The sequence below is a fragment of the Hevea brasiliensis genome, chromosome 16 (genome assembly GCF_030052815.1).
Source record: "Hevea brasiliensis isolate MT/VB/25A 57/8 chromosome 16, ASM3005281v1, whole genome shotgun sequence".
In the NCBI taxonomy this organism is placed as follows: domain Eukaryota; kingdom Viridiplantae; phylum Streptophyta; class Magnoliopsida; order Malpighiales; family Euphorbiaceae; genus Hevea; species Hevea brasiliensis.
This window is the reverse complement of record NC_079508.1, coordinates 72,283,181-72,348,245: the sequence shown is the minus strand read 5'-3', so window position 1 is coordinate 72,348,245 and position 65,065 is coordinate 72,283,181. Positions and strand designations below refer to the sequence as shown.

The 65,065-nt window shown below is 34.0% G+C and overlaps 3 protein-coding genes and 1 long non-coding RNA gene across 20 annotated transcripts; 3 read left to right on the top strand and 1 right to left on the bottom strand.

Annotated features, from left to right (window-relative positions):
* The first annotated feature begins 6,190 nt into the window (after window positions 1-6,190).
* LOC110655250 (uncharacterized) lies at window positions 6,191-13,689 on the top strand. Of its 5 annotated transcripts, none has more exons than XR_002494933.2 (7): window positions 6,191-6,564; window positions 6,886-6,936; window positions 7,440-7,603; window positions 8,206-8,355; window positions 9,656-9,721; window positions 11,517-11,965; window positions 12,068-13,689. It is a non-coding gene; the product is annotated as an uncharacterized LOC110655250 (long non-coding RNA). The 5 variants fall into 5 exon arrangements; XR_002494932.2 differs by adding an exon at window positions 8,490-8,552 and having other exon boundaries at window positions 11,517-13,689; XR_002494934.2 differs by having other exon boundaries at window positions 6,192-6,564; window positions 11,517-11,732; window positions 11,809-13,689.
* Window positions 13,690-13,901: 212 nt separating this feature from the next.
* On the bottom strand, window positions 13,902-16,701 carry LOC110655248 (uncharacterized). Of its 5 annotated transcripts, none has more exons than XM_058137402.1 (7): window positions 16,525-16,701; window positions 15,907-16,223; window positions 15,193-15,327; window positions 15,067-15,109; window positions 14,527-14,591; window positions 14,326-14,440; window positions 13,902-14,243 (listed from the first exon to the last, which is right to left on the bottom strand). In XM_058137402.1, exons 2-6 carry the CDS (start codon window positions 16,200-16,202, stop codon window positions 14,374-14,376), a joined length of 606 nt encoding a protein of 201 aa, XP_057993385.1. In that variant the 5' UTR covers window positions 16,203-16,223; window positions 16,525-16,701; the 3' UTR covers window positions 13,902-14,243; window positions 14,326-14,373. The 5 variants fall into 5 exon arrangements, with proteins under 5 accessions (XP_057993385.1, XP_021667184.2, XP_057993384.1 ...); XM_021811492.2 differs by having other exon boundaries at window positions 14,535-14,591; XM_058137401.1 differs by having other exon boundaries at window positions 13,902-14,230; window positions 16,525-16,700.
* A 5,555-nt stretch (window positions 16,702-22,256) lies between these two features.
* On the top strand, window positions 22,257-23,030 carry LOC110655205 (uncharacterized). The gene has a single exon (XM_021811414.2). It carries the CDS (start codon window positions 22,298-22,300, stop codon window positions 22,796-22,798), a length of 501 nt encoding a protein of 166 aa, XP_021667106.2. The 5' UTR covers window positions 22,257-22,297; the 3' UTR covers window positions 22,799-23,030.
* Window positions 23,031-36,824: 13,794 nt separating this feature from the next.
* LOC110655247 (uncharacterized) lies at window positions 36,825-51,712 on the top strand. 9 transcript variants are annotated; one of them, XM_058138174.1, is made up of 28 exons: window positions 36,827-37,387; window positions 37,484-37,582; window positions 37,674-37,855; window positions 38,083-38,356; window positions 38,442-38,509; window positions 38,641-38,710; window positions 38,847-39,212; window positions 39,563-39,642; window positions 39,770-39,821; window positions 40,382-40,535; window positions 40,660-40,747; window positions 41,539-41,641; window positions 41,783-41,873; window positions 42,295-42,407; window positions 45,580-45,762; window positions 46,078-46,329; window positions 46,783-46,878; window positions 46,996-47,090; window positions 47,199-47,262; window positions 47,356-47,443; window positions 47,531-47,604; window positions 48,438-48,507; window positions 48,613-48,680; window positions 48,819-48,892; window positions 49,812-49,918; window positions 50,125-50,243; window positions 50,621-50,698; window positions 51,076-51,712. In XM_058138174.1, the coding sequence occupies exons 1-28, from the start codon at window positions 37,190-37,192 to the stop codon at window positions 51,265-51,267; spliced, it is 3,498 nt and encodes a 1,165-aa protein (XP_057994157.1). In that variant the 5' UTR covers window positions 36,827-37,189; the 3' UTR covers window positions 51,268-51,712. The 9 variants fall into 9 exon arrangements, 7 of the variants coding, with proteins under 7 accessions (XP_057994157.1, XP_021667182.2, XP_021667181.2 ...); XM_021811490.2 differs by having other exon boundaries at window positions 39,557-39,642; XM_021811489.2 differs by having other exon boundaries at window positions 39,557-39,642; window positions 48,586-48,680.
* Window positions 51,713-65,065: the final 13,353 nt, after the last annotated feature.

Genomic DNA, 65,065 nt, shown 5'->3' with positions numbered 1-65,065 from the left:
AGGAAGGAAAAAAAAAGGAAAGGAGGAAAAAGGGGTGGAGGAGAAAAAAAAATTAATGAGAAAAAAAGCCAAAATTTTTTTAGTTCTTCTTTCTTTCTAGCGATATTTCTTAAATGTTAGTTCTTTTATCTTCTTTTCAAGATCTATGTCATGTAATGTTTAATTCTATGTTCCTTGTTTTTAATTTATTTTATATGCTCATATAGATCATGTAATCATATTTTATTTGAGGGGATAAACAACTCTGCACATATTCAGTTTTCAGTCTCCATGTTTTTATTATTTTTTATTATTTTCTGAATCTGTAAAAATTTTAGGAAAATTATATTCCTATTCTTCACGAAATTCTATTAATTTTAGGCTCAAAAATCACTAAAAAAGCTTTTGGATTTTATAAGTTATGGTTGTTTGAAGTTAGGGTTCCTGTAAAATTCGATTTGCTGGATACTCGACTTGTGGAGCCCATATCTCCCTTGTTTCTGAATATTTTTATGTAAATCTAGTGTCTAAAATTAATTTCAGAATCTTATGAATCTTTTCCAATTGGTTTTGCATTCATATCTGTTTTGGTTAATGAGTTAAGAATTTTACAAAAAAGTAGTACGATTCTGTCACTTAGAAAAGTTACAATTTATATAGATCATTCGACTAGGGTTTTGTTTGATTTATAAATTTTATGATCTTGTATAATATGTACACCGTCTTCTGTAATTTTTTTTATGATTTTTTGGCATGTCTAACTATTTTTAAAAAATCGAATTTCTTGCTACCATCAATCTGCTAGAATTTGAAAATTATATATTGTCGCAAGGTATTTTGTGGTCGCCCGGACGAACACTCACCGAAGTGGAAAAGAGTGAGAAGTCGCCACTTTAATTTTGAGGGAAATTAAAGAAAACCATTTGTGAAAATAAATTAAAATGAAACCACTTCAAAAATCGAGATTCTAGGTTCGGGGTCCGTAAACGGGTGGGGAAGGTGTTAAGCACCCCACCTCGTCCCTCAATGAGGGTGAGCAGATTTAACCTTACGCTCTTTATTAAAATCGATAGTTAGGGGTGGGTTATGATGAAGATGTTAATCCCTTTGATAAAAGGGAATATTTGATTTTTCACTAATTCGGGTTACCCAGATACATAAATAAATGAGACGACCCTTAGTGAGTTGGTGTTGCGTATCAGTTTTATTTAGGGGGTTACTTTGCGTATTGCGCTATCTTAGTTTAAATTTGAGAAAATCTGGGTAAAAGCTTTTCCGATCTCTGGGGATACTCTATTTAAAGTTTGAATGATGGATCTCGGATAAGAACTCTCCTCCGATCCCCACATATTTATTAAAATTTTGGTTGAGAATCGGATAAGAACTCTCCTCCGATCTCTTTAAATGATTATTAAAAGTTTTGATTGAAGATCGGATAAGAACTCTCCTCCGATCTTTTTTTTAAATATTTATTAAAAATTTTAATTGAGAATCGGATAAGAACTCTCATCCGATCTCTTTAACATTTATTAAAATTTTTAATTGAGAATCGGATAAGAACTCTCCTCCGATCTCTTAACATTTATTAAAATTTGTAATTGAGAATCTGATAAGAACTCTCCTCCGATCTCTTTAATATTTATTAAAATTTTTAATTGAGAATCGGATAAGAACTCTCCTCCTATCTCTTTTAATATGCAATTTTAGAGTTTTGATAAAGGATCTCGGATAAGAACTCTCCTCCAATCTCTTATTTGGTTTGGATGAGGATCAGGTAAGAACTCTCCCCTGACCTCTTGAACTTTAATTATGTTCGTATCGCGCAAGGACCTTAGGCTAAGGGTTCTGGCATCCGAAGACACTGGGAACCCGGATTAAGCTTCTTTTAACTCATCGGTACCTTGTGACTAGATAGAGAAAACCAGACTTAATTTTTACCGATCTCGTATGTGGTCGCCTTACCAGTACCTTTTGGCAAGCCATATTTGCTCTATTTCATTTGCTAGTTTGAAATTCGATTTTACTCTGACTCCCCACCTTACCTAGTCACCTTCTTGAGCTAGTCTAGTGGCTCGTCTTTATAATTTTCTCTGATTTATTATCCAAACTTTTATTTAAAGAAACTCTTGTGTTAAGATACAGTTACTAACATTTTATCAAACTACCTATACGCTACCCATAACCAGAACACCTACATTAAGAGATAATAAAAGACCAAGAACAAATAAATAACACGAACTGATGTATCAAAAGATAAACTCAAGAGAATAACCACCTACGTGGGACCTTCTAACATAAGACAAACTTTAACAAAAATTACGAATATAAAAAAAAGAAAACAAAGACGAACACTGAATAGGGCAACGGTTCAGACACTCACCTGTAGGAAGTTGAACCTATTGAACTAACTATAGAGTCACGAATGTTGCAGAGTTGCGTGGTAATAGTCTGGGGACTAATGTTCGCCTTGGAATGAAGAGTACCAAGTTAAAATGCAGTCAAACCGAAATGACAACAACCGAGTTTGAATGAGGTTGAGCTTGGAAAATGAAAGTGGAAATGAAGGCAGAACTGAAACTAAGAAAGGATATCACAAAGTAATGAACGAACTGAAAATGGAGAGTTTCAGTATTCAATACTTCTTCAAGGAAAATACTTTAGAAAACTGGTTTCTGAAGTTTTTCCTATTTTTAAAGCTTAAAAATAGCAGCGTAGCAAAACTGAATTAAGTTTCAGAGCCTTTTCACTGTAGTCACCACCCTTTTCTTCGTTTCCTCCTCTTTTTCAACAGTTTTCATGCAGGTATTTATAGGGACCGGGTGCTCCCAATGAAGGGTCAGGATTTTCTTTGAGGGAGATGGAAGGTTTGGATTTTAAAGGACATGATCTGATGCTTGGGAATTAAAGAGAATCAGAATGAACGGCTGAGATCCTTTTCAGAATATTTGCCCTTTCTCTTTTCTAATATGACGGCTCAAAATTTTCTTGTCAAGGGCGATCCGAGGGCTGGGAATAAAAAACACCGGTCTTGTCGCCTTCTTCTTTGATCCAAGGGCTCCGGGCTTGTACTTATAAGTAAGATCAACGGTGGAGATTGAGATGTACAGGACTGTCATGACATACTCTGGCACCTGTCAGTAATGTGGGCGATTCTGCAAATGAGGCGTGCGGTGGAGATTTGATCTCGTCTGCAATGCTTTAACTACCTCGGCTCTAATTATGACGACAGTTATTGGAAGTTGTCTTATTCTCTTTGCTTTCCGATCTCCCTTCCCTTCCGATCTTTCTAATACGATCCTTTTCCGATCTCTCATGCCGGGCCCCTCTCCAATCTTTCCTGCTCCAGAGTCTTCTCCTTTGTCCGGGGTTATTCAGTCAAGGCATTTATTCCTTCAGTTTCCGAGGCGTCCGCTTCGTTTTCTGCTAGCAATAAATGCTCAGACCTTCTCTATATATACCTTCAACGGGAAATCCTTCTGCATTTCATTTTCTCCTCTTTCTTTCTCACTTTTCCTGTTCTAGCTGCTCCGGCAATAATCCCAGCCATGATAGCTGCTTTTGATCTTTTTCCGATTGTTCTCCTTGTTCACCGATTGAAAATTTTCGACCCCGGTGATCAGAAAATCACTATGGCCATATTTGATGATAATGAGAGAACCGGACTAGTTTACCGATCCAGATCGAGAATATCGATCGTGTCAATCTTGAGTCGGTCGATCGATATAATCGGCGAACTGATTTCGGACGAGAAGACTGCTAATTTCCCTCCTATTATTGGTGACTGCCCTTCGAAGTTCATTTAGCTTCTCACCACATTAGGTGTTCCGACAGCGGCTCGGTTCGAAGCGATAACATTGACGATGACCTCTCTTATCCTCATGAGTCATAATCCCCCCATCTGAGCTGTACATCTATCCGATGTCGATGGCCGATCTCCTGATCAAACACATCTTTTGATTCAGCCATGAGACTAGGCTTTGACATAGGCCTTTACTAGATATGATGTACTGCCGATCTCTAGAGATCACCCAAATAATGTAATCTGACCTCTAATGTAATCCGATCTATAGAGATCGCTCAAATGATGTAATCTGACCTCTAATGTAATCCGATCTATAGAGATCGCCCAAATGATGTAATTTGATCTTTTTGGAAATGAAATTTTATTTTGACAATTATCATTTTATTATTATTGTATTGGTTATTTTTCGATCTCTGATATGTTTATTCGATCCGATTTCCAACTGAATAGCCCTTAATCAATCTGTAAAACATCTACCTTAATCTGCCGGTCTTTAATTAGCCGATCCCCCCCTCATTTAATTATGGAGTTTTCGGAATATTCGTGAGACGTGTCAGAAAAAGCTGGCGAATCCCGCTAATCGATGCGCCGCTTGGGACACTGTGAGCATGAGATCGGCTGAGAACAAACACCGCACGGGACTTAAGATTATTAAAATTGGAAACCTGATTTGAACACTTAAGATCTGAAGCACCATTAAGCCGGATTGAAACCTTAATTTTATTGAACAACTATCTACAATATTTATGAAAGGGGGATCGGATGGCATGAAGACCTAATGTTAGTTCAATTTCGTTTGACAAGGGATCGGATGTGTGATTGACTAGCCAGGAAACTTGGTAATTGATTTGAGAGATCGGTAAGGATGGAGACCTGGTACTGGTTTGATCTCTTATAAAGAGAGATCGGAAATGTGATTAGTTGGCAAAGAGACTTGACTTTGGTTTGATCCCAAGGAAGAGAGATCGAAAATGAATTGAATGACAAGGAGGCTCGGTGCTGGGGGTCGATTTCAAGGCTATTGATTTCGGGGATCGGCCAAAATATGGTGTCGACAACTGCCCCTCTTTACATAATTTCTATTGAAGGGAAAAATTTTCCCGTGTATGAATTATGTAAAGATTCAGACCCATATTTTGGGCGATTGGGTATTGAAATGTTGAGACTCAAAATCAAGGTTAGGAAACTAAATCGACTTAGAAGCCAAATCGACTTCCTCTTAACTAGGAAGACAAATAGAGCTCTATGCAAGGATTGTAAGGTCATTCCAGGAGAGGCTTTAACAAGTCAACATCGGTTGGTAGTCTTGGATGTCAGGTTTAGGAACAATTCAAGTAGGGTCAGAAGAAATAGTGTAGCTCGAACAAAGTGGTGGGAGTTCAAAGGAGTAAAGCAAGTGAAGTTCAAAAATGAGCTTATCGAGTCCGAAATATGGAAGCTAGATATGGAGGCCAATGATATGTAGATACAGATGGCATCAAAGATTAGAGAAGTAGCTAGAAAAGTACTTGGAGAGTCTAAAGGACATGGACCACCCTCAAAAGAGAGATGGTGGTGGAATGAGGAAGTATAAAAGGCAGTGAAGAGAAAAAGAGAATGGTATAAGAAATTACCTAAATGTGATAATAATGAGGTATATGAACAGTACAAGATAGCAAAGAAAGAGGCAAAAAAGGCAGTTAGTCAAGCAAGAGCACAGGCCTTTGAAAAGTTATATGAGAAACTTGAAACTAAAGAAGGGGAGAAAGATATTTATAGATTAGCAAGGAGCAGAGAAAGGAAATGTCAAGATCTCAATCAAGTTAGATGCATTAAGGATAAATATCCTAAACCTAAAACCCTAAACCCTAAAACCCTAAACCCTAAAACCCTAAAACCCTAAACCCCAAAACCCTAAAACCCTAAAACCCTAAACCCTAAAACTCTAAACCCTAAACCCTAAAACCCTAAACCCTAAAACTCTAAACCCTAAAACCTTAAAACCCTAAACCCTAAAACCCTAAACCCTAAAACCCTAAACCCTAAACCCTAAAATCGTAATCCTAAAACCCTAAATCCCTAAAATCGTAAACCCTAAACCTCTAACCCCCTAAGCCCTAAAACCCTAAACCCTAAAATCCTATAACCCTAAACCCTATAACCCCTAATCCCAAATCCCTAACCCCCTAAACTCCAAACCCTAACCCCTGATCCCATTATTTAAAAATCGATGGGTTCAGTTTCAAAATTCAACGTAGGCTAAATAGATTTCTCTATATAAATATATAACTTAAAATTTATTAATTATTTTAGTATTTATTTTTTATAGTAACAAAAATAATTTATTAAAAATAATAATATTAAATAAAATTTGTAATTTTCAATTTTCTATAAAAAAATAACCTAACGCCTTTTGTTTTTTGCTAAAGCTAAAATTCCCTCTCTTTTCTTTTTTTCAATTATTCTTCCTCTTTCCCAATCTCGTCAATCCCTTGCTCCTCTCCCTCTTTCTTATGTCTACCCATTACCACAGTTCGCCCCCCTTTGATTTCAATTTGGAATTTATAAGTCACCATTTAGACTACATTTTTTATTTTTACAGTTATCGTGTTCGCTGTTTTTCTCTAAAAACCCTAGCTGCTCCTGATGGTGATCAATCAATTTGCAGATTATTGGACTGCAAGTTATTGCGAGAGACAGAAAGAGGGCGAGAGTTGTAGGGTTTGATGGCTGACGGCTCTGATGCGACGTAAGCAACTACCATATCGTGTGTTCAATGCGGCAAGCCAGTGCATCTTCAGTATGTAATTTGCTATGTTTATCTATTTAATTTGGATTATTTGTTCTGAATTTATTTCAATAAACATAATTTTAACTTATGGCCATTTTGGTGCTTTGATATTGAAATCGAACTGGTATAACTCAACCATAATAGTAACTTTGCGACAGTTGATATACATATTTTAATTTCATGTGTTTCCTTAGTGAGATTGAGATTTTGTGCTTTGGTTCTAATTGACTTATACTTTTTCAATTGATTTGAAACTTTATTGAGTGAACTTGTATGCTTCCAATTCTCTTATCCTCATATTTCCCATTCTTTTATAACATTTTATTATTTGCAGGTGCCCAAAGTGCATGGAATTAAAGCTTCCTCATGAAGCTGCCGCTTTCTGGTATATAATTAATGCAGAAGCATCCAAAGTCTTATGCAATGGGTTTTTATTCAATTTTCTAATTTTTCTTTTGCCATCTTTATTTAGGATTCTTGTCTACTAAGTCTTGCTAGATTACTTTTTGTTTTCAGTCAATGAAGCTAGGATTTATCCTAACTAGTATAAATAGGGTTGCTGGTAGACAAATTAGTATATATCTTTTTCTTTTGTACCAACCACAATCAACCTTATGTCAGCCCTAATTGTTGAGATCTAGTTGCCTATGTCAGTAATTATTGTATAAGTAACAATAAGATTTCTGGTGAGATCCAGCTCACTTTCACAAGCAGTAAATCACCTGAGATAGTAGATTTCAACTCCAACAATCTCTCCAATTTATTTCTACTTTCTATTCTTTTTACTTTGAGTAAAAAAAAAAAAGAATGAAGTAACTAATTGCTGTAAAATCAACTAGTTTCTAATATGCCTGAAAATTCACTAATTTGTCATGCAATGCTTTGTAGCGCATATAGTTCAACTTCTAGGAGACTGTCATCTTATGTCCCCAAGGAGCTGGAGGAGTATATTGCTACTGCATATTCAAGCATTCCATGAAGAAGCCAAGTTAAATGCCCCACATTCCTACACAACCACTACAACTCTTCTTAGCATCCTTCGTATATCAACCGTAAGTCTCAATTTTCTTTTAGACTCTGGTCTAAAACTATGAATATGAGGCATTTAAGGCAACTGTACTGTCCAAGTAAGGCAAAGGGTAGGACTGCCATCTTGAATGATTACAGACCTGAATTCTAGTTGCTCTGAATCCACACATGTTCTGGTTAAAGAAATGCAATAAAAAAATAGGCTCATATGTTGGTTATATATAGCTAAATGGATTGGACATAAGATGCTAGTTCCCATCCAAAGATGAAAACTATATAAATTCATAATGATTTTTGAGTTTGAGTTTAGTGAGACTATGATTGAAACTAATCTCCTTTGGTTACATAAGGAGACCCACCATCGTTTTCTTTTTTATTTTAGAGATTTGCAACATAAATATATAACAGTAAAAGGTTTCTCATTCAATTTCAAACATATATTGATTAAGAACTAAGTGGTCTCCAAAAGTGATTTTATAAAGCCAAATGCAGGACAAAATGATGGATTTGAGGAAGTAAAAAATTTCCACATGATTATAATATATATATTATGCTTGTGCTCAGATTTTTCCTCTACTTATCAATTGTTGTAGTTTTTAAAGAGATTTTGGTTTATAACATGTAGGAAGATGTTGGAATGTTATTTAGCTGGGCTTTACTACATTATGTGTGAGAAAGAGTGGACCTCTCTTTGTTTCAATGTTCAAGCACTTATGGATAGTTTCTGTTGCACTCATGGGTATCATCTTTTGGGAGATACTCTTTATATTGGCAGGTACACTCTTTTTTTTTCCTCAAGGGATCCTCCTTTTTTTTTTGTTTAATCAGTAGCTACTAATTTTGATATCATTATAGTGTGGTTGAAACTATTGTTATTGTAGCTGATTTCTGTACTGTATGGAGGTGCAGGTTGGGCTTTTGCTAGTGATTATTATTTTAACATCAAGAATTCTTATAATTTGATGATTGCAGGTATAAGCACAGCCCTATTTGCATGGATTTCAAAGTGCAAATAACCTTATTATTTGGATTCCAAATTATTCCATAAGTTTGTTAGTGGTGTATTTGTTTTCTGACCTTCAAGCAATCCATTGTACCCAATTCTAGAAGCTCTTTGTGAGATGAAAATCCTGCAAGTAGATTTAGATAAAATTACATGCTAAAATAGATTGAACTTAGTGAAGTAGTGACTATTGTCTTTAAATAGTTCTGCTTTGTTGCTAAAATAAACGTTGATGTCTAAACGAACACTATTGCTGTTACTGTTGTTCATTTTGCCTTGTCCAAGCTTTTTGCAGCTGAAAAGAAGATGCCCCGCTCTATGGTTCAGTATACATAACAAATTTAGAATAAGAATGGTGCAATGCTGTGTTTTGAAATTTGAATTAGTAATTTTGCCTTTTCCATTATAGATGTATCAGTGTCACTTTGCTTTACAGAGCTCTTATTCCGTATTTTATACTTATAAGTCTGAAACTTTTGTTAGATGGAGAATTGGCAGCAATAGCTTGCATCTAGCCCACACACATGACAAAAAAGAAAAAGAATAGAAGGAAGAAAACTGTCTTTCCCCAAGTCTTGAAATGCTTTATAGTTAAGTGATTAAAAAACAGAATTTTGTTATCTAACAAATTTGCCTTCTCTAACTAGTTACCATTTTTATTTGGAAGATAAAGAAAATGGTCCAAAGCTCCAAGCCATGTACTCTATATTCTCCTTAGACTGATCTTTATTTTAGGTGGAATGAATGATACAGATTTCTTTTAATATCCAAGGTGTTTAATCAGCAATAAACAATGTACATTCTTGGACATGTTTTATGTTTAGGCATCATTTCCTAAGGAAATAACTAGCTAAAATCCTTGAAAGTAGATTATCATTATGATGATAATGCTGAATTCTATCAGTTTGGAAAGTTTTAAGCTAATATATGAGGCTGTTACTGATGGTAGTATAAACACTTGATTGGCTTTGGCACAAGAGCCATATGTTTATTTTTCTTTTCCCATCAAGTCATTTGATCTTTTCTCATGGTAATGGCACAATCACTCTTGATTCCTTTTTATTTGGCACAGTTGCATAGAGAAAGAATAGCCGAAAGAATCAAGGCATTGCAGGAGTTGGTTCCTAGTGCAAACAAGGTATGTCCTTTTCTGTTTGATGTCTTGTTTATGAATTTAAATGAAGCATGGCTGTTTATAAGTGGGTTGCAAGAAGAAGAGGAAACTTGAATCCTTTATAATAGCAGCAGGCTTTATTCTAATTGATTTAAAAATTGGCATGAAAACTAAATTAATTAAATTTTTTTAATTAATATTTTGATTTGAAAGAATTTATAACTTATAAATTAACTAAAAGTTAATTCATAATTCTTTTTATATGATGACTCAATAAGTAATTTAAATCAATTTATAATTTAAATTCTTTCAAAAATTAATAAAATTTAAAACAAATTGAATTCAAATCTAATTTCTTGAACTACTATTGTCAATTGTTTTGTGAACTACTACAGTTTGTTTCTTCATATTTTTGGATATATATATTGATTTGATCATCCTTGAATTGGGGGGGATTGTTCCTTCTAAGATGCTAAAGCTGCAATTGAATGAGTTGATGGTGTTTCTTTTATTTACATTGGTTCATTAGTTAAATATATATGTATAATTTGAGTTGTTAGTTGAATATGTATGTATAATCTGAGTTGTGGAAACTAGCTGGTTTATGGTCATGATTGGAAATGTCTTCAACACTAGCACTATAATATTCAGATATATGCTTATCATTGAGCTTAGTTTCCAATTAACACATTAATGCTTGAAGTCCTTTATATTGAACTAATATTTGCTACTACTGATACTTATAAATTTTCATATTTAAGTGCTTTATATTGAACTAATGGAAAGGAAATTGTCCTGCTTTCTATTTGCTCAAGAGTAATTTTGAATTCACTTTTACTCATTGAGGTGCTTTCCCTTGATGCAAATTATGGCTTTATCCTTGATTGGACTATGGGGCATAATTAATGTTTGAAGAGATATTGTCATGTGACCAGAATATTAATGAATAAACATGGAGTGGAATGGTCCAGATCTTCCTAGCATGGGTATTTACCGAGAAAATATGGCCAAAACATGACTTTGTTCACTTTTGTGATATTGTAATTTATATTTGTTGTGATATAATTATCGCCCAATACTGAAGTTTGTAGGTTGGAGTCTATATTGGATTTCTTAGTATTTCAATTGCATTGCAAGTATATACTTTTCTTTGCATATATTAAATTTATGAACTTCATAATTTAATAAAGATATCCTTTTCTTCAATGTTTTATTTATTTTATCTATGATAGAATTTTTAATTTTCTTGTATTATTGAGATTTGATAATATATTATATGCTTCAATATAAAAAATAATGCATTAAATAAATAAAAATAAAAATTTTTACAGTAATTTAAAACGGATTAGAAACTGAATTTCATTTTTAATTTGAAAAAGAAAAGTATTTGGTTTCAAAATAAAATGATTTTATTTTATTTTATTATGCTTAGAAACGGATTTGAAATAGAAATTCCGTTTCTATTTAGAAACAGAATATATTTCGATTTTAAAAAGTGTTTTATTTTTATTCCGATTAAAAACTTATTTGAAACTGAAATTCGTTTCAGATTATTAGAAACCGATATATTTTGGTTACTAATTTGAAACAGATTTAGAAACCGAAATTATTCGATATCTAATTTTAGAGCGAAAATATCCGTTTCAAATTGGTTTCGGAATTAGAAACGGACGTCATATTCCGTTTTTAATTTATTTAGAAACCTATGAATTGTAAATCGACTATTTCGGTTTCAAATCGGTTTCTAATTGAAATTAAAAATTGATTTTCAATGTTTTGAAACTGAATTTTCGGTTGCTAATTTTCTTTTTTCTTGTAGTGCAAGGTCAACTCGGATCTGCTGCTCTTAAAGCAGATATGAGCAAAGCCTATGATCGCATTGAATGGCATTTTCTTGAGGCAATCATGTTGAAAATGGTCTTTTCTGGTAGATGGGTATCATTGGTTATGTCCTTTATGCGATCAGTAACATACTCTTTTTCACATGGTGGTCGGGAATTTGGCACTCTAGTTCCTAAAAGAGGATTGCGACAAGGTGATCCTCTTTCACCTATCTTTTTATTTTATGTGATGAGAGTTTGTCTGCTATTATTCGACATTTTGTGACTCAGGGTGATCTTCAGGGGTGTAAGATTGCTCGTCATGCACCTTCCATATCACACTTGTTTTTTGACGATGATTGTTATTTTTTTCTTTCGAGCTACTGCCCAGGAAGCCACAATTCTCAAGAATTGTCTTCATATTAACTCTACCGCATCTGGTCAAAGGGTTAATTTCCAAAAATCCCTAATTTATTTCAGTTCTAATACTGCTGCTTCTGATCCCATCTTTAATTGGAAGAAACAAATCTGAAGTCGTTAACGATTACAGGGTTGGAAAAGGCGTCTTCTATCACGTGCTGGCAAAGAAATATTATTGAAGTGTGTTGCTCAGGCAATGCCCTTTTATGTCATGAGTGTGTTTCTATTACCTGTTGATTTATGCCACTCTTTGGAACGAATGATAAGTTTCGGTGGACGAATTCTAACGGGGCATTAAATGGATGAGTTGGCATCGTTGGCCAAAGAAGGGCGGCGCTTACTCATGTTTCCAAATGCCCTTTTTGCTAGAATTTATCAAGCCCGATACATCCCACATTCAGATTTCTTTTCTGCCTCTTTGGGTTCTAACCCAAGTTATACTTGGCAAATCATTTTGGAGGCTCGTTTGCTCTTATCTATAGGTGATGGCTCTACCACTCTTATTTGGAATACGCCTTGGCTTCCTTACCAGTATGATCCATTTGTGCATTCGCCTAATAATTCGGGCATGGACGATGCTTTAGTTCATGATTTGATGCTTCTGCACACTCGAGCATGGAATACTGAATTGGTAAATGAAGTATTTGAGCTAAGAGGTTAATTCTTCAAATGCCATTATCTCCTCGCTTAACTGCTGATAGTTGGATGTGGTTATTTGCTCACAAAGGCATATACTCTGTGTGGAGTGGATATAAGTTGATGTCACAGGTCCAGTCTGCACAAGTGTGATATCTCTAACTGACTCAATGCCTTCTTGGTCTCGTATTTGGAATTTGCAGATCCCTCCTGAAGTAAAACACTTTATCTGGAGGTCTTTTGCCAGTATTCTTCCTGTCATGAGTAAATTAGTTCGGAAACGTGTTGATGTTTCTAATCTCTGTCCTGTATGTGGTCAAGTGGATGAAACTATTGACCATATACTTTTATCATGTGACCAGTCCTCATTAGTTTGGGTTACTGCTGGATTTGGAACTTGGGGGTTTCCTATTTCTTCTGCTTGTTGGGTGGAGCTTCTCTTTAATTCTCATTCCGCGGATTCTATTTCACAAGCTTTTATGCTCTTGGAGCATTTGGAGAAACCATAATTCAATAGTCTAGAAACAATCACCACTTCCTCATGCTCAAGTTGTTCGAATTGCACAATTACTCTTGCTGATTGGATCGAAGCTCGTAGTGTGACTAGTAAGCCTTGTGGTTCAGAACCTCCATCTTTTTATGCGAAATTGCAACCTCCGATGTTGAATTGGGTCCAATGTAATATTGATGCAGCAGTAGACAGAGCAAGATCAAGATCAAGAACTCGCCTGGATTGGTTGCTGCGTGACTCCTCTTGTCATTTCTTGGGTGTAGTTTGAAGGGATTTGATGGTTGTTTACCTATCTCTCTTGCTGAAGCTGTTTGTGCAAAAGAGGTAACAGTTAAGTTGGCTCAAGAGACTCGGACAACAGAGGATTATTACTGAAACTGACTCTATGACTCTCCACAAGGCTATCACTTCTGACACTTTCAATATTTCTTATTTTGGTCCTGTTGTGAATGATATAAAGGCTCTAATTCATAAGCTTGAAGCGGTATCCTTGCTTTTTGTGTGTAAATCAGCGAATCAGTCCACTCATTCTATATTACAATGGCCGCTGTCTCTGAGTCTGATTTTAATGAATGGGGTGATGTCCCTGCTTCATTTATGATTGATGTACTTGATTTTGATTCTAATAATTTATAAATTTCTCTGTTCAATTTCAAAAAAAATATATAATAATTTTATTTATAAAATAATTAATAGATCAGTAAATTAATATGAAAACTTTTAATTTCCGATCACAATAACTTTTATAAAATCAAATTGAAGTTTAATAAATTTTATAGCAAAAAAAATAAAATTACTCTATAAAAAAAACTCATAATTCGGAGACAATCCATTTTAAAATTCAACTGAATACAATTTGAATTCATGCCAAGGAAAATGAACTTCCCCGACATAATAGGGGTATCAAATGTGAGTAGGCTATGCAGCAATCAACACCAGTGCCACCCAAACTAAACAAACAGCAAGGATAATATTTTATATACAATACACAATAAATTAAGAGTTCTATACAGATTTACCTAAAAAGCAGGATGGTACCGGAGATTCACACATCCACCCTCTGCACTACTCTCCTGAAACTCCACTCATGGCAGAATTCCAAGGCTAGCCTAAGGGCAGTTCCAAGTCCAAGCACAACAATAACGCCTGTGGAAAGACTCTTAATTTCAACATCATTAAGCATATTATCTATTTTGGAATAAATGGACTTGCATTCCAACAAGAACAAGAAGTTCACTTACCGATTATAATATTAACAGGCAGGGCAGAAACACCAAGTGTAATGGATATCAGAACATCCAACAAGAGACCACCAATAAGAATTGAGAATGCCACCCAAAGTGGACTAAAACAACCCTGTTTCAAAAATGAGGGAACATATCTCAATGAACATTTTTTTTCCTCAAAAATAAGCATGAAAGCAGTGGAATAACTGCTATAACCTCCTTACTCTTTCAGGATCTCGTGGTCTGAAGGTTGGGTCAATCCTCCAAACCCAGTAGTTTGCCTGTCCCATGAAACACAAGAAATATAAATCAGATGATTAATAGCACGTCTAAAATCTAAACCTAAACTCAAAAGAACAAAACTCATTGCTTCTTTGGTTTGTCATAATTCATGACAAACGAATAATGCTTGTGCATTAGCAGAAGCCAGAAGGGACAATGGGCTCATGGACTGAGCCAATTCTATAAACAATAGCTTCCCCATACACTATAATTCCCTTTTCCAGTTTCTTCAAAACATTCCACTTAGTTTAACACTCAGCACTTTTGTTATTTTGGAAAATGAAGTTCTATATCAATAGCAGCATTGGGACTTTGCAAGCAAAGTTTTAGGCCATCTAAGGTAGATTCACAGAGATTATATGAACAAGCATCACATCCCAATACATTCATCAAATTTAGAGTATATTAAAACGGTAGAGGGCATCCATAGACATTTATCATACTCTATGGGACACTCCAACACAGAGTACCTACACTTGGCTGAGATTCTGGAGGTGACACATTTACAGCTATCTCTCTGCATAGAAGAGTTAAATCATATTGAGACATTCTTCCGAGCTGTGCTAACTTCGAAAAACACAGACGTCATTAATTACTTACTGGCATATCTCACATTTGTTTGATCCTCTCGTATGAAACCAAGTGTCTATGCATGAGCGGTGGGCTTTTGCAAGACCACCTTTACATTTGCATCCAAGATCTATGAGAACTTCTTCCCTCTCCTGCTGACAAACTCTGAAGAACAAAATAAAAAGAAACCTAAGTCATTGCTTACATAATGATCCAATTTCTCTTTAATCTTTGTTATTTGCCTACATCATGGTTCTGTTTTGACTTTTAAAGTTTTAATTCTAATCACATTTAATGGCAATAGACCTCTTTACCAAATATGACATCGTGGTGCTGCCGAATGAATGCAGTCCAATGACAAGAAGATTATTGGATTATTAATCCACACACACACACAATCTGGATGGTTCTGTTTGGCTGTCCGAGGAATATGGCTTCTGCAAAAATGTTCCAGACGATCCATATGTTGGTGTTGCAAGTGCGAAAATGCATGATTCCGCATGCTTATTTCATCTAACATTGTAAACACTAAAATGGATACTACTGATAGAGTAGCATTTGGACCGTAAAAAGGAATGCAAAATGTAAAACTATCTGTCAAAATACAAAATTAGAGGCCCGTGATGGACAAGATGCATTGTTTTTCCACGGTCAAGCAAGGAAGAGTAAGAACAACGACACAATAACTATGAATTTCAGTTCATTAAAGCAAAGGACTAATGAGAAAAAGTAAGAGTGGCATACCTGCACTGTTCATGAGAGCTCGCAGTCCTCGACAAGTATCCCTTTTTGGGAGAATCCACGCTGGGCAATTCCTCCTTAGAAGGGTCCACATGAGAATCAGCATTAGAAACTATGATGGTGAGAATTGTGGGATTGGGCTCAAGGGTAGAACTCTCCGATACGGCACCGTTGCTGCCCAGTTGCGGCAACAATTGGGGGTTGTCCTGCTTCTCAAGGTCGAGCTCAGGTGAGAGTAAATTACCACACTGGTTACTACCAGTTGTGGTGCTTGCTTTATTGGAGCCATCATTCTGCATCTGATCCGATTGATCGCAAGCCTAGGAAAGAAGAGTTCGTTTAGTAAAAAAAAAGACCTAGAAATTACCTTATCTCTGAAAACGTAATTATGTCTAAAGGCATCGAATTTTTCCAAATACAAGGGTGTATAAGAAAAGGATTCACTTGTTGAATCTGAATGAGCCATCAAACAGGAACAAAAAGTGACGAGCAATTCAAAAACTCATTAAAAAAGGGAAAACAATGAAAATTGCATAGCAGAGCCAGGCGTAACAAGAGAACAGTTGGAATGGTTCCTGCATTGCCCAAGGGAAAAAGAGAAGGTGAAATGAAAGTCCATACCTAGATAGTGGAGATTGGTTTTGGCTTGCAAAGTTTAGATGAATTATTACTTGGCACTAATTAATTTGAAAATCAAACATAGGGATCACGGAAATGGAAAAGGGAAACGGAAGAGAGAATCTGAAAAGGAGAGTCCACCGCCCGGGAGAGAGATGGCAGTTTGAGAAGTTTTAATGGATATAAATAACGAATTTAATAATTATTAAATTAAATATTGATATTAATAAAATTTATATAAAATTAATTAAAATATATTCAAATCTAAATGAAAGTATTTTTAGACACGTTCAGCCCATAAACTCACCCTAAACTATTTATCGTACGATGATTTTTTGCCAAAGAATCGGCCGCCACTTGTAGGAGCAGTAGCGAAGTAGGGGTCAGCGTCACTCAGTTGGCATCTGCTTCTGCCGCTCTCATTTGTCAATCCGCACTGCTGCTAAGGTTATTATCGTCTTTCCATTTGCTATTATCGGTATTTGCAGCATAATTTTTATAAACGTCCCTTACTTTTTGCAATTATTTCATTTCCATCTTTTAATTTTAACTTATTAAAATAAAATTATTTAATTTTAATTTATACTCAACTCAACTCAACTCAACTAAGTTTTTATCCAAAAAATTTGAGGTCGGCTATATGGATTCGCTTTCTCCACTCTGAACGATTTTGAGTTAAATCCTTAGAAATGTGTAATGCTTCTAGGTCATATTGTACTACTCTCCTCCATGTCAATTTAGGTCTACCTCTTTTTTTTCTTTTTATCATCTAACCTAATGTGCTCTACTTGTCTAACTGGAGCTTCCGTATGTCAACGCTTCACATGACCAAACCACCTCAATCTCCCTTCTCTCAACTTATCTTCAATTGGCACCACTCTTACCTTTTCTCTAATACTCTCATTACAGACTTTATCTAATCTAGTATGTAGTCTAGTATGACCACTCATCCACCTTAACATTCTCATATCTGCAACTCTTATCTTAGATGCATACGACATTATAAAAAAATCCCTAACAGCTCATTTATAAGTTAAAAAGAAAAAATTATCATTTTATCCTCTTTTTCCTCTATCTCTTTTCTTTTTCCCTCACATTCATATAGTTAAACTAATTTACGATTGTGTATTAACAAAATAAATATTTTATAATTATTTGATTGAAATAAAGTAAAATTATTTTATTATAAAAATAAAGTAATTCAATGAAATTTTAAAATTTATTTCATTAAATTTATATAAAATGATATTTATTTCATAAAATAGTTAATTACAAAAAATTTATTATATTAATTAAAAAAATAAAATTTTTTCAATATCTTAAATTATTATATTTTTCTTAATATCTTAAATTTTAATTAAAATAATATATATTAAATGTTAAATACGAAATAAGTAAACCTTATTTAATTTTATTTATAACATTTTTTAAAATTGTCAAAAAATATTATTTATGTTCTCTATATAAAGAAAATTTATTTTTTCTATTGAGCTAATTAATTTTTCGTAATTGACTAATGTACGAAGAAAGAAAGGTATCATTTTATAAAAATTTAATAAGATGAAATATAAAATTTAATTAAATGACCTTATTTTTGTAACAAAGTAATTTTTTTTTTTAAATCAAGTAACTATAGAATAAACAATAATCAAATGATTTTATTTTTAATAAAATTTTTATTTATTAGAATTATTGATTAAATTATTTATTAATTTATATTATATATTTGTTATTATTAATTTAAATAATATTACTATTTCCCTTCTTTATTGCTCTCTCTCTCTCTCTCTTGTTTATTTGGGGTTTATTTGGCATTATTGTTAAAAATATTGTTAAGAAAATTACTTTTTTAAATAAAATAATTAGAGAGTATTAAAAATTAATTTAAAATTAAATTCGAAAAGTTTTAGTTATAACAATATTAAAATAATAAAACAGCTTTTTCAAACTATTTTTTAATAGCATACGAAGTTATACTTTTATTTAGAAAAATAGTTTGGGCTACTTAAACTCAATACCAAACAATTCATCCAGTAAAGCTAATACTTGAGAAAAGATAAAAATTCATGAGAAACCTACAAATCAAAAATGCCTACAACCATTTAGGTGTGGTTTTACTGGCAAAATCAATTTCATCCAGAACTAAATTTCTAATAGTAGACAAGTTCATGAGGCCATTAAGAGCAAACAACCAATTGGGTAATGGAGAAATAAGGTTAATTAAAGTTACCGTCTCAAGGTTTTTGAGAAAAGTCAGGTTTGAAAAATCACTTTGAATTGGAGCTTCAAATTTTATTATTAAACAAGAGTAGCTGCACTGACCACATTAGATGTAGCACCACTAAGGAATGATAGAAATCTAATAACAATAGGCTCTTGTTCATCTAAAAAAAAGATCCTTAGTAACCTTAAATGAACAATTAGCAAAAACAATGGTGAATCCCAATGGAAGAGGCCATGGCAAATATAATTAGAGAATAGAAGGTCGCGATTGATGGGGCTGAGGCACCAATGTATCCAATGGCAACTGGGGTAGTTTAGGGATTAGAGATCAGAAGTATCATAGGAGATGGAGATGCCATTTTATGGTGGTAGATTTTGTGTTGAGAGAAATGCAATATAAGAATTGAGGAATAGAGAATATAGTATACTGATTTCATATTATAATGGGAGAAAGTTTTGTAGATTCAACATGAGAGAGTTTCCCAATATCTAATTTTGAAGATAGACAATGGAAAACTTTGATAAAAAAAAATGGAAGAGAGAAAGTTTAAGAGAGAGTGTTTATATAGGAAAGAAAAGACCGAGACTTATGTGGCATTATTTTTATTTTAAAATGACAGCTAGACATAACGCGTGTGTAATTTGTTGGAACTCACATTATAATTTAGGAAGAAGGACTTTCCTTGCAATAAAAATTAGGTTAAATGATTTTATTTTAACAAATTAAAATTTATAAACGGAATTGAAAGTACACCTTAAATTCAAAAATGGTTGATGCAACTAAGCCGGTAATTTCATATTGATTTGGTAAATGAGAAACGGTTAAAAAAAAGTAAAAAGACATTTTTGAAATATAAATTAAAGTTGAATGATTTTATTATAATAAATTAAAATTCAGAGTTGAAAATGAAATGTTTTAAAAAATTCAGGAATAATTAATGCAATTTACCCATATTTATATTTATTTTTTTTACTATTTTCCTAATTTGTAATTATCATAAAACTATCCTTATTTAACTTTATTCACTTGTTTGATTTCTAAAATTTTAATTGAAGGGTATCTCAGTATATTATTAATTTTAAGAGATTAAAATAAAATTTTTAAATTGTTCACTAAAGGATATTTATTTTAATTCATATGCTCTAAAAATAAATTTATATATTTATTTATAATATTCTTTTGAGCCTATAAGTATTTTTTTTTAATTTTTTGTGCTTATAAATGTTATGCTTATAATATAATTTTATCAAATACTTAAAAGTGTTATTACATTTTATTTTTAAAATTTCTCCATATATCTCATTTAATACTTTTTTATTCATTTTAATAATAATATTCTTGTATTTTAATTTTTACTAAATATTAGCTAGTTTACAACTACTTATAACCATTTTAACTAAATATGTAATTACTTAAAATTTTAAAATATTTACAAGCTTATATTAGTTTTATAAATTAAATTAAATACCTTCTTAATTGATGGTTAAAGACTCACATTTTCAATTTAATTAAATACATTAATTGAATTTTGTCAATTAAATCATTCTCGTTAACTTATTGTAGTTAATATTATCCAACGAATTAAGTATTTAATAAAATTATGTATAATAGTTGTTGTTGAAATGTAAAATGATAATTAATATATATATATATATTATTTATTTTATTATTAAAATAGACATATAATTTTTTATTAGATAACATATATAAAAATTAAAAATATTATTTTTTAAAAGTATAATTATTATAAATATATTTATATTTATATTTATCATGTAAGAATAAATATCATAACTATGTTAATTATTATTTATAATATTTTTATATTTATTTATATTTCTTATAACTATAAATAATTTATTGATGTAAAAAAATAATTTAGAAATATAAAAATTTTATAATTAGTAAATTTTATAATGGTAATATAATCTAAATAAAAAATTAAATCATATTAACTACCAAATAATAAAAAAAAGTTCATATTTCAAAATTAATATAAACTGCGCCTGATAATTAATTTATTAGTTGGAATTATTAACTTAAAAGAGTATTTTTCACCATTTAAACGTTTATAGACTTAAACACCTTTTTTTATGTATTGTTGATGATATGAAAAATATCAAATTAATCATTTATATTTTAAAAAATAAATTAATTTTAAAAAAATTATTGAAGATTTTATCCTAATTAGTATATTGATAATTAACAAAGATTTTATTCTTTCTCGAAATAGTAAAGATTTTACTCATCAAGTTTTATCCAGGAATTTCAATTTTTATCAATCATCAAGGTTTATCCGCTCCCGCCTTGTGAGGCGAAACATGAGTTTAGACTATTAATTTCATTTCTTGTCAAAATTTTATTCACTTTTATTTTAAAATTTTATTATTTAGTTTTAATATTATAATAAAATTAATGACTTAATTTTAAAAATTTTATAAACATATTAATTAATCCAAAAATTTTAGTTTTATCGTAGACTTTCGTTTTCATTTTTTTTTTCAAGTTTTATCATTACAAATATTTTTTTTTTATTTTTAAATTTTTATCATTTTTAACACTTTTGAACTCATAAACTACCTTACCTCTCAATTACCGGTTAAGTTAACAAAAATGGACAACTTATCAAATAATTAACGAAATCAAATGTGAATAAACGAAACTATATATTTTAAAAATGCAAGAATTAGATTATTAATTTTAATATAATCAAAAGCTAAATACTAATTTACCTTTTTTTACTTCCAGTTAAATATATGTATTATTTGCCGTTTAATATTATTTTTTAAATATATTATTTTTAATCCAAAATAACAATGCATTAGTTTATCCAATCATGAAGATAAGATCGTGAATAATTATAATAGAATTAACCTAAACAAAATACATTTTGGATTTTTTTTTCTTTATCAACAATACATTTTGGATTTGCAAATATATTATCAATAGATAGATAAGTATAATTAATCAATGATTAAATATAATTTTAATATTTTGCCATATAAAGAACTGGAAACACTCGCTTTTTTATTCTGATGTTGTAACATATGTAAAGTTGTGTTTTTTTACTATTTCTCAAGTGAATATTGAAACATTCGCAGTCTGCTATGCTAAATTGGGATTGTCGCAATAATATCTACCAATAACTATTAAAATTTTCGCACAAACAATTAAAAAATTTATTTTATTTTTTTAATATAATTAATTTCAATTAGGACTCAACTGAGTTCAAGTTTATTAATTATTTGATTTAAAATTTTTAAAATATTCCTTCTAGAAAGAGAAATTGCATCCACCAAATGGAGATAACAAAAGAGCATAAAGAGTAAGAGTGACAAAAGAAAGAAATAAGTAAAGTGGTTGCCAAGTAATACTTGTCTTTTTTTTTAATGAATAAATTTAATCCTTCGATTTAAGTTATTCCCTTCCTTTATTTATTCCAATTGCAAGCAGTGGGTCCTCCATCCCCTCTTAAATGCAGGATGCAAGCTCCAGATTATCTTGCATAGCCATTTCCCTCTAGGCCTCTACCTATTTGCCACTCTGAAAATCATGGTTCCTGAAACAACAAAGCCAAGTCATTCTTCTTCCTCTGTCGAAGACAAGCATAAGCAACTTGATCGCGGCGTCAGAGACATGGTGAATGCAATAACATCTCGCGTTTGCGATCTTCACAAGCCCGGCGCATTCCAGCAGCCCCAACAAGAGGAGCCAGATGAACATGGCATACGAATCATCACACTTGCTGGAACAAACACCGGAGCCACAATGCGAAGTGCGTTGGATGAGAAAGCACCCAATAATGCTCCTCAAGGCGGAGTTTCGACTGGTGAGCCTGACGCATTGGATACTTATGTCAATAGCAATTTCCAAGCGATTAACAACTCTATCATGCTTGGAAGCAGCTACAACACCAATGACCCCGGTGTTCATTTGGACGTCTTTGATGTATTTGAACATCGCGGCCATAGACCAGATAAACATGCAAGTAAAGGTAAGAAAAAAGACAAAGAAGCCTTCAAATCTGACAAACAAACCGATCATTCCGATTGAGGTCGCAATTAATCATGAAATGCCTAGAGCTGTGTGGGAGACATTAAGTTGATATATACTTTAATTACTTCAAAAATTACTTACTACCAAACTCAAGTTAATGCCAAAGTAAAGTCTGCATCTTAAAGACATGTTTTGAGTATTTGAGAATGAGATAAAATCCCACCAAAGTCAGGTTTGGTGATTATTTGATGCGTGTGAAGTGTTCACCATAATTAATTATTTTTCCATATATGCCAATCCTTCCATTTGAAGATATATATACATATTGATACTTTTCTACACATATACATGTGGAATACATCTTTTATAACTTTTGAGATACCCACATTGAACTCCCATCTAGTTAAAAGTAAATAAATAAATAAATAAAACTCTCTCTTTAGAGAGAGAAGTTCCTCTCCCCTACTTCTTGGTTTTTCTCAGTTCTAGCCAAGGGTTACTGCCTCCTTTAGACTTTCATTTTCCCTATAGGTTCGGTGTAAATATCTTTTGGATGTGTTGGTTCTTTGATTTTTGTAGGTCTATGTCTTTAATATCTTACCTGTTATATAATGAAACAATGAAAATAAAAAGACCAACATTATTTCAAAACCCATCTCTTTTAAAAGACCTAATTAAGGAAGAAAATGATCTTATCCTACATCAAACAAAAATCAAGTGATTATGTAGGAAAAAAAGGAAAAAAAAAAAAGAGTGAGACTTCGGAAAAGTTTTAAGAAAATGTTAATAAAAAATAAATGCAATAGGAAATTTCTTTTTTGAAAAATATTCAAATCTTACTATTTATTGAAGAGAGAATTGGAAAAGGAAAAAAAAATATCTCATCAAAGTAGGATAAATTTTGACAATTGTTTTTAAAATTACCTAGTTGTAACATTACGGTCTCTCAACTTAAAAATGTAACATCAAACCCTATCAACTTTCAAATTTTACACAGTAAAATCCCTCTAACTTCAAATTACTAATTTTTTAATTAGAAACTCATCTGGACAGTTTCAGCATGGAGCTTAGTCAGTATTTCTCTTTTCTCTCTTAAGCCATGTGTAAATTAAATCATTTTTTTCTCTATAGACAAAATAAATTTTCATGTGTAAAGAGAATAATTTTACACTTTTCATAAAAGAGGAGAGAGAAATGTTGACTAAGTGCCATGCAGAAGCTATTCACATCAGTTTCTAATTGAAAAATCAATAATTAAAAGTCAAAGAGATTTTACTGTGTAAAATTTAAAAGTTTAGGGGTTTTATGTTACATTTTAAAGTTAAAGGACTATAATATTACAATTATATTAATTCAAAGGCAATTGTTGAAATTTATCCCATCAAAGTATATCAAATTTATATATTAAAATAATAAAAAATATTTTTATAACATTATATTGGTTAAAATATTTTAAAATTATTATTCATAATTTTCTACCATATAGCAGAACAAAATTCCTGCATTTTTTTCTTTTATTCCCACTTTTGTTGCTTTCATCTTTTCCTTCATTTATCTTCTACTTTATCTCCTCTTTTATCACCCATTCGCCTTCACTCTTCATTTTCATCTATTTATTATCACATTTCTTTTATTTTGGCTGTTTGGCGGCATAAAAGAAAAAGTAGGAAGAGAATGGTGCAGATGAAAGAAACAAAGAGAGGTGGAGAAGTAAAACATGACAGAGATTATATATGGTTTTTCATGATACTTCTATGGCACCTAATGGGCCCCATGGTTAGATAGCATAACAAATAATGCAGACAATATGTATTGGCATAAATTTTACCTTTTAATTTTTCATTTCTTGAGTGAATTGCTAAATTTTGAAAAAGAAATGTATTATCCTATTCTCTATGCTGTTATGGAAGAAGAAATCTTATGCAATAGTAATCATCCATGTTCGTAGATTTTTATGATTATATTTTCTGTGAAGGCACTTAAGTTGTTAGCCTCTAGTGTATATGGCTCTCTTTGTTAATTAGTGCACATTGTGTCATTCCTTTTATAAATTGTAATATTTTAAAATATCTCAGTGATAAATATTTAGTTTGTTATATATGTGAATATTTATTATTACTTTTTATTGAATTATGAGTGACTACTTGTAACAACCAGAGGAAAAAAAAATGAAAAAAATGAAGATGGGACTTTTGGCGTGTGACAGTGGAATTCCACTGTCACAGCCAGCTTTTTATAAAAAAAAAAAAAAGATTGAAAATCGGGAGGAGGAAAACCACCGCTCCCCCCCTAATTTTTCTCTTCTCTCCTCTCCTCCCCTCTTTTCTTTTTCTTTCTTTCTCCGGTGACCGGCCGGCGACCTCCCAAGCGGCTCCCCACCCGGCTGGCGACCCTCCGGCGACGGCAAGAGCCACCAGAAACGGCGGCAAGAGAGGGAGGAGAGAGAGAAAACGCGCGCACAGTGGGCAGCGGCTTTCCGGCGCGATTCCAACTTCATCCAACGTCCGATCGAGGGGATTCAGGTGGCGTTGCAAAGCTTGTTCCGAGAGCTTTCTTTTGATACCAATTTTGCAGCAAATGGAGGTCGGATGAGTGAGATATGGAGGAGAGAAGTTTCGGGTTTTTCAAGCTTTTTCGTCAGATCTAGGACGATCCGACGTTAGATCGACGATCCGAGACCACATATGGATTGAGGAAGAGGAGAGGAACATGGTGGTATGATCAGATCCGGCAAATGTCGCCGGCGACCAGCGGTCGGCCACCGTGCGCTGTGGTTCCAGTGGTGGCTCCGGTGGGCTATGGAGATGATTCAACTTCTAGAGGCTTTCTCATAAATTTTTGGAATTTTTTAGACACAGATAAACTTCGGGTAAGACTATTTTTATTATTTCTCTGTCTGTGGAGCATAAATATAGTATTTCTTAAACAGGAAAAATTGGAGAAAAATATAAGATGAAAGTAAAATTATTTGGATATATTCTATGGTGTTAGTTGAATTTTTAAGTGATTGTAGAATATTTTTGAGAAATATAGATGGATTTTAGTTAGATTTTTAGCATATGGGCATATAAGATTATTTGAAATTAAGATAATTAAATTTTATATAATTGGTTGAAGCTTGAGGATAGAGGTTTAAATATGTGAATATTGAATTGGGTTGAATTAAGAATATATTAAATGTTGGAAACTTATGGAATCGAGTAAATTTCTTGAATAAAATATTCATGGGTGATTATAAAATTACAATTCATTTTGCAATAGTCTTATAATATTATTAGGGACCGCGGGGCGAAATCTTAGAATTTTTAGAGCTTGTTTGAGTGGATTTTTGCAAAATGTCAATTATAGGGACTAAAACGTAATTTTTAAGATTTTGAGTATTTTCTGAATTTGAGGGCCCAAGAGGGGCCATGTGATATTGATGAGATGTGATTGTGGAAAATTGAGAATCTAGAAGTGTTATTTGAGCCTTTTTGCAGGTTGGGTAGGTTCCAGGTATAGGGGAAACTCTGCCGAATTTCCGGCATAAATTAGGCTATCTATTGCCTCTTTAGAGTTTTATTCTAACTTAGTACTAATAATTTATAATTTAATTATTAGGTGATCGAGGTCAGCTATTTTTCTGCATCCAGCAGCCACAATAGTCATCGGTGTACTGTGAGTAAAATATTAATTTTAATTGTAATTTCACTATTATTATATGTTCAAGTATGCCCATGCATCACTTATATGTATGTATCTATGTAGTTAAACTCTAGGCACGATTTATGTTGCATTCATAACTGTTAAAGTGCCATGGATGTTGTTGTGGTAATTTGGAGCAGTGTGCGTGCGTTGGCGTGTGTGTGATGTGGTGTGGACTATGGATAGGATGGGTAGACATGGCTTGAGATCTTCGCTGGGACCCGATACTTCGGGGGTAGCCACGGCTTGAGTTCTTCGCTGGGACCCTAATTTGGTTTATTAAGCGAAAGTCCGGCTTGAGTTCTTCGCTGGCACCAGGTTGGATTTAAGAGAGCTGTGTAGGAGATCAGCTCCCATATATTATTATTGGTATTACTGGGTGTGTGAGTGCTCCAAATTACTTTTTTGTTGTTATGATGTGAAATTATTGTTGATGTTGCATTTCACTCTACAGGGTGCATAGCTTTAGATAGTTATGGAGATTATGGTTAAAATTGATATTTTACTCTCTGAGTCGAACGCTCACTCCTGTTTAATATTTTTTCAGGCCACAGGAGGAGTTATTTTACAGAGCAACCTGTTTTCTTCCTCGCAGGTTTAACGTCGATTATTTAATTGTTTTACTATCTTTTCTAAATTTAAAAAATCTAGAACTCCACATGTGTTAGTAATAGTGTGGACCTTGCTAGAAATTGTGTTAATTTAAAATTTTGAGACTAATAAATGAAGATTTGTATGGTATTTAAACAGTTTGTAAATGAGATAACAGGGTTGAGCGAGGCTCCCCTTATTTCAGTTTTTGATGGCTATCGGGTTGGGTTGACCCGAATAAAAATATTTTATTTTATTTTATTTTATATACATGTTGGGCCTAAGTTTTTGGGCCTTGGTTATGGATTTGAGAACAGTAAGGCTTACTACGGGCCTCGGGGGCTTTATGCCGGCCCAGGTCCTAGTGCCGGTCCGGCCCATAGGTTGGGTTATGACAAAGTTGGTATCAGAGCTTAGGCTCTAGATTCATGGGAAATAATATAATTAGGAGTGTAAAAGGAGTCTTGTTAGGATGTTACATGCGGAGTATAGGATTCTATTTTATCTTTTTCTGTGATTCCTTGTTTCTAGATTCTGCATTATACCTCGGGAAATATAAGAGTACCTCAGTTAGTGTCTTGATTTTCGTGGAGTACATAGCAACATGAAATAGATTTAGCAAACTTATTGAGGTCTACCATGGAAACACGTACTCCGATAAATACCATATTTTTGTCAGTATGGGTTTAAATGGTGTGCCCATTTCGTGCAAGGCATGAGTACATAAAGGTGAGTCTTGAAAGTACAGTTGCCCTAGATAAGGATGAGGATACCATTGCTGGTAGTCATCAGTGGATGACCCAGTCAGAATAAGTTTATGATAATAGAAGATTCAAGAGAAATAAGAGATTAAGAGACCTAGTCTGTCAGGACGTATCGTAGTAACTATACAATGTTCTCAATGTCTGCTCTGTAAGCTGCAGATTACAGTACCGGCATGGGATTATTGTGTAGAGCTGCGTGCATCCCTGTGGTGCTCCATAATGAGGGTGTTTGCGGATGGCTTCTGTTTTGGTACAGTTATGCCAGAACAGAGTCCTATATCTGCAGAGGAGTTGGAAACTTCTAGTTAGGGGTCTAGAGTTAGAATATTGAAAGGTCACAGTTGGGTGATAACTAGAGTCAGTGACTCAGTTATCCTAGCATGAGCTAGAGTTACTTTAAGAGTTACCATCAGACCAGAGGTTTCGGATTAGTTGCAAAGTAAACGTGACACTTATAGAGTGAGATCATCTAGTCTTCAGTATGGAATTTTGGATCATTTTTGTAGTATGACAGATGATTTGCTTAGAGTTTAGTGAGAATAGTATACCTCGTGTGTATCAGTAAGGTGTAAAGTACAACCCTACTACCTAGAGAAGTTCGAAACTATGAATTGATGATTTATAGAGCTATGATATGATAAAAGAGTCATTAACTTGACATGGTTTTAACAAGGTGGTAAATATAGTATCTTTGTTGCAGCAAGTTAGGGTATAGTCCTATCTTTTCAGAAGGGATCGAAGGTTATTGCTGATAATGATGACTTATGAATAGTGTCCCAGATGGGACTGTAGAGTGTGGTAGAGAGTAGTTGGCTCGAGCATCCTGCGGAGGATGCAAGTTCCATTATAGGAATCATATATAATTAGATCATGATGGATGTAAATCCTTTGAATTGGATGACAGGTTTGGGTGCCCGAAATCTTAAGTTTTGGCGAATTGAGTAAACATAGAAAAAAAAAAATAATAATAATAAAATAAATAAATAATAATAATGATAATAATAATAAAATATAAATAAAATTGCTGCAGAATCAGTTCTTGAGGTAGTATGGGTATTATGTAAGCTAAAGGATAAGAATAGAAATCATACGATAAAGGTATGACTGCAATTTCCTGAGTTACTTTCTAACTTCATATTGTTCAAAACAATAGTATAATCTAATTATAATAGTGTTAAGAGTAATAAATTAGCAAAGATAAATCATAGAAGGCCAATGGATAAAGAAAGTGCAGAATGAAGTTTTGGACAATTGATTGCAGAAGCAATATAATCTAAATGCCAATGGAAGTACTAGCTACAGTGGTCAAAGGACCAAATCTGAGTAGCACAGACATATGATAACGCGATAGAGACTCTGAAAGATATAGTTAGCCAGTACAGCTATCATGTTAGGAAGAAAAATGGAACCAGGGATAGAATAATCAAGTTCTATTTTGGGTAAGACAAAGGAAATAAATGAAAGGACAACCTAAAGAGCGCATAATAAAAAGGAACAAAGTTAAGATATAGGGTAGGCTAAGTGTTATTATTGGCAAGGTGAATGACAAGGATGGAGAACCCAAAATGGGACCATATTAGTGAGAATAGTGATGGAGGTGTGGAATCTATTAATGTGATACTCATAGCATGATGTAGTTGAGGTAGTGCCAGGGGCTAAAATATAGAGCTTGGAGTTTCATGATTGGATCATACTCTATCTATTCTCTATTTCTAAAGTGAAGTGGATAGCAATGGGGCAAGATTCTTTTAACTTGTTAACATTATCAAGAAGATTAGGCGAGGAATACAATAATAATGAGCAAAAGCTAGAAGGTGTGCGATGATATTACGAATTATCTAATTAGGCAGAGATGAAGAAGTTAGTAAGTAGTAAGTTGAATAAAAGTTAATCTAAGGGATCAAAAAGGTATGATGAGAGGAAAAGAATGATACATAATGACACAGAGACTTTAGGTTAGACTTTTGAGATAATGAGAAGGTAGTTAGAGGTTCATTACGAATGTCAGGCAAACATTTTTAGTGTGACCAACAGAATCACTTTGCAGTGAAGCAGTAACGACAAGACAACAGTAGGGGTAGAACGAGAAGTGACAAGTATGGGTGGTTATAAATCACTAGAAAGTTCAAGGATCAAATTAATGACCATAGCTAAGGGTGGAATTAGTGTTGGAAGAATCTATTAGCGATAGAAATCTTTCAGGAATCAACAAAAGTTAAGGGCACAATATAAACGATGATAGATATGTATCATAGGTCGAGTATAAGTAAAGTTAATAAATTATAAAATATTATGTCAGGAAGGACAATGGTACGATAAAGGTTCATGCAGATGATACCTTATAGGTAGAGCACAATTGTGCTAGGAGATGATGAAATTTGGAGAGAAAAACCAAGAAACATAGGTTAAATGTTATTATATGGACAATCGGGCGTAGTTGAATATAAGAGAATATTTTCTTTCTTTTCAAGTTTAGCTCGAATTTTTGATTCTAGAGCATTATATAAGGAACAGAGACTGAGTCAAGGAGACCTAGTTATTTAAGAGTTTGGTAGGCACCGATCCATACACAATTTCCTGATATGAGAATGACAGTAAGTGCATACTCAGTGTTAAGTATGAAAGGACGATCAACGTAATAACAAGAGTTAAATCGAGCTAGTTACTAGGGCTTACAACCCTTTTGAACTATAAGCTGGAGGAAGTGCTAATTGCTAATGAGTTACAGTGAATAGAATTGTTGCTAATGGAAAAAGTTGAGACTGAAGTTTGGAAAGCTATGGGCAGTATATGTGATTATATTAAGGAGAATGAACATGTGAAGTATCTTGTTTAGAATTAAGGCATGGCACACATTTTCCATAGCCGTGTTAGTTCGGATGGAACTTATAGTTTCTGGGGCTCATATTCATCCAGGATAAGCAATTTCCTACTAAGGCTGGTAGGGAATGATAATGTTTTGATAGTTAAGTTGGAAAAAAGGGGATACAAGAAAAATTTTCTATGGTTAACTACAAGTGTTACATAAGGTGAAGAATGTGCTGGTAGGAGTAAATCGTAAGGTTAGAATTCCTGGAGTAATAGAACTAGTAATCAAGATAAGACTAAGAAATAAGATGAAAGTTAAAGTTGATGATGGGATGGACATCCTTGAAGGAAAAAGGTGTAAGGGTGAAATAGGATTAAGATTAAGGAATAAGTGCAGCAGGTTGAAAAGATATCAACAATAGCAGAAATAGGAAAAGGAAGTGGATAAGATCCAAAGAATAGGAAGAAAGCTTGTAAAGCTAGTTATAATGATGAGGATAAGGAGGAATAGGTATGCTAGGACCACACTAAGAGATGTTTAAAATAAGTTATTATGAGATGATAGATTAAAGGAGTAGTAGAGCCTCGATCTGAGTGCTAATGTGTCAGAAGTAGGCCACATACTAAGAAGCTAAAGGAAGAAGTCTAGATATTTCCATTCCAGAGAAGGAGTGAGAACTGATAAAGTCGCATGGATTGAGTTGTCAGGGAATATAAACACTTTTGTTACCTAGAAGGAGAAACCTAGTTTACTTTCTAATGTTGATAAATGATACACTTGGCCCTTAGAGGAGACTCTACCTGACTAGTTACATAAGATGGATAGAGGTTAGTCTAAGTACCTTAGTAATGACACAAAAGAGATTAAAAATTTGAAGTATCATGGGAGTGAGAAGATTTATAGGTATTGACCACTGAGGTCATAAGAAGAGTGAAGATCTCGAACAAGATGCCTAGATTAGGTGCTACAGGAAAGCTACTCATAAGATACCATGGAACAAGGAACATAAGTTATGTCATTGGGGAAAACAGAGATTATTGAAACAAAGGGATCAGGACTGAAATCATCAAGAGACACGTTAGGGTGTAATAAAAGTGAGGTAAGTGCTAAAGTTAATTAAAGTTATCAGATATCAAGTCGAGAGTAATGGAGTTATAATGAATACCTGAGATGACAGAAGAATGGTCAATGAATAGCCAAGAGATAAGAGCATCTCTAGATAGAGATGATGACAAATAGGACACCATAGTAGAATCAGAGAGTAATAGAATATCATATATAATATACGAAAAGTTTGAAGAATAAATGTTTTATCAATTTTTGCATAGCTGGAGGAGTAATGATTAAGCTTGTTCTAATAATCTTCTTTTCCTTATCTCTTGTTTATTCGAAAATTCGAGGACGAATTTTTCTTAAGGGGGGAAGAATGTAACAACCAGAGAAAAAAAAATGAAAAAAATGAAGATGGGACTTTTGGCGTGTGACAGTGGAATTCCACTGTCACAGCCAGCTTTTTATAAAAAAAAAAAAGGTTGAAAATCGGGCGGAGGAAACCCCCCCCCCCCTTTTTCTCTTCTCTCCTCTCCTCCCCTCTCTTCTTCTTCTTTCTTTCTCCGGTGACCGGCCGGCGACCCTCCGGCGATGGCAAGAGCCACCACAAATGGCGGCAAGAGAGGGAGGAGAGAGAGAAAACGCGCGCACAGTGGGCAGCGGCTTTCCGGCGCGATTTCGGCTTCATCCAATGTCCGATCGAGGCGATTCAGGTGGCATTGCAAAGCTTGTTCCGAAAGCTTTCTTTTGATACCAATTTTGCAGCAAATGGAGGTCGGATGAGTGAGATATGGAGGAGAGAAATTTCGGGTTTTTCAAGCTTTTTTGTCAGATCTAGGACGATCCGATCGTTGGATCGACGATCCGAGACCACATATGGACTGAGGAAGAGGAGAGGAACATGGTGGTATGATCAGATCCGGCAAATGTCGCCGACGACCAGTGGCTGGCAACCGTGCGCGATGGTTCCGGCGGTGGCTCTGGTGGGCTATGGAGATGATTCAACTTCCAGAGGCTTCCTCATAAATTTTTGGAATTTTTGAGACACAGATAAACTTTGGGTAAGACTATTTTTATTATTTCTCTGTCTGTGGAGCATAAATATAGTGTTTCTTAAACAGGAAAAATTGGAGAAAAATATATGATGAAAGTAAAATTATTTGGAGATATTCTATGGTGTTAGTTGAATTTTTAAGTGATTGTAGAATATTTTTGAGAAATATAGATTGATTTTAGTTAGATTTTTAGCATATGGGCATATAAGATTATTTGAAATTAAGATAATTAAATTTTATATAATCGGTTGAAGCTTGAGGATGGAGGTTTAAATATGTGAATATTGAATTGGGTTGAATTAAGAATATATTAAATGTTGAAAACTTATGGAATCGAGTAAAATTCTTGAATAAAATATTCATGGGTAATTATAAAATTACAATTCATTTTGCAATAGTCTTATAATATTATTAGGGACTGCGGGGCGAAATCTTAAAATTTTTAGAGCTTGTTTGAGTGGATTTTTGCAAAATGTCAATTATAGGGACTAAAACGTAATTTTTAAGATTTTGAGTATTTTCTGAATTTGAGGGCCCAGGAGGGGCCATGTGATATTGATGAGATGTGATTGTGAAAAATTGAGAATCTAGAAGTGTTATTTGAGCCTTTTTGCAGGTTGGGTAGGTCCCAGGTATAGGGGAAACTCTGCCAAATTTCCTGCATAAATTAGGCTGTCTATTGCCTCTTTAGAGTTTTATTCTAACTTAGTACTAATAATTTATAATTTAATTATTAGGTGATCGAGGTCAGCTATTTTTCTGCATCCAGCAGCCACAATAGTCATCAGTGTACTGTGAGTAAAATATTAATTTTAATTATAATTTCACTATTATTATATGTTCAAGCATGCCCATGCATCACTTATATGTATGTATTTATGTAGTTAAACTCTAGGCACGATTTATGTTGCATTCATAACTGTTAAAGTGCTATGGATGTTGTTGTGGTAATTTGGAGTAGTGTGCGTGCGTTGGCGTGCGTGTGATGTGGTGTGGACTATGGATAGGACGGGTAGACACGGCTTGAGATCTTCGCTGGGACCCGATCCTTCGGGGGTAGCCATGGCTTGAGTTCTTCGCTGGGACCCCGATTTGGTTTATTAAGCGAAAGTCCGGCTTGAGTTCTTCGCTGGCACCAGGTTGGATTTAAGAGAGCTGTGTAGGGGATCAGCTCCCATATATTATTATTGGTATTACTGGGTGTGTGAGTGCTCCAAATTACTTTTTTGTTGTTATGATATGAAATTATTGTTGATGTTGCATTTCACTCTACAGGGTGCATAGCTTTAGATAGTTATAGAGATTATGGTTAAAATTGATATTTTACTCTCTAAGTCGAATGCTCACTCTTGTTTAATATTTTTCCAGGCCACAGGATGAGTTATTTTACAGAGCAACCTGTTTTCTTCCTCGCAGGTTTAACGTCGATTATTTAATTGTTTTACTATCTTTTCTAAATTTAAAAAATCTAGAACTCCGCATGTGTTAGTAATAGTGTGGACCTTGTTAGAAATTGTGTTAATTTAAAATTTTGAGACTAATAAATGAAGATTTGTATGGTATTTAAACAATTTATAAATGAGGTAATAGGGTTAAGCGAGGCTCCCCTTATTTCAGTTTTTGATGGCTATCGGGTTGAGTTGACCCGAATAAAAATATTTTATTTTATTTAATTTTATATACATGTTGGGCCTAAGTTTTTGGGCCTTGGTTATGGATTTGAGAACAGTAAGGCTTACTACGAGCCTCGGGGGCTTTATGCCGGCCCAGGTCCTAGTGCCGGTCCGGCCCATAGGTTGGGTCGTGACACTACTTCTAATAACAATTGTAATTGTGCATATGATTACTTTTATAACAATTGTCCTCTCTCGATTAACATTAAGGATAACATTCATATCCACTATAGGAACAATTAAATTTAATGTCCTCTATAATATAATATATGGAGATGACTTTAATCCCCATATTAGGTGATGATAATAGTCCCCAAAAATGGAGACAATTATTGTCCCTTAATATGGGAATGATTCTAGCCCCTATGTTAGAAAAGGATAATTGTCCATAAAAATGGGGACGATTTTAGTCTCTATATTAGGAGATGATAATCGTCCCTAAAAATGAAGACGACTTTAATCCCCATGTTAGATGACAATAATCGTTCCCAAATATATAGACTATTATTGTCCCTTTGATATGGGGACAATAATCATCCCCAGAAAATGGGGACGATTTTCGTCCCTGAAAATGGGGACTACCCTCTAAAGTCGTCTCCTAAAAAAACGAGGACGCTCATTAAGGAAATAAATATTGAGGACGAGTTTTGGCATCCCCAAACTTTAGGGGAAGGCTTTTAAGATTTTAGGGAATGATTTTGATGGTCTCTTAATCTCATTTTTTTGTAATATTTATGAACTTTAATAATTTTATTAAAATATGAAAACATTTATATATATATATATAATATAAATATATATATATTTAGTTTAACATTGTAACTAAATGATAGAAAATATTTTTCAGATATAAAAACAGAGCCTAAATTGATAAACGAGGTAGTTCTTGTTAATGATAACAAAGGTGCGGATGTTATCGAGTCTGTTTTGGAGTTTTAGCTAGATTTTCTACGTGTAATGGGGTTTAGACCATTTAACTTCATTTCTATCAATGAAATATGCTTTTCTTCAAAAAAAAAAAAAAAAAAGATAAAACAAAGGTGTGGATGCTTTATATCAGGAGGTCTCGTCTCAAGTCATTGCTTTCTCTAAGGTAGAATCGTGCTTGCCTTGGTTATGGGGAGGTTTGCCTAATGAAAAAATGGTGGTTGGTTGGAATATGCAGCCCATGCAGTGGTTCAAAGTTAATTCCGACAGAACTTTTCGCAGTACCTTAGGTCGTGCTTATGGTGGTGGATTGGTGAGGGATAGTGCAGGAGGCTGAAAGGTTTAAAGCTAGCTAAGGAGTTGGGGATTAACAAAGTTATTGTAGAAAGTGAGAATGAGGTTGTGGTTTCTATGGTGAAGGGTGTTGCTACTCCTTTAGATAGTTGTCTCTCTCTTATTACTTTGATTCGCAGCTTGTTGCAGTCAAAGTAGGAGGTGCATGTACAACATGTGTTTTGAGAGGCCAATAATTCAATTGACTGGTACCAAATCATGCTAAGAGTTTTGGTTTGGGTCCTCATGTGCTAACTTATCCTCTAGTGGGTTTATTGCCTTGGTTTCTCCATGATGGAGTTAGAGTTAGTTATCTTTCTTTTTTGTTTGTTTTTGAGCTTTTACTACTCCATAGCTTCCAACAACAACAACAACCACTAATAATAACCATAAAAGTTGGAAAAAAAAAAGGAATGTTAAGATTTTAAAAATACTCGTTATTGTTTATATTATTTATAAAAATACTGATAAAAACACAATTGTAACAATACACATATGAACTTATTGCTAATAATATAATACAGTAATAATATGTAGCTATTGCTAGTTCATACAAAGTTATCACTAATATTTTTAATAATAAGAAAATCATCGCTAATACTTAAAAAAAAGCTAATGCAATTATTATTATACCGAATGGTCATGAAGATCTTTATTCAAAAGCAGAAGATGATTTTGTACTTTCATTTAAAAACCATATATTTTTTTATTATCCTTTAATTTCACAAAATTACTGTTGGGCTTAATTAGCTTAATTGAAGGTTAAGAAACGCTGATGCCGATTATCTCAATTCCGGGCAATTTAATATTAGGATGTAATTGTGCAATACTCAATAGTCAAGAGTTTAATTAATAATTTTTAAGTTTCAAAGTGGAACCGTAAATTGTTTGAAAGTTGAAAATCTTTTGACAGTTTACCTATTTTAAATGATTTGAAAATAAAAAATTTTAAAATTTTAATTTGATTACAAAAATTTGAAAGAAAAAATTATATAATCATAATTTATAATTTATTTTAAATATTTTTATAAAAGTTATATATATTTATTTATTTTAAAATTTATAAGTTTTTATAATATAAATTAATATTAATGTAAATTTTAATTATATTATTAAAATTTGTATGATATAAATTGAAGTTTAAGAATCGTATATTGTTTATAATTCTTAAACCGAGGGGATACAGGAGAAATTGATCCAAAAATTATAGCCCAGTCTGTTTGGGCTCTCATACGCGGCCTCTGCTCTACTCCCACTTGCAGGCGACACAAGGCAGAAGCAACCTCAGTTAGCAGTGTTGATGGTGGATGGAACTTATGCCAGTAAAAATGAACTTCGCTTTTTAATTTGGAGAAACTGGAATAGTTTTATTAAGCTGAAGATCAAATTACCATGGAAGTCATGGAGATATGCAACGCGTCTAAGATGGAATTGAAAACTGGTTTCAGCAATGAGCGGGCGAAGTGAATTGGATTGAGTCCCCCTGGAGAATGAGCTGTTGAAGTTTTGCTTGCTTGTGTTGGAATTTCAATTTGTTTCGCTTTTTACTGTCGACTGGTGGAATGGCCGCATCATCGCCGTCGTCGTCGTCTTCGTCAATGATAAGGACATGGAGAACGGCATTTCTGACGCTGCGGGATGAAACCCTAGCCAGCAGTCCAAAATCAGAATCAAAGTCAATCGGAGAACTTCTTCACAATCTTATCTTCTCCCATTCCCACTCTCTTATATCTGCCGCTCCCGACCTTCCTTCTCACGAGGTACCATCTAGCAACTACTAGTTTACATCTTTCCATCTTTCGTTCTACTATACATTTGTCCTCTTTTTCTTCTTTGCTAATACAGATTGCTTTTAGGTAACGTCTGATTTGTCGTTCCTGCTGGAATTGGCTGCTAATTCGTTTCAGTATGGTGGACAAGATTTGGACTCCATTTTTTCTCACATTTCTCACTTGGTATTGCTTTTGCCAAAATCCCCCAAAAAAATTATGTTACCTGCTGACCTTCATTTTCACCAAATTTATCTCGTTTTCGCTATCTGACCAGATGCATGAGATATGCCATTGTCAACGGGTTTCTCTTCAAATAAATTCTTCGTCTTGGACTCTTATTCTGAATTCCTCCTCAACGATACTGCAATTCTTCATCCGCAAAGCGTCAATCGCGCCTCTTTTTAGTTCTAATACTGCTACTGTTAAACCCGCCATGGAATGCATAGAAACTGTAAGGTTAGATTTAGTCTCTTTTCCAGTTTTGGCTTATGAAACAACTTAGCTCACTACGTTTTTTTGTACAGTCGGCATAAAGTCTTTGTTTCTGTTTAATGCTGCTTCTTTCTGCCTTCGTTCATTTATCTTGCGCCCACTAGTTTTTGTCTCCTGATGTACTCCGTACTTGTAATATCAGTATGGTCGTAGAGCCCATTTCTGAACTTCTATTATAAACCTTTCTCCAGGCATCTCGTTAATGTGCATCACCAAAAATTTTCTCTATTGGATAATATTCAATTTGTGAAATTCCTTCTCTGCATTGTGGAATGCTCTCATGCACAGTTGATTAACTCATGTAATACAAGTGCCGAACTAAGGTCTGCTGCAGCAACTGGAAAGAGGTTATCTAAGTACTGTAGTTTATGGGAGGTTCGGACTGTTGTATTTACTCTGCTTGGTGGAGCATTTGTAAGAGTTGGATCTTCTCTTCCTGCTGACATATGGCAATCCACAATAAAAGTAATCATTTATATAATTTTTTTTCTTTTCTTATGTGATGTTTGCTGAGAAATAATTCACTTAAGTTTTGTCAATTGCAAATTAGGTGCTTAGGAAAGTAATGGATGCCTTGGCATCTAAAAGTTCGCTTGTTGAAGACTTTGTTATGTCCAGGTAATGGAACTATCACCTGAACCACAAATTAATATGCAAGCACATGAACATCTCCCACATCAATGCTATCCATATGATTATTTATGGTGTAGTGTTTGACCCTTATCAGTGGCGGTTCTTCTATCTTACAGGTTTTATGCTTCTCTTCTTAATAGTCTGCACTTGGTTCTTATGGATCCTAAAGATTCTCTTCTTGACCATGTATGTTAATCCATTTGTCCTTTTTAAATGCAAGATCACGTTATTGGTATTTATATGTTTCCATTATCTTTAGTCTTTACACTTCGTGTATTGTTTTACATATATCTGCTTATTACTTAATTTTTCACTTTTATAGGTGTCTAGTTTTGTGGCAACACTACGGATGTTCTTTGTTTATGGCCTTACCAGTAGAACAGAATTTTCTTTTCTGTCCAGTAGTCATAAGGAAAAGGAACTTAGTGAAATGCACCTTAAATTGACTTTAAAAGAATCTAGGAGAAAAGATCATGCTCCATATAGGCCTCCACACTTGCGCAAAAAGGAAAACATAAATATGAAGCAGCCAAGAACTCTGGATTCTTTGTGCATCTATGATCATGAATCTTCTGCCACTGAGTTTGTGTCATCAGATTCAGATTGTAGTGACAGTGATGGATCAGTGAAAGACATTGAAAGCATTCAAAGCTCTAAGGTTAGAGTTGCTGCCATTGTTTGCATACAGGTGAGCTTTTTTGAGAAATCTTCTACAATTAATAAGTGCTTTTTCCATCTTTCCGTTGATGAAATGACTGTCATTCTGATCTTGGTGCATTTCCAACCTTGCCTGATCACTACTACTTTTATTTGGTAAAAGTTAAGATATAAATCAAATATGCATCTTCATATACTTAAACTGATATTTGCACTTGTTGCGGAGTTTGCCCATGCTTGTTATAGTTTCCTGATTCGTTTAGAAAGATAACACATCTTTTTCAAATCTAAGTAGTTGTTGAAAAATTCTTATCATTGAGAGAATTTACAATTATCACTTCCAATGCTGACACCATTTTACCTTTTCATTTCGAGGGTAAGGATCTTTGTCAAGCTGATCGCAAATCATTTACTACCCAGTGGACAATACTGTTACCAACCAATGATGTACTGCAACCAAGGTAGAGCTTCCTCCATTTTCTCACCGAATCAATTTTTTTCGTTGATGGATGCTTTATTTTTTTTCTCTTTTGTTTTCTATAAGAACTTCTCTTGTTCTTTCTCTTTTCTTACCACACTTATTTGCAGAAAGTTTGAGGCAACGCTAATGACATGTTTGCTATTTGACCCTTATTTAAAGGTAATGCCATACTGGCTTTTATGTGAGTTTTTCTTTCATACATTTAAAATTTATTTGTCTTGAGTGAAGTGTCTGAAAAAAGGTCCTTACCCAGTTTGGTTTGATTGCAAATGGGGGAGAAGTAAAAAAAAAAAAAAAAAGGGCTTCCATTCCTGCAGGGCCCATAAGATTCTATCTCCTCAAATTGGATGGAATTGGGAGGGAAGGGAAGAGAAGCAACTGGTTTTATTATCTTCCTTAAACTGAACTTATACCATAAGGGTGCTTTGGTGTCTGCATATGATGCTATTGTTTCCTTCCATTCCCTCTTTTTGATAACATAACATGTGAAAGGAAACATGGTTCTTTCTTTCCCAAAATCTTATCATCCATTTCAATCTCTTCCTTCTTCCAAACCAAACTAAGTGTGGATAGCTAGATCTATCATGTATCTTTTCTTTGGGCAGTTGTGCTGTGATGATTGAAAAACAATTGCTATTTTTCCAGTTTTAAGGTATCTAAGCATATCATGTCTATATTCCATTGATGCTTCTAATATTTTCTTGGCTTTGTGTGTCTAGGCACGGATTGCATCTGCCTCAACCCTGGCAGTTATGTTGGATGGGCCTTCATCTGTTTTTCTGCAAGTAGCTGAATACAAGGAATCTACTAGATGCGGATCTTTCATGGCACTTTCAAGTTCCCTTGGGCTAATACTGATGCAACTTCATACTGGTACTGGGAACTATGCATTTTATTTATCTTGATGCAAATTGTGCCTCACTTATAATGTTTCTTGTTTACTGCTTAGCACTTATACGCTGATGTATTACATATGCTCCAATGACTTGTGCTGTAGGTGTTCTGTACTTGATCCAGCATGAAACTTGCAGTAGAATGCTTCCATCTTTGTTCAAGATTCTCATGCTCTTGATATCATCTACACCGTATGGATTTTCCATCTCAAAGTTACCTCATAGTTTTTAATTTTTGACTTTTCCTATCTGATAAATTAGTTGCCATGTGCTGGGACTTTCACTTGCATTGATGTTGGCTTTATTATGCTCTGTCAGCTCTACTCAACTCTGATTAAACCATGGTGTTCATTCCATTGCAACTGTTGTATGGGCTTGGATTCCATGTGGGATGTTGGTGTTTGTCTATAAGTCAGATGTAATCTTCTTTTTGTCCTTGTACATGATATTTTTTGCAAAAACATTTTTAAACAGTGCTTATACATTTATTAAAAGGGTTCTTAATTATGTATGGTCGATTTTGTGGATTGCAAAATTGACGCTGTAAGGGGGTACTGCCATACTGGTTGATGTCTCTCTGTGTAGGGTTTAAACCATAAATTGATAACTATGATGTTTCTTGAAAGTCTTAAGACAATGATATTGGCTATTGAATTTGAAGGTCTTGCTAATGTGATCATTTGTGTTAAAGCAATATGTGATGACAATTGTTGTAGCCTGTACAAGTTACTCAAATATTGAGATCTGCTCCTTTGTGGGTTGATTTTAGTTGGTGTAGATTTGTTTTTTGATGATCTTCTTTCTTTTATTTCATCCTATGCTTATGTATGGTGAACGAGAATCAGTGGGCTCTGTCTCTGATTTGTTCTGATGTAGCTTGTTTCTTCTACATGTTCATGCATTGTTTGCATTCTTCTTCTTGGGAAAACTTTGTGTATATCCATGTATTTCTTCTTTTTGGGTGATCTGGGATAATCCAACAGATATTCAAGAATGCCTGGCGAATTGTTACCAACAGTAATCACTTCTCTGTTATCAAGGACCGAAAATGGATTCCCTTTCAAAAGTGATCAAACTAGTTTGCTGGTTAGTTTTTCTTATATCTGATATGAGGAAATTAATGTGTTTCTTTTTTGCTTTGTTTGAGGGCTAGTAGTAATGTTGAACAGGATCTTATTTAACTCTTCAACTGTGATGCCCATATCATATTTTAACCTCTTTCTGCAGGCTACTACTATTAATTGCTTGATGGCAGCTCTATCTACCTCACCTCCATCACCACATGTCAAAGAAATGCTATTAGAAGAGATATCAGCAGGTTAGGTTTTGTTATAGTACACCTTTTCCCAGCAATATATGTTCTTTATCTTGCTTATTTCCTGAAATCCGTGTTTTTGCCTTTTGGCATATGCTTGAGAATCATGTCAGTCATTCCTTGCTTCTTAGTAAATGTGAATGCCATGCCACTTATAATTGAATATGTAATGCTGTATATGTGTTACCCAGCTGCAAGTAGAAATATATTTGGCATCCAGTTTTAGGCGGACTTGGGTAATATGATAATTGAAAGCTTATATTTTTTGCTTATGTGACTTGTTTTGTATGAATACCATGCAAAGGAATTGCAGTTTATTTCCTGTTTACACTAGTTATTTTGCAGAATTTCATTTGTTTGTTTATTTATATTCTTGAGCTTTTATCTGATTTGACCTTGGGTATATTTTGAAGCCTCTTTCCAGGTGGTGTTGAGGCAGGTGGTGTTGAGTCTAAAAAGAGTTCAGGTGTTCTTTCTACACTATATCGATATTCTGAGCACCTAACAAGCTCAACCATATGCTTTGAAGCTCTCCAGGTAATAGTGTAGTAAAGGTAGATGTATTTGATGTAGGATAAATTTCAGGCATTGTCCCTCAGCTTTAGGTACTGTAACAGCGTAGTCCATAAACTTTAATTTGTAACATAAAACCTTACCAACTTTTATTTTTGGCACAATAAAACCATCATGACCCTCAATTACGGATTTATAAGTAACCCACTTATGTGGCGGTCTAGCGTGGCGTCTACTGCTTGTCTCCTTTCTCATTGCCACATGGTAAATTTCTTTTCTATATTGTTTTCTCTCTCTTCCCGTCAATCTATTCACTTGCGTGCGTTCTCTCTCATTTTGTCTCTCCTTGCTCTTGCTCACTTTATTCTCTCCCTCTCTCACTCTATTCTGTTTCTTTCTCTCTCGCTCACTCTGTTCTCTCTCCTAACCAACACCCACACATTCTACACTAAGCACAAGAGAAAAAATTATGCAAAACAATATCCAAATCACTTCCCATATGGGTCAAGACTTCAAAAAAATGAATATGCAAATTCCCAAGCAAAACCCATAATTTGTACTAGTGGAGAGTCATCCATTGGTGGCTGCATGCATGCGATACAGAGTAGAGGAAAAGACGGTGTATGCTTATGATTAGGTGGTGCAGGAACAAGGTAAAAAATGCTTCTTTCAAAACACCAATCTCCTTTTCTCATCCATCTATCTAAAAATCTCTTCTCCACACCCCCCCCCCTCCCCCCTCTTTATCTCTCCATTGCCAACTCTAGGGGCAACATGGAATCACATGTCCTGTACTCGAATTCTTTATGTGTGATTGCCTCTCCTTCACCAACCTCCTCAAAATCATTTTGACTACCAATTCTTCTACTTTTTAATTTCAAGTTCCTTTTGTTGTTCGTATGGGTTTTATAATTTTTCTACTAATTTTCCCTTTTACACTAGAATTTGCCCCTTTAATTCCTATCTTTGCCTCATTTGATTGTCATTGACAAGAATTACCCTTTAATTCCCCAATTTGGAGAAGCATTGATGGATCAAAGAATGAAGGTGGCATCTGAAGCAATGATTCACCAAGTGGCATTCAAAACACAAAACTTATCTTGAATTCAAGTCTTGGTGTTGAATCACCTACTCATGACCAGTCTTTCATCCCAAGAATCACTGATCGTGGACCTCAAGGTTTGTCCAGATCTAGGGCTTTTCACCTAATTTCTGTACCTCAAACTGACTCAGTGGTGAAAAATTTCATGCCTTGTTTTGAATCTTGTGATGTGGGCTTTCCAAAAGGTTTTGAATTGAATTATGTGTTTGATTTGGATTTAGAAAAGTGATGCGGAACGTGGTTGATGCTGCATTGCCTATCTTCTTTTGGATTGTTTGATGTGGTTGTTGATTTGAGTTTGTTGTGTAAAGGAGATAATTTGTAGGAGATATTGTGGTTTGCAAAGGAAGAAGGTGATTTGCAGGGGACAAGGAAAGAGAGAATGGGACTAAGAGAGGGAGGGGGGGTTGACCAGTGTTGGGGAGTGTATGGGAGAGAGAACCAGGGAAGAGAGAAGCTTTGAGAAATTTTGAGAGAGAATGGAGAGAGGGGAGAGATAAACTCAACTCAACTCAACTAAGCCTTTATCCTAAAAATTTATTGGGGTCGGCTGTATAGATTCTCTCTCTACTCTGAATAATTTTGGGTTAAATCCTCGGAAATGTGTAATGCTTCTGGGTCATGTTCTACTACTCTCCTCCAAGTCAGTTTAGGCCTACCCCTTCTTTTCTCTCTATCCTCTAACCTAATATGCTCTACTTGTCTAACTGGAGTCTCAGTATGTTTATGCTTCACATGATCAAACCACCTCAATCTCCCTTTTCCCAACTTATCCTCAATTGGCACCACTCTTATCTTTTCTCTAATACTATTATTACGGACTTTATCTAGTCTAGTATTGGCACTCATCTACCTTAACATTCTCATATCCGCAACTCTCATTTTAGACACATACGGCTCCATCATTGCTCAACACTCACCACCATATACCATGGCCGGTCGTATAGCTGTACGGTAAAATTTTCCTTTCAACTTATTGGGAATCTTGCGATCACATAAAACTCCAGTAGTACGTCTCCACTTCAATAATCCGGCTTTAATCTTATAACTAACATCCTCCTCACATCCCCCATCTACTTTAAGGATTGAGCCGAGAGAAACTAGAGGAACAAGAATGAGAGAGAAACAAGAATGAAAGAGACAATGGATTGAAGAGGAAAGAAAAAATATATTTTTTTTCTTTGGAGCATGGCATGTCAGATCATTACCAGAAACCTTTAGAAAAGGTTTAAATTGAAGTCATTGGGGTTTTACGTTACAATTTGAAATTTTTGGATGACAATGTAACAATGCTCTAAGTTCAAGGACAACGAGTGAAATTTACTCATTTGATACATGCCACTGAATTTATTTTATCAGTAGCATTCTGCATGAGCTTATGGTTTCCCTCATGGTGTGCTCTGATGTTTTTTGTTCTTTGGATACATATATGGTTTTGTTTTTTCAACCATTTTTGAACAAGCAACTGATATTGTGCTTGATGCCTTGATCAAATGGCTTTGTAATCAAAGGCTCTCCAGTCTATAAAATTGAAAGAGGAAATGTAACCTGTCACTGAAGCTGAAAATCAAGTTCATGATAAACTGCAGTATTTGCAGAAGGAGTTGAAACCATTTCTGAGTGATTTTGATTTTGTTAATCTTGGCTATGCACATGCTTCCCAAGTATTTAACTCCTAATTTAGTTGTATGTTGCTGTTTAAGAATTATTACTGATGTAGAATAAAATAAAGATTGTGAAGAACCAAGAAGAGAACTTAGAACAAAAATAACAGACTAGAAGAGAAAGCATGAGAAAAGGGAAAACTGAAAACTGAACTCTTGATTCAATTCATCCCAGACTGTCTGAATATCATAGTAGGGTGCTGACTTAGAGGCAGTAGGCCACCACAAAATAGGGAATATATAAATTGAAACCTAATGTCAAAATATCTTAATTAATACTGATGTTAAATTTCTTAACAAAATCCTAATTAATACTGAATATCTCATTTAAGAAATATACAGTTTGGATATGCAAGTAATCCCAAAAAATCACATCCTAACTAGTCTCTTGTTGTTCTCTATCAATTGCATCACTAATTATGTGTTGCAGGCCCTTAGAGCTGTTATACACAATTACCCAAACATAGCATTTGCATGCTGGGAACAAATTTCCATCATATTCTCCAAAATTGTGAAATTTGCTACTCCAGAAGTTCCTGTAAGGGCATGGAAGGGACATATGGGAGAAAATGTTGGGTTTAATGGGGAAAAAGTCAAGACTGCTGCTGTAAAGGTACATATTATTTGCAGTTCCTAACTTTTAAAACATTCTTCACACTGAGGACTGGAATTAATATATCTAGTTATTGATGATGGCTAATGCATGTTTGTTCATGGGTGTATACTGCACTTACCCACAGGTAGATGGACATGCATACACCTATATTGCATGCTTATCTTTATATAACATAAGCTTTTTCTTTTTTCAAAAAAAAAAAGGAAGCAGGGGACAATCTTCTTTAGCTAACCTTTTATGAGTACCTGCTACTGTATTACAACAAAAACCCATCCCTGATCTAGGAGATCTTGCTTTTTTTTCCCCTTGCAGGTTTTGGATGAGTGTCTTCGTGCAATATCTGGATTTAAAGGAACTGAAGATCTTTTGGATGATAAATTATTGGATACCTCATTTGTATCTGATTGCATAAGGATGAAGAAAGTATCATCAGCACCATCATATGAACCAGAAAGTGCAGAAGATACCAATGGAGAACCAAAGAAATTTGAGTTGGGAATTGAGCATTGGTCTATAACAATAAAGAATCACATACCTCTGATAATGTGGCATTCTTCTGCCATGGTTTGTTTTATTTTGTTTCCTTTGAACAATTGGTCTTGTATGAATATTTATTGTCACCATATATGCTTGAAACTTGTGTGTTTCAAGTCATGGGCAATATGGGATACCTTGGTTATGAGGGTATATTTTATTCTTTTCTGCATTGCCATTGCCCTACACTAAACTATTCATCTAATTATTAACCCATTGAGTTTTTACGGTTTAGAAGGTTAAGATTCTTTCTCACATTTATGGGAGGCATGTAGTCTGGACGAAAAGAAGAGCATTCCAGCTCTTTGAAGATAAAATCACATTTGTGATTTTGATTAGATGGAACATGGAGTTTTTATTGTATCTTGATAAAAATATTAAGCCGGAAAATTTACTTGATATTAAGATGGATATTTCTCTTTCCCATCCCTATATATCAGAATTGTTTTTATTATTAATATCATCTCTTTTTGCCTCTGGAAGGTGAGAACTGCATCTCTGACTTGTTTCGCGGGCATTACTTCTTCTGTATTCATCTCTCTCTCAAAGGAGAAACAGGAGTTTGTTGTTTCTTCTTTGGTAAGTATTTGTGCAACTTTTACTTGTAACCATTTACTTTCTGTAAGGTTGTGGATAGGATAAAATCCCTCTAATTTTTATTCAAGTGAATGCATTACACCTCCAAAATCATTGTAGATCAATGCTGCTGTAGATGATGAGGTTCCTTCAGTTAGGTCAGCTGCTTGTCGAGCTATTGGTGTCATCTCTTGTTTTCCACAAATATCTCACAGGTGATTCTGGAATTTTGTTGAATGATCTACATAGATCCTTCTTATCTTATGCCAACTTGGTCAAGTCTAAGAGTTCACTTAGAAATTTTATGAACCTAAATCATTTAGCGCAGAGATTCTTGCCAAGTTTATCCACGCGATTGAGATCAACACTCATGATCCCTTGGCTATGGTAACTTATCGTGCCTTTGCCTTCCCATTTAATCTTTTCAAATCTGAGTCTTTTGGGGGGGTGAAAGTCTCAATAGAATACTTATAATTTCAGGTGCGAATAACATCTTCATGGGCTTTTGCAAACATTTGTGATTCTCTACGTCACTGTATCAATGATTTTCCTTTAGACAAGTTGTCAGGTGGGCTAAATTTATGATATACTAAGTTTACTGTAAAAAGATCATTGATTTTGATTTTCAAATAACTGTTTTCCCCTTCTTTTATAGATTCAAATGCAAACACTCAATTAATGGAATTCTTAGCTGATTGTGCTTTGCGTCTAACGAAAGATGGTGACAAGGTAAATGAATTGATCAGTATTAGCAAGGTCATTTCTATCAGTTTTATTATTTTTTACTCCTTTTGCGTTCACACATATGTAGTTATTAATGGTCACTGATTCCAATATTCACAGTTCCTCACTCATGCTTGTTTATGGAATATGGACCATAAGGTTATTACATGTTTAATCCTGTGTTTATGTCATTATATTATTATTTCATGATGTTGGTGAGATTGGTTTTTTCTTTACAATAGCAAATACATATAAATGGAGTAAGAGGAGGGCAGGGCAGGGGTGGAGCCAAGTCCAAGGTATCCATCAATTGATATGTGTGGAAAGGGAATAACCAAAAAATTTAAAACTAACTGTAATAATCTTAGGGTTTTTTAATTTGTGGTGTGCCAGGACTAAGAGTGTTTCTTTTGTCTGTTGCATTTGACAGCATATATGCACTGCAGATTGTAACAGTTCATGAGGCATGAGCACTATGTGATAAATTAAGATTTGTTTAAATGGTATCTTCATTTGTCTAATACATGTTCTTTTCTCATCCTTTCCTGAATATAATTTCCCTTCCTTTCCTTTCCATCCTTGAATACCAAAATGTAGTGGAGTCTATGATTGATGTTTTCATGATAATTATTGTTCTGTAAGACACATAAACATTCACTCTGATCCATTTACAGCAATTCCCTGACCCACCATCTTTACTTTTAAATTTTGGAGTTTCAGGTGATGTTTGTTTTTGTGAACCATTATTTACTAGACTTCAAGGTTGAAAACGGTTGATAACCTTCATGGACAGTTTTATACTTAATTTCAAATCTTGAGTGTCCAATTTTTCTTAACAGATCAAATCCAATGCTGTGAGAGCTCTTGGAAACCTTTCCAGGTTTATCAGATACACTGGTGGCAAACATGGTAAGCCTACGGATTCTCTGGACTTATCAAACAACATTAGGGTGTTGCCAGCAAGCAGTAATCTGCATTGTGGTCTAGGATGCAAATCAAAATCTTCTTCATCAGGAGATCTACTTTTGCTGGAGAGAATGGTTCAAGCATTCCTTTCTTGTGTTATGACTGGGAATGTTAAGGTATTATTTCCCCATCATTCAATTTTTTTGGGAAAAATCATTTAGCTGGGCTTTGATAAAACATGCTCATATAATCACATTTGTATTTCAATTAGTTCCATCAGGGACTCTACTGAAGCATTAATATAAATTTAACAGGTCCAATGGAATGTTTGTCATGCACTGAGCAATCTATTTCTAAATGAGACATTAAGACTGCAAGATATGGATTGGTAAGGTGTACCGAAGATGGCTTTGCATTCTACTCTTTACTTCTCAATTCTTGGATCTGCATAGTCAATAGAAACCTAGAACGTGTTATAGCTATTCTTCCTTGCTCATCTTTGCATAATTGTCTGAACTAATTTGCATCAGGAAATGCCCAATGTTTTTGTTTTTTCATTTTAGCTTGTTTATGAATTGGTGCTGCAAATTGTCGCTTTGCTGCTCTTTTATGCTGGGAGACACAAGACTCAGGATGATATTTTAGTCAAACAGTTCTAGCATTATTTAACTGCTCGATGCAAGGTGTTGTTTTTAGATAGCATGCCTTCATGCATAGGAGTATAAATGAATCAAGCCGAGCCGAACTTTGAAGAGCTCAAGCTTGGCTAGACAAAATTTTTCATGCTCAAGCTTAGCTCATTTAGAAAACGAGCCGAACTAAGTTGAGTTTTTATCGAGTCAAGCCTCAAACAACTCACAGGCAGCTTAACTCATTTACAACTCTAGTGAATTTTAGGTTTATGATTATGAAGTTCAAAACTATATAATTTTTATTTGGTTTAAGATAATAAATTTAAAACTAAATAATTTTAGTTAAACAAGTTAGCTCTCAAGTCTGTTCACGGGTTGGCTTGCGAACCTATTAAATAAGCAAGCTCGCGAGTCTTAACAAACGGAATATCTATAGGCTTAAGCTTGGCTCATTTAATAAACGAGCCTAAAAATTAGGCTAGAGCTTGGCTCATTTAGAAAGCGAATCGAGCCGAACTAAGCTTGTATCAAGCCAAGCCAAGCCTCGAATAGCTCGCGTGCAACTTGGTTTATTTACAGCCCTTTATTTTTGCAAATCACTCTCCTTTTGTTTTTGAATTAAATTCTTAATCTTAACTTCTCAATATAATTACGTGCAAATATATTTTTTGGCAGGGCTCCATCTGTTTTTAGTGTTCTTCTATTACTGCTACGTGATTCTTCAAACTTTAAGATCAGGATACAAGCTGCTGCTGCGTTGGCTGTGCCAGCTTCGGTGCATGGTGAGTAGTGGGTACAATCCCTTTAGCAATTTTGAGGATCAAGATGAATATGATGAATTGTCTTACCTTAATTCCTTTTTTAAGCTTTCCTTCTCAATGTACTGACAGTTGTATTTCCTTATTCAAACATTTAAAGTGATAATGTTGTTCTGAAAGATGCTGAATTAATTCAGTTGACTTTATCTTATCCTACTTATCTAATGCAGGCTATGGTATATCCTTCTCAGATGTTGTCCAAGGTCTGGAGCATATAATTGAAAATCTAGCTTCAGACCAAATATATGCGCCATCTAGTTTCAAATACAGGGTTGCACTTGATAAGCAGGTCAAGTTCCTGTATCTTTTATTCTGATAGCATATGCTGAAATCACCTTTTCTCTACAATGCATATGTTTATCTTGCAAAACTGCATATTTAATTATCTCAGAAGTGATTCAAATGATTTTTGTGGTTGTTGCGTTGTTGGGTAAAAAGCCCTTGAGTTTCTTCTGTATTTTATATATTGTGTTGATGATGGACAGTCTGATGCATGATCCTGATATATCCTTTTTATGTTGTGTTGGAGGTGAAGGGCTCTTTGCATGATCCTGATATATCCTTTTATCTTGTGTTGGAGATCAAGGGCTCTTTTACATTAGACATCAGTTGACCTTGTACATAATTTTCCAGATTTGTTTTACATCGTCTTTCTACCTGTCACAGATAACATCAACCATGTTGCATGTGCTTAGCTTTGCTTCAAACACTGATCACCAACCTTTGAAAGATTTCCTTGTGAAGGTAAGCATTTCATTCTTCCAATTACTGTGGAAAATACTCTGATATTTTTCCTTGCCTAGAAATTGTATTTTCTGCACCTAGATTTCTTTTCAAACTTGTTGGATGAATGAAAAATGAGAAGTGGGAAGTGGCAGGAAAGTTTGTATTTGTTGTTTCCTGGCCATTCCACCTCCCTCGCTTCTTTTATTTTCTTCTTTTTAAGAAATAAAATTCAAAACAGGAGTGACCATCCATAAGTTAATTACTTTACAACTTATCTATCCAATAAAGGAAAAGTTAGCTTTTATCTTGATGTTTGCATAATTTGCATGGCATTTCTGTTGGTTCAGTTATGGAACTTATTCAAAGTATCAGTCATCCTTTTTTGTTTCATACAGAAAGCCTCATTTCTGGAGGATTGGTTAAAGGGTTTATGCTCTACGCTGGGGGAGACTAGTAGCCCTGAGACTGGAAGCCAAAAGAAACAGGTGATATCCAAGGCAATTCATTCACTCATTGAAGTGTATGAGAGCAACAATCATCGTGCAATTGCACAGAAATTTGAGAAATTGAACAATAGCATGCAGTGAATGACAAAATTGTCCTTTAGTTGTTTGTGTATATTTCGCATTGTTGGATTGAATATTTTTACTCTTCCAATCCATGGTACATGAGTCCTCAAATGGAAATTGAGGGCGGTATATCTGTTGGTGACAATGGACCTTGGTTATCGCATTGTATTCATTGAAGTTGGGAGTGCAATATAGTCTTTTGGCTCCCTGCTCTGTATCTTCGAATAGCGCATCACGTGTTGACAGTTCTGAGAGATTCGTCCATTTATCCATTTGGAAAGGACTTTATCTTGACAAGTGAATCTTAGAATTTTACTCTTCTTTTTGACCGCATTGTTGATAGAACGAGAACATTCTTTATTCAAAGGGAAAATTATTATGTGCTTCCTGAGCATGTATATCTTTATTCACATTGATGTGTGTTTCACTTTTTATAATTTGTGGAAAAACTGAATTTGTATTAGTCATTGTCCTATTCTTTTAGTGCACTGAGTTTAAAATTTGCTTATTCAAAGACTCGTATTGGCTTTCTGAGAAATTACCATTTCATTAATTTCTTTGCTCGTATGAAGGGTTAAGGGTGGATTTTGAGTGAAATTATAAGATTATGTTTGGATTCATGAATTTGAATTTGGATCAAATCTAAGGTAAATATAAAGACTTAAAAAGTAAAATTAAAATAACAATTGAAATTTAAAGTCAATTTAATAAAAAACCTATTTGCTCACTTTTATTTTAAATTTAAAATTAAAGCCAATTTTAAATTTCAAATTTAAATTTTAAATCTGAATATGCAAATTCAAACACAATGATAAACTGTTAATTATTGAAAAATCCTTCTCTAAACGCTGACTTTTTCCTTTCAATCCTGCTTAGTGGGTTCACTCTCCTCACTACTAGGCGAGTTTAAATAATTTTTGGTTTTTTGGCAGATCGGTTGTTTAGAGGGAGAGTTTCCTCCTTGATCTGCTTTTTGGTTGCTTGGTGCATGTGCGGGTTGGGGTTGATTAGAGCGTGTTTCAAGTTGTTTTCTCCTGCATGTGTGGCTTGGCTGGAGAGAGGCTTTAGAGTTTGCTTTCAATTGCTGGTTTAGAGAGAGGTATGGCGTGAGTGGGACGCCGACAATCCTTGTCATCGTCGCCTATTCTCAGTTGGTGCAGTTGTTGGTGCTCTTGGTCCCTTTGGCTCCTGTCTTTTCTTGGTCCTTTTTAGTTGTGCCTTCTTTATCTTGCAACTCAGTGCATGATATGAGGATGGCCTCTCTTGGCTTGGCATGCAGCCAATCTGAATATTTGTTGCGTGAAGTGTGAGTGGTGGAGATATGTTGCGGCAGCAGGTTCTTGATAAGATTAAAGTAGGGATGGCAATAAGTCGGTGCGAATTGAACGGGTTTAAATTTGAAAATTGATTCTGAGCCTCAAATTGGATTCAAGTTTTACATGTTGAGTATTTTTTATTTGAACATGTTTTTTTTTTTAATATTTAATTAAATATAAAATATATATTTTTATAATAATATTTATAATATCCTTTCTTTTTGCTTGATGTAATACAATTTTCATGGAACCTTAATGGTTGTTTCATTCTTTAAACAAACATCCCCAAAACATTATCATAAATTTTATTACATCGTCCTTTTTGCTGGATTTCTTATATATGCGCATCTTGATTTGCCCTTATTTGCGAGTATCCTTGATAGAGGATTGGAACCTCAGTATTGCCCTTTTTATTCTCTCAATATTGCTTCATCAATTTAATAACGGAAGTAATTAAGGCGATTCAAATTTAACATAAATTGTACAAATAAAACTAAAAAAGAAAGATAAAAGTCCCGAATTGAAATTTGAAAAATATGTTTAGGCAGTTTTAACTGTGAAATCCATTATATATGCTAAATTTTTTATTGAATTGAATTTAATATAGGATATATATATTTTTTTTTTGTGTAAAAAGAGAAGCATGACGAAGGCTTCTTTAGATCCCTTGGCAAGCTTTTTGCCAATGATCTGTTCCTGAAATTTTAGGGGTAATTCTTGGTTTTAGAAAGAAGCCACTAAGCTGTCAATATCAAAACCAACCGCAGAAGCATTCGAACTCCTGGCTTGTGCAAGATAGCTTCATGATACCAGATAAAGATAAGCCTCCATCAATTGAAACTAAAACGCCAACACCATGGAAAACTTATCCAGTCATGGCGTCCACGTTGCTGATGGATCAGACATTTATGGACTTGGCAACCAACTAGTGTATTGTGTTGGGATAGTTTCTGAATATGGTTAGAATATTATGGATAGACGGTGCAGGCACTGACAAAATAGGATTAGAAGGATCAAGCTTAGATGACGTGCAGTATGGGTGGAATACGACAGGTGGGGGCAAAACATCATCGGCGGAGAGAGTGGACGAATTGGCATTGTCTACATCAAGCAAGACGTGATTGACATCGACAAAATCTATAATTAATTTATAATTAATCTATAATTAATCTATAATAAATGTATAATTAATCTATAATTAATTTATAATTAATCTATAATTAATTTATCGACAGGTTGGTCATCTTCCAATTAATCTATAATTGCTGCTGGTTGTGATGCAGGCTGAGAAGGTGGCATCTGGCAAAATCGACTTTCTTACTCTAGAGCATTCAACATTTTCCTTAGTTTAAGTTTGACTTGCACCACATTTTCTATTGATGGATTGTCTAATTTGAGCAAACGATCCTCAATTTCGTCCTCCTATAAATAACAATGTGTTAAAAAAATTATTAATTTACATTTTAGGTTCAAAAAATTTAAAATGATTACTAGCAAGTATTTAATTACAAAAAAAATAGGTATTGTAAATTATTACCACAGAATCAGCAGCAGCTCCACTAACTGAGATCTACTATCTCGTAACTTAATGGTACCACTCCATATATTCAGAATGATGGTGGAGTGGCTCTATTATTTCTTGCACTTGAACAATGAATTGTTGTTACCTATTCCAATGATTAATATAAGTTGCATGGTGGTGCTTCTAATTACTCTCACTTAGTCCGAGAGTAATCTTATGAAGTGCGTTTGTTTGCATCAGTGGGCCGTGAAATAGGCTGAATCATTCCAAATTGCATGAGCACCCTATCAAGTTGGTACCATTCAACAACATGAAAGCATTGCCTTCCATATGGCATGGCCTTGAATGCATATGCCTGGCAGCTAATCCAATAATTCTTTACTATATGGTTCCCATTTAATATGCAAGTTGCAATATTAACAAAACATTAATTTTACGGTGTATCAAGGTTAAATGTAACGAAAATAATAACAGATACTCATTATAATTGAGATTACGCAAGTGCAGTTTATATCTCGAGGTTTCATCTAATCAAGGTCGTACCGGATTCGTGATAGCACATGGGTTGTTACTTTAGTGATTTGTCTACTTCTACTTCACCTGTAATTTGAAAAATATTTTATCTTAATCTAATACAAATCATTTTGTTGATTGGTTACTGGAAAGAAAAAAAAATTATGTACATATCTAGCACCTAGTGGTTCATCATCAGGGGCTGATGGATCTCTTAAAGATGGAGACATCATTTTAAATCTTTCCTAGGCCCATCCCACAAACTACTGGCCAGTCAGTCCGAGACATTCAAGTAATAGGAGAACCATTAATTGGAAAACAAAAAATATTACCAACATCCTATAGAGTGATTGTACACTCACTAATTGGTATCATAAATGTTTGGGTATCTGTTCGCCATCGCTCTACAAAGGCACTTATTAGGTGCTAGTCAAGTGGAAAAAAAAATCCTAAATGAGCAATACTAATAAATCTAGAATCTCGAAGGTGAGGAATGATTTGGTCGTTAATATGAGAATGCAAGATGTTTCCCTACCTCCTGCATGTAAGGACTTCATTCTCAATTGTACCATTCCAAATTCCTTCAGAATGGTGTTGTGCTTGGAGTTGAAGAAGCTTTGAATCAATCGGCCCTAGCATAATGTAATCTCTTCTTTGTTGTTATCTAGCAATACCTATTCATTATAGCAAATAAAATTTTTTTAAATTATATTTTCATAGCTATAACAATGCATATATGTTCGTTGTACATTCATTAACAAACAATGAAATCACATGGTAACAAAAATAAGTAATAAAGACATTTTATTAATAAACATTTTTATTAATGCATTAATTATAAATCTGGAATATATAGTCAATACAAAGATACAAACAAAACATTATTTAATATATCAATAAAATATAGAAATATTTTTTAAAACGTTACAGTTAACTAGGTCTGAATGACTAATTAATTCACAGGACATGATCTAATTAGCCCGTCATATAGGTCTTTCTCCAATTTATGGTCGAGTTTGGGTAACATTGGCCTGACTAGAGTATGTCTGTTACTATCATGCATATTTATACCATTTGATCAACACATTGTCCTCTTGGCAACCTAACTAGCATACTCTTTGACAAAGCCTTTAGGTAGTCCTAAATAGGATGGGGTATGGCTAGCCTCCAAATTTATGCCTTACAATATTGAATATATCCTTATCGTGAACACAACTAAAAGCTGACTTTAGAGCAAAATATTTAGATTTATCAGTTAAGAGATCTCCTTCCCATATAATTTCTTGGATAAGCCCATTAACCCTTATCATATGCCTAACAAGGTATATTAGGTAATTCCTTGTACTTGAGGTTGTTATTTCCATAACTAGATTTATCAAATTCTTAATTAGACCATTTACCCTTGCCCATAGGTAGCTACTTCAGCTGCCAAAGTAGGGAACTTCAGCTATTAAAGTCCTAAACTTCAATTACTCTCGAGAAGTAATAGCTATTCTGACTGCTGAAATAATGGTTTTCAACAGCTGAACTTGGAAATTTCCAAAATTCACAATTCCGTTCTGTAATAACTTCTCATGTCACGACTCGACCTATGGGCCGGACCGGCACTAGGACCTAGGCCAGCCTAAAGCCCCCGAGGCCTGTAGTAAGCCTAACCATTCCTTAACCCAACTTTAAGGCCCATTTGGGCCCAATTTCAAGAATTTAACCGGACAGAGTCCGGCCATAAAGTGGACCTTTCAACGGAGACTTTTTGACTCACCCGCCCTGTAAACACAATATATAATCAACTGGGGAGCTCAGCTCAACCTCCACATACTCAAATGTCATAAAAATAAATGGGAGCTCAGCTCCCTCATCCTGTCCAACAAACATACATATAATAATAAGTTTACAGGTCCAACATGATAATTATATTATAGACCCAAATCAAATGAATATTTCTAACACATGCGGAAATCTAGAAGTTAACAGAATTATACAAACATGAATAGATGACCTGCGAAGGAGAAAAATAGGTTAACCACAACAAAATCCTCCTGTAGCCTGAAAAATAATGAACAAGAGTGAGCGTTCGACTCAGAGAGTAAAATATCAATTTTAACCATAATCTCTATAACTATCTAAAACTAATGCACCCTGTAGAGTGAAATGAAACATCAGCAATATTTTCACATCATAACAACAAAAAGGTAATTTGGAGCACTCACACACCTAGTAATGTCAAATCGTAAATATACGAGAGCTGATCCCCTATACAGCTCTCTTAAATCCAACCTGTGCCAGTGAAGAACTCAAGCCGGACTTTCGCTTAATAAACCAAATCGGGGTCCCAGTGAAGAACTCAAGCCATGTCTACCCTGAAGGACTGGGTCCCAGTGAAGATCTCAAGCCGTGTCTACCCATCCTATCCATAGCCAACACCACATCACACGCATGCCAACGCATGCACGCTACTCCAAATTACCACAACAACATCCATGGCACTTTAACAGTTGTAAATGCAATATAAAACGTGCCTAGAGTTTAACTACATAGATACATACATATAAGTGATGCATGAGCATGCTTAAACATATAATAATATTGAAATTATAATTAAAATTAATATTTTACTCACAGACTTGACAGCAGTCACTGTGGCAGCTGGGTGGAGGAAGAAGGCTGTCTCGGTTCACCTGAGAATTTTATTACAATTATTTAATACAATTGACTCAATACAAACCAAGAAAAGACCAAATACGTCTTAAGTCGTGCCGAAAATCCGGCAGAGTCTCCCCTATACCTAGGATCTACCCAATCTGCAAAAGGGCTCAAAACGCACTTCTATATTCACAAATCATACACTCATAACTCAATCATATCACACAGCCCCTCCTGGGCCCATCCAAACAGTCATCAGTCACAATATGTAAATTTACAGTTTAGTCCTTATAATTGATCCTTTTTGCAAAAACTACCCAAATAAGCTCTAAAAATTTTAAAACTTTGTCCCGCGGTCCTTAGCAATATTACTAAGCTAATGCAAAAAGAATTATAATTTTCTGAGCTATCACGAATATTTTATGGATTTTTAATCCCATTTAAGCACTAGAAAATTACGAAAAAGCAAGGTTCGGGTTTACCTATGTCGATTTCCGATCTCAAAAACGCGCTCGGGGCGTCTGACAACAGTGGGGTAGCCAAAATCCCGATCCAATTCTAAGACTTTTTCGGTAGCCGGTCTGTCTAGACGGAAATTCACTGACCTGGACTACTGTCGAATTTTCATGAATTGAAGATACCTACACAAAGCTCACAACACGGGGGTTAGTACATAAATTTTACGAAATTTTCTAAGCTCATTTAATACTCGGAAAAATACTACGAAGTTTCGTGAGACCCACCGAAAAACGGTGTCGAAAAATTTTGAAATTTATATTGCCGCGAAGCTCTCGACGAGTGGAGCGCTCTGGTACTCTCGGTTTTCTCCTGGGGTTCGCGGTTTGTGAGAAATCTAGCTCAAAAGTCAAAATGGGCTAAAACTTTCCGGACAAAATTGGACAAACCGCTCGATGGATTTTGGTGTTCTTGATATCTATGGAAAGCTCTCGAGGTGTAGATGATGTTTGACATAAGACCCGGCCCAATTGGTAGCCGGATCGGCCGAATTTTGGCTAGGAAGTCAAACGCGTTGCGCGGCAGGCAGAGGAGCTTAGCGTCGTTCCGCCGCTTGGAAGGCCTACTGGGATTGGGAGGCGTCAAGGCGGCGAGGTGAGGGAGGAGAGAGAAAATGGGAGAGAGAGGAGGAGGGACGGGATGCGCAGGGGAAGGGAAGAAAAGAAGAAGAAGGCCAGTTCGATTTGATCAGTCCGGTTCGATTCAGTCAGCCCGATTCAAGATACAAAATGCTAAATTTTTACTCTGCCTTGGGACCAAAAACGAGGCCCAAAAATTTCGAAAAAATTCTAGAAAACTTAGAAAAATTCGTAAATTCCAAATATATTTTTAGTTTTGTCACGTGGTCTTTAAATTAATTTTTAAAAATCATCAAAGTTTTTATTTTCGGAAAATCGAACCCGATTTCTAAAATCCGAAAAATTTCAAATAATTTCCTAAAATTCAAATAAAATAAAATATCAATATTTACCCAAAAATAATAAATTTAAAAATTAGGGGTGTTACATCTCAAACCCAAAACACAATAAGTCATCCTTACAGCTTCCAAAACTTTATCCAATCATATAATCATTTACTCATCAAGCCAAAAGACCAAAACAACTTCGAATCACAACATGCATTTATTATTCCCTCACAAGATCAGAAAATGAAAATCAAATTCATTTCTTCCAAAGTCTCATATTCATAATTTCAATCATGCAACAAGAGTTGGGGTAGTATATACCCCTTTTTCAAGAGACCTGAACTCAAGAAACAAAAGAAGAAACAATATACATTGCTTAAATAGTAAAAACTACCTTTTCCTCAATCTCTTTAAAAGTTGAAAACTTGCATTTTACTTTGCTAAAACATATCATATCTAGTTGTTTAGGAAAGGTTTACTTTCAAACTACACATGAAAAAAGAAAAAAATAAAGAAGAGGCGAGAAAAGACTTACCCTTTGAAGCCTTAACTCCTACCCATTGCTAACAAGAACTTTCCCTTGAAATCACTTAGCTTTCACAAAAACTCTGGCACCAAAGTTAAACAACTAGGTCAAAAATACATCTTTCAAAGCATAAAGAAACAAGAGGAGAATTCAAAGGTATCTTGGGAGCAAAAATGGAAAATATTTCTATTTCATTTCGTCCATTAAGGCCTCAAACACTGTAACACCCCCTACCCAGTCAATAATAAGCTAGGAATGTGGCAAACTGTGTGGAAGTACACAATATAAATTTAAAACATTTTTAAATAATAATAGAACAAACCATTTTAATTTTTTTGAAGGTGACATTATTTATAAAAGATAATTTGTTTTCTAAAACATACTATACACAAAAATACAAGAGGAAACCTTGTTTTCCTTAATTTCCCCCTGTTAAAAATGAAATAAGCACTTCCAAATACTTCAATGTTTATCCCCAAACTTCTTCAAAAGATCAACTAAGTCAAACACTTCAAAAATTATATCATCAAATCCAAACTATATCAACATCGTTTTAAATCCATCCATAAGAAAGATAAAATCATTGAAAAGATAAAGTTTACCATAAACATTATAATTTACACAAAAAGTAAAAAGTTAGGTACAAAATGGTTTACTTAATTACAACAATTATTTTTAATGTACATGCCAATAATTTACAACTTTTCCAAGATTGTCTGATGTGATTTGAAGCTGATGCAATTACTGTGGCCCTTCTACTGGCAACTGCTCTCTGCTACCTGCGCGTGGGGAAAATCCAATGCGCTAAGCTTATGCTTAGTAGTGCTAAACTCATCCATAAAAAGAAACTATGCAAGCATGAAAATAACATGCATTTTAACAACAATTTTCATAATATTAACAATCATGCATATTCATAAGCAAAATTCAAAAAGACTAAAAATAGAAAGATATTATATGAAAAATATTAATTAAATTATACCATATCAGTTATGTCTCAGCCCCTATAAAGTCTTAGCATGATCGCCTAGCTAGATAAAGAAAAACTATAACTGTAGGGCTCAAAAGCCAAGAACTGTAGGGCACCATGTGTCAATATCATGTATTCTATGGTTGCAGTACTGCTAAGTCCTATGGCATACCACACCTTATACTAACCTACGACCTCTATCGAAGTTTACTAGGGCTAAGAATACATATTACATTCTTTTACAATTATCAAGTTCATGTACTTATTTCATATGCTCATATTTGCCATACATAGCCAGTATTTCACTTAATTCATTTCAAATAAAGTTTATTTTACAATTTGATGAGAAATACTCAAACAAACCTACATGAGAAGTGTATAGCTTAAAAATCACTTTCTATAGAAAACTGCAGAAAACTGGCCACGTGAAGAGTAATATTCAAAATTCCAGCAAAATTCATAGAGACAGAATTTTAATACCAAATTTAAGCAGAAATCAACTTTCATATGTCTATTCTGATTTCTAATTGGAATCATGGCAAAATATATTTTACAACTCAAGATATAAGCAAAAGTATACAAGCTGTCCAGAAATCTATTTCATTGTGCACAGCAATAGAAAAGTATGAATTCTAATAGGAAAACAGTGAAATTAATTCCTGGCCATAACTACAAAGTTTTAAAGATCTCTTTAAGCTTTCCAAAGTTGTAAAAATCACTCTATTTGGAGTTTTCTAGCTCAAGTTATGAATTTTTAAAATCGGGTCCCCTGTTGCTAGAATCTGCCAGACCAGTTCTAGAATTGAGCAATTAAATGTTTTGGCTTCAAACTCTATCCTATCACCAAAATTAAGACTAACATTGTACTACAAAGTTTTAGGGCACTCTTCAAAGTTTCATTTGCCATAAGAATCACCTCATTTTGACTTCCTTAGCTCAAGTTATGAATTTTTGAATGTGTCTATCTAGCAGCCTTACCCAACACAGATTTCAAATTTCAATCTCTCAAACCCTAATTTCATCTAATTAGTAAATAACAAGAAATCACACATATAAACAAGGGAATAAGGATGAGTTTAAGCACTAACCTTTAGTAGAATTACTTAATTCCACTTCTCTTCAACTCTTCCACTCAAAACCCTGGAAGGAGATGCCTACCTTCAACTTCTTCAAAACCTGGTTTTCTTCTTCTTCCTAAGACTTGAATTGATGATGTTTAAGGTAGAAATCAGCTAAGTTAATCTTCTTGGTCTTCTTCTTCTTCAAATTTGGGAGGAATTGGCTATGGAGGAAAGAAAATAAGATGGGAAAGTGAGGGAAAGGGGGTGGCAGATTGGGTTTAAGAAGTATCCAAATTTTGTTTTATCCAATGGTCCAATCTCTCTTTATACATTGTATCCCAAAACTTATCATTTACTTCAATTTAGTCCTTATGTCTTTTAATTTGCCTCTCAACTTTTTATTTTCTTCTTTCTAGTCCTTTCTTCCTTACTAAACAATGTACATATTACTCTTTATAATTAACTTTCGTGTTAAAGACTCAATGCCTACATGATGACTCATGCAATATAAATAGATAAAAATTTTAGGGCAGGATTGAGAAAACTTGCATTTTACTTTGCTAAAACATATCATACCTAGTTGTTCAGGAAAGGTTTACTTTCAAATTGCACATGTAAAAAGGAAAAAACAAAGAAAAGACTTACCCTTTGAAGCCTTAACTCCTACCTTATACTAACAAGAACTTTCCCTTGAAATCACTTAGCTTTCACAAAAACTCTAGCACCAAAGTTAAACAACTAGGTCAAAAATACATCTTTCAAAGCATAAAGAAACAAGAGGAGAATTTAGGGTTCAAAGGTACCTTGGGAACAAAAATGAAAAACATTTTTATTTCATTTCGTCCATTAAGGCCTTAAACACCCCTCAAACAAAAAGGAATTTTTGGCTGTCGAAATCTATTCTATCCAGTTTAAGGATTTGATCCTTATACTTTCTTCTTTCTCACTTTAACTCTCCAACACTGTATATAACACTATAAATAATTTTTTTCACACGCACCCTTCATTCCCGAACCCTAGATTCTTGTTGATATTCCTATGCTCAATAAAAATTTTCAACAACGGAAATTTGGTGGGACTATATATATGTGTGTGTGTATACTCCACACATATGTAAAAAAAAAATCTAAAAAATTAAAAATATTATAAAATACATAAGTTACTTTAATTTTTTTAATGATCATATTGGCGCATCCAAAAAAATTATATTTTTTAATAAAATAATTAAAAAATCCTTAATTTACCTTTTCTTTAACTTAATTCTTAATTTACTTAGTTAATAAGAAAACTATTTGATGTCCCAAAATATGTCCAGGAGGGGGGGTGAATTGGACTAAAATAATTTTTTTGTTCTTGCTCAAAACCTTTGAAAAATTACAGCTTTGTTCAACCTAATTTTTTACTGTAAAATATGTGTGATACTGCTCAAATAATTAGTTGATACAAAGTTGGCTTAAAAACATGCAGTATACTGATATGACAGAATATATTTGCACTCAGTAAAAATTTCAGTAATCTGAATAAAATCACAGCACAGCAAACAAAGTAGTAAGCAAAATATATTAGTTGACAGCAGATATAGCAGTAGGCAAATTATATAAGATATCAGCAGATTCAACAGTAAACAATTTTTTTCAGTTTGCAGCAGTGTTGACAGTAAACAGTATCAATTCTTAACTTAATAAAAATAATTCAACCAGAAATAAATATACATAAATTTAAAGAGTAAGAGTTAAGAGAATTGAACACTAAATTTTTATAGTGGTTCGGCCTAACTAGCCTACATCCACTCTCTCAAAGATCCCACTTTGAGTCTTTACTCCACTAATTTTCTCTTTTAAAGGCAAGAGACAAAAGTCCTTTACAAATCTTCACACCAAAACTTTTACAAATAGTTTCACACTTCTACCAAGTGTTATCCCGAACACTTTTCACAATCAAGCTTAAATAGGTGCTTGTATGACCTCTAATAAAAATAATTTGAGCACTTTGAATAAAAGCTTTAATGATTATAAAAGGTTAGGAACAGTAGAGAAACTTTCATTCAGTGCAAAATAGCCAAGGGTAAGTGTATTTATAGCTTTGGATCATTTCTAACCGTTTGAGAACTCATTTGAACGTTACAATTTCAAATTTCAAGAAAATAGCCATTATTTTATCATTTTTTGTGATATTGTGCAGAGTTAAGACAGTTAGCAAACTAGTTAGCATATCAGAACCAGTAGCAAACCAGTTAGTATACTAGGAAAATTTTTCAGCATAACTTTGAAAACTTTAAAACTTTACACCAAATTATAATAAAATACTTTTAGGCCATTGATGATTCAAAAATAAGTTTTCAAAACTTAGAATAAAAAATTTGAGGGATTAAAAATGAGTATCATTAGCTTCTACTTCTCAAATCTTTTTACACATATTCCTAAATTTCTTAAACTATTCTCAAACTATATGTACCTTCAATTTTGATCTTCAATGCAGCTTGGAAAGTAATCTTTTCTTTCTTCTTTGTCTTTGATTCATCTTGTGTTATCTTAGGATGTCATCCTTTCTTTAAAACACAAGTTCATCATCAACTCCATGAATCTTTTTTATCCTTAGAGAAGCACAACACTTAAAACAAGGTTAGTTTGATTCTAGTTGAGTTTTGTTATCATCAAAATCTATGCTCCTTTAAGCTCATGGGGTCAACAATCTCTCCCTTTTTGATGATACCAAAACTTAATTGAATCATCATGTAAGAATTGACAAGTGTGAGTATGTGTATAAATGTATATGTGGGAATAACTCCCCCTATGTATATACCTATATCAACACATATTAACAAATAACTCACCCTTAATAATTCCAATGAAATATTCATAAGCATTTTTAGTCACAAGGAGTTTTAGGTAAGTATGACTAAAATACTAACTAAATATACACAAGATATTTTCACAAGTTATATCAACAACATATTAATCACAAGCCATATCAACAATGTCAATCATTCACTTCTCCCCCTTTTTGTCAACATCAAAAGAACATGGGAGAAAACATGCACATATGTATAGACCAAAAACCTGTTTAAGTGCAGTTGTAATACTCCTATTTACAAAGCCTGGTATATATTACTGTTTCGGTGATCGGTATCGGTCTAGACAATTAAGGGAATTAGAACCACGTCTAAGACCCCTAGATAAGCCCTGAATGCAAATAATTAGTAATTGCCAAATAGTTAAGTATAAATAAGAAAAATAGAACATAAGAAGTTAAATGAGCCGGGAGTCACAGCGATGGGTGACCTTATCGGGAAATGACTGTGAGGTCAGTCTTAACTCAAATTTCAAACCGAAAATGTGTAAAAGAGAAAATCACAGCAAAGAATTGTTAAGCAGGTCAAATAATTAGGTCAGGGATCCGGAAGAAATATCGAATAACTTGCAAATCGAATTGAACCAGCGAGGGGCAATTTGGTCAATTCACCCCTAGAGTTGACTCCTGACCTAACTTTCTAATAAAATTGAAGAAAGAAAAATTTCGGGATTAAGAATTAAATTAAAAAACTAATGGAAAAATAAATGCAAAAGAAAAAGAAAAAGGAAAAAGTTTATTTACATCATGCTTACCTCATTGGATGACATCATCATAATGTCAAAATTCATTTTAATTTCCCTACCATAATTGACCAAGTCAATTAAGTAAAAAAAATACACACAAAATACTTAAAAAAGAAAAGAAAAACTATTTTTAGTCTTTTTCTTCTTTATTGCCGCCCCACCTCTCTCACTAGCCACCATTGTTGCACCATGAAGCTTGAATCCAAGCTTTGAAACAATCACCTAACCCTACTTTGACCCCAAACTAGT

Excerpts from the sequence above, each read along its gene's own strand:
- LOC110655248 (XM_021811491.2), bottom strand. The coding sequence starts at position 16,202 with ATGCAGAATGATGGCTCCAATAAAGCAAGCACCACAACTGGTAGTAAC. Across the intron at positions 15,328-15,906 it reads AGCTCTCATGAACAGTGCAG|AGTTTGTCAGCAGGAGAGGG; the intron begins GTATGCCACTCT and ends TTTGTTCTTCAG. Across the intron at positions 14,441-14,534 it reads GACCACGAGATCCTGAAAGA|GGTTGTTTTAGTCCACTTTG; the intron begins GTAAGGAGGTTA and ends TTTTTGAAACAG.
- LOC110655205 (XM_021811414.2), top strand. The coding sequence starts at position 22,298 with ATGGTTCCTGAAACAACAAAGCCAAGTCATTCTTCTTCCTCTGTCGAA.
- LOC110655247 (XM_021811486.2), top strand. The coding sequence starts at position 37,190 with ATGGCCGCATCATCGCCGTCGTCGTCGTCTTCGTCAATGATAAGGACA. Across the intron at positions 48,893-49,811 it reads AGACTGCAAGATATGGATTG|GGCTCCATCTGTTTTTAGTG; the intron begins GTAAGGTGTACC and ends ATTTTTTGGCAG. Across the intron at positions 49,919-50,124 it reads TGTGCCAGCTTCGGTGCATG|GCTATGGTATATCCTTCTCA; the intron begins GTGAGTAGTGGG and ends TATCTAATGCAG.